This window comes from Medicago truncatula, chromosome 6 (genome assembly GCF_003473485.1).
Source record: "Medicago truncatula cultivar Jemalong A17 chromosome 6, MtrunA17r5.0-ANR, whole genome shotgun sequence".
In the NCBI taxonomy this organism is placed as follows: domain Eukaryota; kingdom Viridiplantae; phylum Streptophyta; class Magnoliopsida; order Fabales; family Fabaceae; genus Medicago; species Medicago truncatula.
In genome coordinates this window covers 35,236,848-35,308,936 of record NC_053047.1, presented here as the reverse complement: position 1 = coordinate 35,308,936, position 72,089 = coordinate 35,236,848, and the positions used below count along the sequence as shown (strand labels likewise).

Genomic DNA, 72,089 nt, shown 5'->3' with positions numbered 1-72,089 from the left:
GGTTTGAATTTAGTGAGAAATGGAAATGTGGATGTGAGCATGTGTGTTTTCTGGAAATATATTGGTGGTTAGTGAATGAGAGCCAACATAGGAGATTAGTATTAAATAGGATTTGTAAAACTCCCGTCTTCATTTCCATTTATCTTTGATTTGGTCCAAGCTAATGAACATTGCTAGTTGCCTTGGCCGGAGTTTTACAAATCATATTTTATAGACTATTACTTTTTCCACCCTTGTCCATTCTCGCGCACCCTGCACACTTTACCAAAATAACCTTTGTCTGGATTTTACAATCTGGACACGTTTAGGATTGTGAAATCCGAAACCAATCAAAACATGTGATGGGCTATGTCTGCGTTCAATCCTGGACAAGAGAAGCGTCTAACACCTTTCGGACTATATACCCCAGAAAAATATACAAGTTTCAGATTATATATTCCAAAAGTCCTACTTTTAAAAAAAGCGGAAAAAGTAACGGGATTTTTCGGATTACGTAATTCGAAAACCTTGATTATATAAGGTTCACCCAAAACCTAGCTGCAGTTGACCACCTTTCGCTCCAAATTCTCTAATTACCTTGTTCTTTGGATTTAAATATATTATCCAAATTCTCTAATTACCTAGTCAGTATCATGTTGGTTTTTAATCGTCCAACACTTTGTACCATACAACATCTCCAACATGACTATTGTCCAATAGAATTTTCCTTTACACTTTAGAGGCAATATCTTATCACGTAAAACACTTGAGGCTCTTCTCTATTTCAACCACTCAACTTTATTATGATGATTTAGACTTGCTTCTATTTATGCGTCATTTTGTACTATGGATCCAAGATATTTAAACCATGTAATTTGGAGTATTTTATGACCTCCCACCTTCACCTCCATGGTAGAACTACTTATCCTTTTGTTGAAGTTACACTCCATATACCCTGTCTTGCTTCTACCCAGGCGAAAGTTATACACTTCAAAGGCTTGTATCAAAGTATCTAACCTCCCATTCAATTCCTCCCTCGACACTCCAAACATGACTACATCATATGTGAAAAGCATACATCTTGATGCTAACTTTTGGATGTGTTTCATAAGTGCATTCAAAACTAAAGTAAAAAGGTAAGGGTTTAGGGTTGACCCTTGGTATAATCCTTTTGTTATGGGAAAATCGTAGGTATACTCATCATGTATCCTCACACTAGTCGAAACTCCATCATACATATCATGGATAACTCTAATATATTCAAAACTTAATCATGATTACCATAATCATACAATCCAATCACATTTAAAGAGAATAGTCGTTCAATGAAAAATATAGCTTCTATTATTTATGTTCTTTAATTTCAATTGCATCAGATAATCCTTAAGTTATGTTTCTTTAATGAGAAATGATATTTGTACAACCATTTTTGTACAACTTTTATACAACCTTATCTCTCATACTCACATTATCTTCTTATTCTCTCTCTTCTTTTTTCTCTCTATATTGTTTTTGACCAATAAAAAGAGAACACAACAAGGTTGTCCCAAAAGAGGTGTTCAAATATCACTACTCTTCTTTAATTAATCAAATATATTATTTATTTCATAGTTTACCATCACTTAACATGGCAAATGTGTGCAATAGCATGCGTATTTGCCTAGTTAAATTGAAAACCTAAAGAAACATAAATTAAATTATGAATTGAATAATAAAAGTAGAAATACTATGACATAAATCCTCCCAATATTATACTTTTACTAAATCCTCCCAATAGAATATTGACAAATATTACCCAAACACTTCACAAATATAGGTTTTATCGCTTTTGGACAATCATTGAGACTCTTACAAGGAGTTTTAGCTGCATCATCAAATAAGAAAAAAATATGTTAATAAAAGGTGATAACATATTGTGTATAAGACAAAATTTGAAAATGGTTAAAAAAATATCATACTTTTATATGATTCAACAAGAAAGATAGAAAGAAAAACCATCAAAGCATAAACAAAAATTATTAATTGAGCCATATTTTTTCTCCTTTAGATGTAATACATATAACTTTTTGATCATTTTATAAGTAAAAAATTAAATTCATGCTCTATTAACTTTATTTCAATATTTTTTAGCGGTTAGGAGTTGTAAGAAGTCATATAAAATTTAAATTAATGTTGAATGACCCTAATCAATATGTTACATGTATCCCTTCATCTCAATATATAATTACTTAATTATATTATATATTTTCTCAACAAAAAAACTACATTATATCTAGTTTTTATTTATATTTTAGTCTTTCGTAGAAGATAATAATGAGTGATGGAAAAAACAGATGTATAAATAAATCCCTGAAGAGGTGATAAGATATTTTTTATTATTTATTAAAATTAAATCAACGGGAATTGAAAATGGGGTAATGGTCACTTTGCTCTTTGAATGTATAACTCACAATAGTCCATCAATGTATCACAATTCTAAAATAGTATTTGATTGTATACTTTGTTAGTGAAAATAATCTCTGACGTTTAACTAATCTCTTAATACTCACAATAACTCTTTTGATATAGGGACTGAAATGATAATAAGTGAATACGTATAAGGACTGATATGACAATAAGTAAGTATATTGAACACATTATCTCTAAGATTCTCATATGAGCCTCTTCTCCTTGGTCTCATCTTCCTCCATAATCTCAACCTCCCCATATTTTATAATAACCAGGCCCCGGCCCTGAGGGGGTGCAAACAGCTCAACAGAGCTGGGCCTCCCTCAGTCATGGGCCTCAAATTTTTTTTTAATACCCACTAGTATTACTGCCCTCCAATTTTTTTTAATACCCCCAACCATTTTCTGTCCCCTTATTTTAGTCTTTTAGGCCTATTAAAATTAGGTCATCTTGCTTTTGGTGTTAGGTGGGGGTTCCTCATGTATACGGTAGTCATTTTCACCTTTGGGTGTACCGCATATATACGGCACCTTATATTTATCTTTTAAAAAATATAAATAGAAAATTGCTCTTTTAAAAAAATACGTTTTGATTTTATCACTGGCCTCTTTTCATTCCCAGAGCCGAGCCTCCGAATTCTTAGGGACGGCCCTGATAATAACATTACACTAGCATTTTTCTCTAACAATGATAAGTAGCTAAACAATACAACAAAAAACGTTGAACCATAATATGTAACCAATTGATACATTATACATGAAACAATACTCAACGGGAATAAGGTAGCTCATCAAGTAACCATTTAAAGGACTTCCCCTAAAGTTTGTAACAAAGGGGAGCATATTGTTAAAAAAATTGGCATCTAAAAGCGCAGAGGTGCATGAGAGGGGCGCATTGGCGTATGAGACATCCCTTGGTTTGTCCAGATGTATAGGGGGGGCATGGGATATATTTTAGGGGGAGAATTTTGTTGAGGTAAAATCCCTAAATAATTTTAAAGATAATAAACCTTTATGATTAAAGAATTAATGGATTTTGATTAATTTCTTGGTATTTAACTTGTGCTCTTGAGTGTTTAACTAAGACATGAACAATGTTTAAATCATACCAAGATACAAGAAATCAAAGGACATTTGAATTCATGATCTAACTCTGAGTTCATAAAGTTAGATCAGAATGTTGCTCAAAGATTAGAATGTTCAAGAAGATTTCAGAAGGTTATTATTATACAAGCTCGGAAACTTAAGAACATTATCAAGAGCATGCAAGGCACACATGACATGAATAAATGTTCAGGAAAGTACACTTGTATGGATCAATCAAGCAATAAAGGCATTTACAAGGTTAATGTCAAAAAGGATATTCAATGTTCATTTAAGACTATGAACATTGAAGTACTAGGAATATTCCAAAAGGGAATATCATCCTAGATGTTACAATCACTGCTCTTCATTGTTGTTTCACTATTAGGATATGATTACATCAAATGGTAGTCTTACAAATCATCCTAAGTGAAACAAAAGGAACATTCTGATGATCAGAATGTTCAGCTCTGCACATGCTTACTTTATGAATAGAACAGTAGGTGAAAAGCAAAAAGAAAAAGCAAAAAGGAAATCTTGTCTCACTCGATCAGAGTTAGACACGTTTGGGATTTGATACTGTACATGAACCAAACAATCCCTCAAAGCATGGGAATGAAGATGCAAAATCTACTTTATCTATCTTGCACAATTTCCAAGGCAAATCTAGAAAATTATTATTCAGCAACATTCTGATGTAAGTGGAAAAACCACTGCTTATAGATAATGCCCAGAAAATCATATGAAACGCATATGATAAGCCTAGAAATTCATGTCTTCATTCATACATCATGAACCCATATGAATATCATAAAGCCAGATGAAGATCATCAAGAACGGAACAACATTATGATGTATTCTCAAGAACACTGGAACATTCTGATGTATTCTCAAGAACACTGGAACATTCTGAAGTTCAAATGTTTACCCAAAATTTCAAGTAAAAGCCCAAGAACCCATGACACATGACATAACACCATTGGTCACCTTTCAACGGCTACAGGAACCCAAGAACTCTATAAATAGAAGTGAAAGGCTCAACATTACTTGCACCATTGCAAAGCATCAAGAAAAACAACAAGATCATTGTTGTGAAGCTTTAGCATCTGAATTGATCATCATTAAGATTTCAAATCGTTTCTTAAATGTAAATCAATTCTCTCTTATCTTGTTAAAGAAATTTCTCCCTCCATTATTCTCTTGTCTGGTTTCAATCATTACAACTCCATACAAATTGTAATCAAAATCTCATATAGCTTTAGGGGTACTAAATTGTTAGTTTGAGCAAATGTTGTGAAAGTCTAAGTGGGTAACTTAGCAAAAGGTGCAAGCCTGCTGAGGCTTAGAGAATACAATCGTTGTAAGTGTTCAGGTGAACAATATTGTAAGGTGCAAGAGTTGAGAGGTTATCTCAAGTATCATAGTGGAAACTCTCACAAGATTGTGAGGAGTGGACTAGCCCATATTGGATGAATCACTATAATTCTTGGTGTTTTTTCTCTCTTCCTTATACTTTACACACACTTATATATATATATATAGTGAGAATGAGTTTGTTATATGAGAATATGAGAATGCTCTATCAACCATTAGATTAAAATACATGGTTGAGATTAAAAGTTCAATTTTAATCATTACATGTGTCTTTCCACACTCTATCACCTGAAACCTTTCACATTCTCTTCTTCTTCAACCCAATTTTTTTTCCAACACACCATCCATTACGATTAAATAGACCATTCCATTTGATTTTGGATATCTAATACTAGTTGAATTTGTATTAATCATTATAGTTCCAAAACCCAGACCCTCATTAGAGTGAATTGAAGCAATCTAAAATATTCCCTTTTCTCGTTTTCTCTCTGCGTAAGCAAATTCATGGAAGATCACTGCTAATAATTGTTGCCTACGTAAATAGTTTTCTTCATCCAAGTCTAATTCTATAAGACTATAGCCAAACCCCACTAATTCGAAAACTTTATTTTCCATTCATTACTTCTTTAATTGACCTAATTTATCACCTCTTGTTATTACTAGCACTTTGCTAACTTAATCCTGATCTAAAAATAAAATGCAGTAACGTTTTTTTCTTTTGTGAAGAAACTATTGTTTTTAATCGATGTCACATATATGTTTGATGGGGAAGAAGAAGGTGGGTTGAAGAAGATGAGAATGTGAAAGGATTCAGGTGATAGAGTGTGGAAAGACACATGTAATGATTAAAATTAGACTTTTAATCTCAATCATGTATTTTAATCTAATGGTTGACAAAGCATTCTCATATAACAAACTCATTCTCACTAGATATATATATATATATATATATATATATATATATATATATATTTAAGTTGTTTATGCATAACTACTTCATAACGTTCTGAAGTCAGTTTAATAACTTAACCATTCCAAGTCCAAAAGAGAGGTTCATCGAGGAAACATAATCAAGAGAGGTTTATTTACAAATGGTAACCTACATCATTACAAAATAAGATAAAAACATACCCTAAAGATAACAAGAGGAGAAAAAAAACCTTTTTCCTTAAAGCTTTCATGTTTGATCCTTTCCTTGTACCACCAACTTTGTGAATGAATAAATATATGTGCAAGCATATTTATTTATAGTCATCATTACTTTTATGCTGGGAGCTAAGAAGTGGACTTTTTCCTCCGATCCAACTTTGAAAACAAGTTGAAATTGATTTTTACCCGCAGAAAAGCACATGGATGCATGAGACAGCCTCTAGTTCACCCATATGGGTAGGGGCTCATAGGACAGACTCCACTATAATCACTATCCTTTTGTAAACACTATCCTTTTGTAAACAACTTGTTCTTGTATATCTTTGTATTGAGATTAGAAAGTCCTATAGGTTGTGACAAGGAAATATAGGACAAGGTAATCTTAGTGTTGTTGTAAGCATGGTTTGATTATAGTGTAAAATTCCCATAGAAGTGCAAGGGAGTTGGAAGTAATTTCAAAAGATATTTCAAAACGTGTCAAATACAACCCCCCCCTCCCCCCCCCCCCCCCTTATTTGTCTTCAACCGCAAAGAATACAACTAAAAATATATCCTAAAACATCACATGACTCTCATTCATCAAGTATTAAATTAGCGCTTAGTCAGAAGAAAAAGATTGTTCGTGGTGACTCATCTGCAAGATCACAAGGAGTTAAAGATTCTTCTAAATTTGGAGAAGGTATGAGCAACCATGAGGTCCATAGTTTGAAATATGGGTCGGAAGATGTCCAAATGAATGGAGTCACCCATAGCAATACATATCCTGATATGCATATTGTTGGTTCCTAGCGTGAAACAGTGACAGAGAAGGACTATTCTTGAGAATATAGGGGTAGAATCCGTTTGTAATTTAAAAAAAATTGTTTTTGTTTTTGTTATTTTTACTAAGTTAGGTTTGTATCGTCCAGCTTTTTGTTTCTCCTTTTACTTCTTGAATAAAGTTCTTGCTTTAAAAAAAACAACGATGAGAGCAAAATAACGAATAAAACTAAACAAATATGTGTTAAATGGTCATATTCAACGAAGAAAGATATGGTTTCACCAACAAAAAAAAATAGCAACAAGAACTTGATGAATGCGTGAAAAAAAATGAGAGACAAACAAAAATAATGAAAAAGAGATGAAAATTGCCGAACCTGAAACAAACATAAGAGGTTTTGGTTTTTTTTAGATTACCCTCTCTTATTTAGAGGGTATTTTACCCTCTCATGATATCAACCAATCAAAATGTCATGTACATTGACAACATTAAATGTCATAAATGAGTCAATTTTTTTCTAAAAAAAGAATAAATTATAATAATAAGGTAACTTTTAATACTTTTAATTTTAATTTAATTATAGACATGATTACATTAGAGATCCTTTATCTTATTTATTTGTTACACTTGGGTCCTTTATCTTTATTTTTTTCCGTTTAGGTCTTTTATCTCTTATAAAAGCACATATATATCATTTTTCTCATTTTTTTTATTAAAAAAAATACATAATTTTATTTTTTAAAATATCTTTTTATTAAAAATGAAACAAATCCAGAAATATGATGAAAATGTTCATCATCTTCATCTTCTTCCTTTGAATCTTCATCATCTTCATTGAATAAAAAAAATTCTACACTAATATATCTCCAAATATCATGAATTAATGTTATATTCACCTCAAATATTCTTTTAAACACAAAAATCAAACCCATATAGAAAAAGAGATTTAGTTTCATAAAAAAAAAACAAAAAATAGTTATATAAATTGTCACGCTGTATATTATTATTATTATTATTATTATTATTATTATTATTTTCTAACTCAATATTCAAGCCCGACATAAAAATAATCCCAAAATTGATAGCAACTTTGCACATCAATTTTGTAGTTTCCATAACAATCTTAACTTTTGTAAAGCCTAACTCTTCCGCCAGTGACTAAGCCTCCACCATCCGCCTTGCAACATTTGTGAAATTAAGGTTTTGATTTTTGTGTTTAAAATAAGATTTGAGGTGAATATAACATTAGTTCACGATATTTGGAGATATATTTTAGTAGATTTTTTATTTATTTAAAGAAGATGATGAACATCTTCATCATATTTTTGGATTTTTTTTTTCCAGTTTTAATAAAAATATATTTTTAAAAATAAAATTATGTATTTTTTAATATAAAAAAAATGCGAAAAAAGATGTATATATGCTTTTAAGAGAGATAAAGGACCTAAATGGGAAAAAATAAAGACAAAGGACCAAAGTGTTACAAATAAATAAGATAAAGGACCCATAATGTAATATTGCCTTAATTATATTTAGGTGTTCAATCTTAATTAATTTACACTACATGACTGACTTAGAACAATTAAAATTTCACATCAAATTTCTTTCAACTGAATGTCCTTAAATTTATCAGTTATATTCATAAAATTTATTCCTCCCATTTTGATTGTTCAATTTTGTCGTTCCTAACTGCCGCATTTTTCAATTTTCGTGAGAATCGTCATGATTTCAAATATCGTGAGAATTGCTGTTATTTCCAGTACAACGTCAGGATGACTTGATTTTTCTTTTTGATTTAATTTTTCTTGGTTGTGAGGTAGTTAATTATAACAATTGAGTAAATCATTCGTTGTACTTTGAGGGCTGCTAGCAGGTGTTGTCGCTGTGATGTTGTGGAAGTTTGCTAGCATTTTTTTGGTTGTGAAATGGTTATTTGATGAGGCTTTTGTTCTTTTATTTGGACTTAAAGGTTTTTGCTGATAGTGAGACAGGTTTATGCGTGTTAACAGATTTTATTAGGTTGACTGCTTAAATAAAAAAAATAATTCACGATACCTGACGCGATTCTAGAAACAACGACAATTCTCACGATAATTGAAAATTGCGGCAATTTGGAACGACAAAATTGAACAATCAAAATGGAAAGAAGGATGAAAAAGAAACAAAAATTGATCAATATGAAAGAATAAAGAAGAAGAAATTTGAAAGAATGAGATGTTTTTGTTCTTACGTTCATGGTTCTGGAATGGAAGAAATTTTATGAATGTAAATGATGAATTTAAGAACATCCAGATGAAAGAAATTTGATGTAAAATTTTATTTGTTATAAGTTTTGTAGTGTAAATTAATTAAGATTGAACACCTTAATATATAAAAAAAAATTAAATTAAATTAAATCATTTGTTGTTTCAAAATAAAAATTAAATAAAAATTAAAAGTATTAAAAGTTACCTTATGATTAAAATTAACTCTCCTTCAAAAAAAAAAAAAGATTAACTCTTTTATTTTTAGAAAAAATCTACTCATTTATTTGACATTTAATATTACCTATGTATATTACATTTTGATTGGTTGATATCATGAGAGGGTAAATTACCCTCTAAACAAGAGAGGGTAACATAGACGTCACCAACGTAAGATGATGATGGTGTTGTAATTAGGGTTTAATGAATAAAGGGAGACGTAGGAGAAGAGAGAACGAGGGAATATATAGCATATGACTAATATCATGTGATAAATAAATTTGCTTTTGTAAATCAAATATATTTGGCGAACCGACCGTCCTCGTGAGCTTAGTTTAATTGTTAAGGACAATGCATTATATATTGTAAATGTGCAAAGTCATAGATTATGATTGCAAAAAAAATGTGCAAAGTCCTTACTAAGCACGCCATTTTAATTTTTATTATGATTGCAAAATTTTCAGTGTTATAATCGATATGTCGAGCATTGTTGTAACCAGACTAAATTAAGTGAGGATTGTTAGATCAAAATTGGTTAAAAAAAAAAAACAAAGTCATTGATAAAGACAAGATTTTGTATCAAGATTAATATCAAATCTATTGAAGGCAATTAACGTTGTGGTTGAAGCCACTGGACTGAGATCCTACCCTCATTGATTCAAGCTTTCATTAATGATGCAAGTATCGGCTCTTTGCTAAGAAAGGAAACATTGTTTTGACTTATACAAATGAATAAAATTCATTAAGAGCATCATTGATGGAAACGAATGGCTGATTCGACGACTGAATTTACTCAAGGATGTATCAGCATTCAATCAGGCATTCAAAGACAAAGTTTCTTTAGTAGCGCTCATAAAGCTTCAGCTCTCTATAAATGACAAATTTGTTTGAAGAAGGTTACTGACTTATATGACTTTTTAACCTAGTCACTTACATACATAAGTCTAACTTGTTCATATACTATTGTCGTTATATGCATACTTGTTTATAGTATATATCTTGTCCATAAAAGATCATAGAAATCCAATAGAGATACACTCAAAGTATAATGTTCTGAAACTTGTTTACTGCTCCTAAAGTTTATGTAAACACATTAAATTATTTGTAATGACCTGTTGTAAATATCTGGATTGAGATTAGAAAGTTCTTTAGGCTGAGATAAGGAAATCTAAGACTAAGTTGTCTTGGCACGTAATTTGTTGTTTATGGTGAATTCTCTCAGAAGTACGAGGGGGACTGGATTGACTCTAGATTGTGGAGTGAATCAAAATAACTTGCTTTTGACATCTCTATTTCCTTATCTTTTATTGTTTCATTTCAAAATAGATCCAAAACCAAAAAAGAGACCGACCCCTCATCCCCTCTCTTTTTGTGTTCTTCTCACATTCAATGACTAATTCTAGTTTAAATTGGAAAAGTCTCAAGCCTAAGCACACCATTTTAATTTTCATGCGAAAGTGTCGATGTTAATAATACTATATGTCAAGCATTGTTGTAACCGGACTAAAGTAAGTAAGAACTAATTTTAGTTTAAATCATTACTGCAAAAGTGTCGCTGCATTTGTTTTAAGTCGGTTTTCACTATCAGGTTTAAAAATGGTGTATTTTAATCCTCGTTTTATGGTAGCTTAAACTCACGTAATATCATCTTTGCAGCTATCGACTGAGTTGTATTTACGATACTTGAAATAATTGTTTCTAGCACTCTTCTTCTATACCTATTGAGACTCCAATTACCAATGACATATTTTAAGTGTGAGAACGTATATATAATAGTGTAGATTATTTGGGAATATGAACTTAATACAATAATGGTTGGATGATGGGATCAGTTAAATGAGTCAGGACATGGTCATTGCAAGTGAGACAAGATGCGAATTCTATGTGCATCACGTAGCTTCTCTTTTTTTCTTTTTTTTTACGAGAAGCATCACGTACTATGTGGTATTGGTACTATTATATAACTAGTTAAACAATTTTTTAGTTTCTTATACCAACCTTCCCTCCACGGAAGAGTTGATATGCCTTGGACATTAAATATGAGTATCTTTTTTCATTGAAAGAGTTTGACCTATTTTACTTGAAGCAACTCTCATCGGTGAAAATGGAAATTTATTACTCACTTACAAGTTACAACTCTTTGCTGGAATGTATGACTGGTTAAACAGTTATGAATAATTAAACGGTAAAATTTTACAACATCTTCCTGATTTTTCATGGATGATGTTGGTATGGGAGGAGTTGTAGGGTCTAAGTTTTATTTGAAGTGTATATTTCATAATTTGTAGATCATATGGATTCTCTTGTAATGACGGGTGAGGTACACTGCACCACCAACATAGGCAGGGCACAACAAAAACCTTGTTACTAAAATAGTACAAGAGTTGGATCTAGTAAATGCCTACATTGGTATTGGTCAAAAAAATATGGAAACTTATTTACTTTTAAGATAGACCTTGCATGGTCGACCTTAACTTTGTAATGAAAGAAACTTCAACTTCTCTTTAACTTCTCTTGTTCTTCTTCCATTATGGACAGTTGGTTTTGAGCTTATTTCTCACCAGGAATGACCCATATGCTTAGTTTTTCTCTCCTTTTATCGACATAAGAGTTGTTCACTTTTTTTGTGTGATTTTGTCGTCTAAATGCGGTGTAGTTTAGTTTTCCCGTATTCGTGCGGCGAAATTTGGTTTTCCTCTCTTGTTGAAGTGTTTGTTCTGTAAAGGTTGATAGATCATGCGGCTTATTCATGAAATTTAATTGATGCATTCTCCTGCCAACCCAAGTCAATCATCTCCTAAACTTGTAAAAACAAACATAAAAATAGTTTTTAATTGACCTAACGAGCCAACCTGCCTAATATTTTTGGCGGGTTAAAAGAATAAGTGTGCAACTCATAGTGGGTTAAATGAATTAATTCATCGAGCTCGATCCATTTTGGCATTGCTAGTAGTTATTTGATTAGTTAGGTAGATTTAGATATGATAAAAAATAAAAAAATAAAAAAAAGGTATGTCAATGAAAAAGTCTGGTTTAACCAACAAAAATGTCAAAAAATTTAAGTTGAAAATTGTGATTGAGATTCAAATTTCAGCTTCTCCACATTTGTGTGTGAGTTTTCAATAAGCTATTGTCATTTTGTTTATCTAAGAAATCAACAAATAATAACCCCATCCATCCAGTGTTATTTCTAACTTCTTTTGGAAATTTTGGGTTTTTTCTTTTTTGTAGTGAAAGAGGACTCATGCCCAAAAACTAAAAAGAACTAAATTTTTGGATTTTAATTATATGAAAAAGTTACAATTTTTAAGATATATTTATTTTTTAAATAACTTTTCACTTTTATCTAAAATGTTTGTATTTTTAATATAAGTGAGTATATATTCAATTTCTTTCTGACAAGTTTCTACAATGAGCTCTGAAAAAATATTTAATAAATCAAAACAATAAATGATTTCATTAGTTTTGATTTATTTATTTTTATCTTATACTTTGGACCAGTGGGAACATGAGACAAGCCTCACTTTTTTTAGGAAAATGTTAACGTGTGTTTCCGAGCACTCTTTAAGCACTTTAAATGGTAAATTTTTATGAAAAATGTGTATTGAATGCATTGAAAATTATAATCGTTGACTTTTTAAAAAAAATAATTACTAAATTTAGGATTCTTAAAGAGTGTCCCAAATGCACTCTCGTTTATCAACCTTTTTTTATAGGAGACAAGCCAAATATTCAATGTATCTCTTAGTTCTTTATTACAAACTTCTATAAATACAAAAGCTCCTAGACTTGAATCATAGCATATCCAACATGATGAGTATGTTTTCAATGTCATTTCTTTCCTTAGCTCAATCCAAGTTCTATACCCTCCCTATCATTGGAGACTTCCCTCTAAATATCCAAATATTATTCAACTCTAGTAACATTTTTTCACTTTTACTATGGTGTACCTTAATAGCATCTATACTAACCTTTTACCTAAAGAAATGTTCCAAAAATATATATCTAGTAGATTTTTCATGCTATAAACCTTTTCCTAGAAGTATTTGTAGTAAGGAATTGTTTATAGAAACATCAAGATGTGGAGGACATTTTAGAGATGAGAGTATAGATTTCCAAAAGAAAATTATGGAGAAATCTGGATTTGGTGATAAAACTTATGTGCCAGAGAACTTATTGAATATTCCACCAAATATTTGCACTAATGTAGCAAGGAAAGAAACTGAGGCAGTGATTTTTGGTGCTATTGATGATCTTTTGTTGAAGACAAAAATGAAGGTTGAGGATATTGAAATTCTTATAACAAATTGTTGTATTTTCAATCCTTCACCTTCTCTTAGTGCAATGGTTATTAACCATTACAGACTTAAGCATCAAATTTTGTGCTATAATTTAAGTGGTATGGGTTGCAGTGCTGGACTTATAGCCATCGACCTTGCCAAACAACTACTGCAGGTTAGATAATCTTTTTATTATTTTTTTTAAATTTTATGATCTTACTTTTTGTTTGGCTAGTAGTATAATTTCATCCTTATAGTAGCTGCGTTAAATTAAATTAATATATGTGCGAGTTTACAAAATAACTTCACTTTTAGCAGATTTATTTTTTCCTTCCTTCAAAAAAAAACATTGGAAAAATATACTGGCTTTTTGTTACAACCAAATTAAAATTTATTGTTATTATTGCAAATAAATTCATCCTTATAGTAGCTCATGGCTTTTTATATTTATGGATGTTATTTACAATATAAGTAGAAGATTACTTTTTTAAAAAAAAAATAATTGTGTTTTTTTATTAGGGATTCATTTTTACTATTATGCATAGTGGAGTATTTATGATTCGAGGTACGCATGCATAAACACAGTAGTACTATTATTCGACAAAAACACATTAGGTACTATTGGTAGTGTGATGCCTTTTATTTCTTATTATAGGTAAACATTGTCCTATGCTTTAAATGTAAAACCTAAATAACTCATGAAACATTAAAGCATCACACAAACAACATTATCTTAACCAATGAATGCTCCATAAATGAGTTCCCATAGTTAATACTAGTAGTTTTTCTTTGAATCACCGACTAAGTCAGAGACATAAGACAAAATACGAATATTGACACATCTACGCAGATAATATCTTAACAAAATAAAACAATTGAATATAATCACATGTGTTGGTGTCGTATTCGACTGTTCGTGTCGGATATGACACATATTGGACATCAGACACGACTTCAATGCGTATTTAATTTCCTATCTACCCCTTGTTTATTTTTAATTTCATATTTTTTGTTATGCATAGGTACATCCAAACTCATATGCATTAGTAGTGAGCACAGAAAACATCAATAGTGGATGGTACTTAGGAAACAGCAGATCAATGCTTGTTTCAAATTGTCTCTTTCGTGTAGGTGGTGCAGCAATTTTACTCTCAAACATTTCTTCAGATTCTAACCGTTCAAAATATCTCCTTAAACACACTGTTCGTACACACAAAGGTTCACAAGATAATTGTTACAATTCAATCCTTCAACAAGAAGATGAAACAAACAAAATCACAGGAATTTCACTCTCAAAACAACTAATGAGTTCAGCTGGTTTTGCACTTAAAGCAAACATCACAACACTTGGAAAATCAGTTTTACCTTTACTAGAACAATTAAAATATGCTGCAACTTTTGTAGCTAAAAAGTATTTTAATTCCAAAATTAGGGTTTATACACCTGATTTTAAGCTATGTTTTGAGCATTTTTGTATTCATACTGGTGGAAAAGGTGTTCAAGATGAGATACAAAAAGTGCTTGGATTAAGTGATTGGCAAATTGAGCCTTCAAGAATGACACTTTATAGATATGGAAATACTTCAAGTAGTTCTGTTTGGTATGTTTTGGCTTATTGTGAAGCTAAGGGAAGGATAAGGAAAGGTGATAGGATTTGGCAAATTGCATTTGGGTCTGGATTTAAATGTAACACTGCTGTTTGGTGTGCTTTAAGGAATGTTGATCCTGTTAAGGAGATTAATCCTTGGAGTGATGAGCTTCATGAATTTCCTGTTGATGTTTCAAAATGATGTTAGTAACCTACTTGGGCTGACATGATCATATTGTCTTGGGACCTGAAAGTGTGCTCCTCCTCAAAGTTTCTGGTTCGATTCACCCTGATGTCAGTTTGAGTGGTTTCTGGTTCGATTCACCCTGATATTGTCTTGGAATGATATTCCTAATAATTGGTAGTTATGTTACTAGTACTATATCAGAGATAGATTAATTGATGAATAATGTGTTGTAGTATGTTTGGGAAATGGTGTGTGATTTGTTCTAAGTGAAACTTTTTTTTGTTGAATTTTAGTAATCTTATAGAATAGAAACTATATATCCATTGTTTTTATTGTTATATAGGTTGTATTTTATATTATTTTGTTTGAACAAGACAAACAATTTGTCACTATAGCAATGGTCTAACAAGTGGATGAATTAAAAAGGGTGTCTATAAAACTTTACACCCTAAAATAGATACCAATATTGTGTGATATGGTTGGCAATTAATGGTGCCCATTTCATCAAACATGTTATCATGGTTTCGATCTCAAATTATGGGTGAGAAAAAAAAATTGTGATTAAAGAGGGCAAAGCCCAAGAAAAAAAACAAAATTACAAAATTAGTGGAACATTCCTGAGTATACATGCTTCGGATATGTCTTAAAAAGAAGATTTTGAAGTTCTATAGAGGAGATTTCAAAATTCTTACATCATAAGAATTTTAATTAAAACTAAAATTAGTCAACCAATCAACACATTTGTTTCTCGCGCGGCATGTGTGCTTAGTAACAATATTTTCATGTAAGATGGCGAGATCCTGAATACGGCGGACCAAGATAGGGGTGTCTATTAAGCTTACAACTCCTATTACCATATCGATTAGAAGCTCAGAGTCACTCTCAACTATGAAATGAGTAAAATCTTTCCTATTTGTCATTTGCATTCATGTGTAGATACCCCATATTTCAGCATGAAGGGCATCACAATCTCCAATTCTTTGAGTGTAACCTTTAAACGGCTACAGTTTAAGTTTCGAAAAAGATAACCACAACACGCAAATCTCATTGAATCCTTGTAAGCTCCATCACAACCAAGCCTTATCCACTCTCTTGAAGGATACTTCCAACCAATGTAAATAGTTTCCTGCTACCTATGCCTTCCCACATCTAATAATCTCTCAAACCATCTTAAGAAAAAATGGCTGTTGTGAATGACTAATAATCAAGTCACTAAAACATAAAACATATTAGTTTCCGACTTCCTATCGAGACCATGTGTTCGCACTGAAAATAGAACAAAACATATTAATTGAAATGCCTTAGTACAATTTTTTTTTAATCAGCAAAATTTTATTAAAAATCAGATCTTTGCATGAGACAAACATAGACCGGTGATACAAAAAGTACAAACTAAGGCGTCGTATATAGATGGAACATCCAAAAACAAACACCAACAAAGACACTCCTACGATCAACACCCAACAACACCCACCAAAATAAACATCCCCTAAAAACTGACTTCTATATTTACCAACCACTGAAAAAACGACACATAAATCCACCAAAATGCCTTAGTACTCGTACAACTCACATAAACTAACCCAATCAACCGGTCGAGTAGTCCAATTTTTTCTGATACCCTCCATTCCATTAACTGCATGAGATTTGATTTTGATTTGATTTGACACAAGCACATGTACTCATTGACTAATAATAACTTCACTCTCCTTATCAAAACTAGCTTCTGATTTGAACTGTCATTTCCATGGCATTGATTTCACTCAGCAAATGATTACGCTCTAATTAATTTTGGTTGTTTAATCTGTTATGGGTCAAGTTAACTAGTGTTTCTAGGACTCTAGTTAGTGCTTCCGGAGTACTAGTTAAAGAAAAAAAAAACAAGTTTTACATTGAAGAATATATTTTTTTATACTTTTTACTACTTGATTACACAAGTTTTTTTTTCTGATTACAATTTGATTACACAAGTTTCAATATAATGTGAATCGTCTAATTTTAAATAGACCGCAGAGATGAGTAAATGTATGTTTCTTTTTTCTAAGGGAAGTAACTTCATGTTTCTTAAATACAAAGAAATTTGGGTCCTATTTCTATAGTATATGATTTTTGATGAACAATAATCACCATCTGCATACTCCAAAGTAAGTAATTCATTAATTATGCTCATCAATAGACTGAACCAAATTTACTCCATAGAGATAAGAGGCTAGCATCAATGTCAGGGAAAGTGTGCCTCATTGACAAACTATTACTGTTACATTTGATTATTTTATACCGGTACAAATTAAAAATAACTTATAAAAGAAAGAAATAAATAAACTTTACAAATTAATCTTATTAACTATTGATACATTCATCATTATAACAAATATAAAATAGATGATATTGACTTAAGAATGATGTATACATAGTATTAATTAAAATGTGCTATTAAAAAATGTTAAAGAATATCACATCGGACATAAGATGGCCTGAACATGTGGTAGGTAGCCCAATGAATCATAACTATCAGAGTTTCTGTTAGTTATGATTCATTAAACTATTTGCTATCAGATTTCCGTTATCGAATCACCCACTATTTATGTCCACAAGTGGGTGCAATCCTATCAAGCATGTCTCGGGCATCGAACACACTTTAAATTTAATTATGTCCTCAAATGGGGGCAATCCTATAAAGCGTGTCTCAGGCATCGGCACGCTTTAAATTTGAGATTTTGATACGTACATATTGTAATATTCACTTCCATCATCTCCTTCAACCTTCCTCTCCTTATGTTGAAAATAAAAATATTCATTTTACAACATAATTTGTAAATATAATAACACTGAGGGAGTAAGCTCCAACCATAGCACTAATTACCCTGCCTCCTCCAACAGAAACAAAGGGAGACAGAAAACCATGCAGAATCCAATTGATAAATCATAAACCAGTTGATATTGATGGATGAACATGAGCTTCTACACACTACTAGTGTAGTGATTCAGAAGTCAGCACATGGAAAGGCTCAAAATTTAACTGGCACAGATTATTAGCTCAACTACTCATTACTTCTATGATAAGTATTTTCTAAGTTCCAACTACTCAAACACCAAAAGCTGAACCAACGGAGCTATAGCTAACAGTAACACCGTGACTTCCTAACCTCAACCAGTAGGAATTCAACTTATCATTAATGTTTTATGATATTTTTATACGTTATCATTAAATTCTCCTCCATTTGTCAGAGCATATTATTCAGGGTATCTAAATGAGTTGCATAGAAGAATGTGATCTGTCAGGTGAGGATGGATGGTGGCTACGTCGGTAATGGCACGGTGCGATGGAGATGTAATTATTAGAAATTATGGTTGGGCTTAACACAATCCCACAAAACCAGCTTGTGAGGTGAGGATTGCCCCCACTTATAAACAAATTGTCAGGCCAACTCCTAACCGATGTGGGACTCTTAACACACACCCTCACGCTCAGGATTGCACATCAGATGCGTGAACATAAATGACGGGTGGTCCGATAACGGAAACCTATAACAGGTGGCGCAAAGAATCGTGAAGAGGCTTGGTACCATATTAGAAATCGTGGTTGGACCTAACACAACTCCACAAAACCGGCTTGTGAGGTGAGGATTGCCCCCACTTATAAACAAATTGTCAGGCCAACTCCTAACCGATGTGGGAATCTTAACAGTAATCTTACAGTGGGATGAAAGGTGTCTGCATGCATGTTAGTACTTCGACGATCAAATCAGTATGAAAAATGAGAGGTGTGTAAAAAAGTGTGGGAAAGTGAATCATACCTTGAAGGTGAAGCAAGGTCACCCTTATATAGGCACGTGTGTGGAGTAACCGTCTCTGTGTGATGTGGCGCCTTATCAGGGGTCTGTTGAGGGACACGTGTACGGTGCTTGATGCACTGGGGCGCATCCAGTGAGGTAGGACGTACCGTTGCTAACATGGTCCCTCAAGCGATGCGCCTTAGGTCGGTGGATGTTTTAACCCACGTGTCATTACGGGACTGACCTTCTAACCGGTCTGAAACAAAATGAATTCGTTCCTTATTTTTTCTTTGATCGGAGGAACCGGGCGTAGCAAAGTGAGTAGTATAAAAATTGTACGAGTAGTTTAAATAAGGTACAGTATTATCATTAATGTTTTGTTGCATATTAAAGTATTCTACCATCATTTTCTTGTATGTGGTATCATTAATATAAGGTACTTTATTTTTTTTACCATTGAAGCACAATGTGTATAGAGACCTCATATTAATTAGTAGTTATGAAACCCAAAGTAGGTTTTTAAAAAAGACCATGTTAGATGTAAGTAATTTTTAACATCGACAATGGAAAATTCTTTTTTCAGATTTAAATAGATTTCATATGTACATATTACTCATTTATATTTTAAGGGTTAATTAAGTTTTTAGTCCTTATAAATATTCACAGTTTTGTTTTCAGTCTCTACAAAATAAAATCACATTTTTTAGTCCCTGTGACATTTTCCTTAAGCATTTTAGGGACTAAAAATGCTGATCTAAAAAATTTTATAGGGACTAAAATTTATGATGGAAAATTTTATAGGGTCTAAAAATGTTGATGAAAATTTTTATAAGAACTAAAAAGTGTGATTTTATTTTGTAGGGACTAAAAACAAAACTGTGAATATTTATAAGGACTAAAAACTTATTTAACCCATAATTTTATAATGATAGTGGTTAATAATTGTTTTGTCCCTCCAACTCAATACCTCAAAAAAAAATATTAATTAGGTCTCATTAATAACTAAATATTATCTATCAACTAAATCATTGGTCCATGTGACGCACGGAGTAGTTATATTTTGGCTTAATTACACTTTTGGACCCTTATCTTTTTAAAAGTTGCGGTTATGGACCCCTAACTAATTTAAATACAAAACAGCCCCCTATGTTTTGATTCTTTGGCAGTTTTGGACTCCCAGTCCATTTTTGACTCGGTCAACGCTGACGTGGCACCCTAAGTGAGGTGTCACGTGTCAATTTTTTTTTTTTTTGCCTTAGGGGTCCAAAACTGCCAAAGAATCAAAACATAAAGAGTTGTTTTGTATTTAAAACTAGACTCTTGACCCGTGCTACCGCACGGGTCCTACCAAGAAGAAGTTAAACGAATAAGTCGCAACAATGTAAACATATATAGTTAATAGAAGTCTTATAAAGATTTAAAAATATGTTCCCTTCTACGACAACAATAGCAACAAAATGAGATGATAATATACCTCAGAAAAATGTTTGAACTTTAATCATCAAGATACATTATAAAAACTTCATGATAAACAACATTTGAGATGATATGTATGCTCACAACTTTTGGGTGATAATACAGGGGCATAGCATATTTCGAACATGTGAATACTAACATTACACAATATTACATAGATGGCTGTTTATTAATATTGCTACACAACAATCCTACGATAGTATCAATATCAAAATATAATCATAACCATAAGGTTCTCAACTGCCCAATGAATACCGGTGCAGCAGAACAGAACAACCAAAGATGACACGCCAGAAACAGTCAAGCAGACCAAATACCATGTATATTCCGAAAATTCCCTCTTCACGAATCCATTCACAGTTAGCAGACTTATAATCGATGTAGTTCTAACTCCCTTTACATACACAAATACTGGAAATCCCATAACAAAATAACATAAAGCTTCCTCTTCATAGATACCAAACCTAAATCCAATTTCCTCAATAACAACCGAACAAAGTCCAAGCCAGACTAACAAAATCATACCAAAACTTCAAATGTCCTTAAAGGCAGACTAATAAAACCATACCAAAACTTCTTCCTACACCATACATATGCAGCATAAATTTATAATTACCTACCAGGACCTGCACTTTAAGGAATCAGTACACCATTGAGATGAAGGACATTTGAAGCATGTTGATCTTACCCTTAATCCATAGCAAGATATCATTTAACATGTTCTGAAATAAACTCAAATCAACCCAGTCCCAAAACAAATTAAAATCCTATTTTTCAGGCCAGTGTTGTGACATAATTACTATAATTGATTTGAGTTGGTTTTAAGACATAAGGTATGTTTCCATAAAAAAATAAGTTCCTGATTTGAGTAAGTTTCGGAACTTAAGGTTACAATGCAAACTTGAAAAATAGAAATAATAGAACTCAAAATTCAAGTATATTAAGAGAATCTAATTGTGACCAAATTAATCTAAGTAATTTCATCAATACCCATTATTCGCTCTTTGTCTTCACTTGTCTTTTGATTTTGAAGTGCTGATCTCATGGTTTTTAGCTCTCAACTGTTCTTCAAACTTCTACAATAATTTTTAATTTATAAAACTCTTATTTTTTGACTCATTCGAGTTTCACTTCAATTTTTAAAACATTGATTTAAAGTTTAAACACAACTATTACATCCAAAACATCATAAGGGACATGAAAAACAGAAACTCCATTTCTCTAGTAGACCATGCAATTCCAAAAAAGTGAGCAGAGAGTATACTGCAATGGGACTCTGTACTCATGTTATTGTTATCTTTAATTAAGTCAACTACATATTTAAATAATCCTGAAATCATTAGAAAGTGAAAACACAAACATTAAATGATATGCTTACGGTCCATGAGTTTCTGATTTGGAATGATCAATATATGTAAATAAATTCAGTATGCAGCTAACATGGAGAAGAATCAAGGAATGTTTGTATTGATAATCATATCTCAGACCTATAATAAGTGTACAAACACTTGCTATAACATGATATTATAATCATAGCCAAATTGCAGAAAACTTGACTTAAATTCTGAAGTTTATAAGAACAGAGAGCAAACGCAAATTGAGAGCACTAAATTTTATGTAAACAGATTTTTGAGCCAAAACTATTGTTATCGATCAAGGCATCAACCAATCATCACAACCAAAACCCTTGTAAATATAATCACCTATCATACCTCTAATAACCAGATTTTTTTTTAGCTATAACATGATATTAAATTCAAATCGAAAATGCAAATAACTTCAGTTGAATTCTGAATTTAATATGAACCAAAATAAAAAGCAACTAAGAAAATCATTTTCCATTTCAAAGGTTTTAAACAACAAAGTTCACTTTTTCAGCATCACGTATAAACTACAAAATAAAATCCAACCACAATCCTTCGATCATATCATAAAATTACTGAATTACCGACCACAATCGTGTCATCGGCTCTAATGTGATGTCGTAATCAATTACCTGATGACATTTCATATTACCACGGGATGTGCACTATATATGAAGATATCATGCTCACACCTTGAGTCAATTGTACATCAGCAAAATCCATTCTATCAACAAACAAAATACGTAAAGTTGTTAACCATGGTCATGCATAAAAATGTGCGAAAATCATGTATTTATATGTTACAACACCATACTTTTTTTTTGTACATTTCAACTTCAGGCAGATCGCCTTTTAAAATCACTTTCGTCCCAAAGAATGAGTTCGCCGCACCCATTGCAATGTGGACGTGTATGCTATGTGTTAACAGAAAAAAAAAATAACGAAACAATATAGTTCAGACATGAATTGTGATGTGGAGTTGACTGTATCTACTCATATATTTCCTAGTTTTGCCGAACTGTAATATCAATTGTTCGATGAAGAACATTGTAACGCCTAGTCGATATATTTAATTATTTTGATTTAATTAGAGTCTTATATGTGATTTTAATTAATATTGGTGATTTATGTGGTGTGATATATTTTATTATATGGTTGATTTTAATATTAATGTGATTAGGTGATAAATAATGATTATTTTGGTGTTTGAGGAGTTAATAGAATTTAATAGAATTTATGGGGAGTTTAGTGTAATAAAGGGGAGTTGAGAAGGCAGTTAAGAAAGAAAGAAAAGAGTCAGAAAACACTTTTACGTGAAACTGACAGTTTTGGGAGAAAGGGAGAGAAGAGCAAGTTAGAGCCAAGAACCAATTTTTGCTGTGCATTTTCTGCAATTTCTAAGGTAAGGGTGAGGTTTACTTCAGTAGTATAGATTTTAATTTCTGATTTTGAGTTTAACAGGTTTTGGAGTGAATGGGGAAATTATGGGTTTGTGATGAAATGATGTTTTTGAAGTAGATATTGCTGTTCTGATATTAGAATTAGGTTCTGGTTGCATAGAACACTTCATTATGTATCTGTAAACTAATTTGGGAGTGATTTGAAGAAAAATGGGATTTTGGGAAAAAACCTATTTTCTGCCTGTACAGAAGTTCATCGCTCGCCTCGCGAGTAGCCTTGCTCGCCATGGCGAGTGAGCAACTTCATAGCTCGCCTCACGAGCAGACCAACTCGCCGTGGCGAGTAACCCAGATCAAAACTGGATTTTTAAATTGTTGTTATAAGATGTTTTGGGGATAGTTTAATGTACCTAAATGATTTTAATGATGACTGGAGCAAGTTTTAGATTAAAAAGATGAATAGGGAGCTTAGAATTGAGGTTTGAGTGAGAAAAATGTCAAAACTCCCGAGAGCACCTACTTTTCACTCGCCTCGAGTTCGCCTTGAACTCGCCATGGCGAGTAACCTGTTTTGTGAACTCGCCATAGCGAGCAAATGTGCCCGCGAGGCGAGCTACCCAGTTTTTGAGTGTTGAATTTGCTTGCATGAATGGTAGTGATTGATGTTGTTGTTTTGAGCATAGTTATATTAAATTGTGCATTATTCTGGATGGTTGGATTGCTGATTGTTGATGTTGCTGATGGCTGTGATGTATGATTTGTTTATTGAACCATACATGTTGTATAAGTGGAGTCATATGGAGTATGTATGCATGGTCAAGTTGTATGTAGATATACACAAGTAGGTCCATTGCATATGCATAAACAGCGGAGAGGACTCATGTCCTGGAGCACTAGTTGTTCACAGCGGTGAGGGCTTCGGTCCTGATGAATGCTTTAACCATTCAAAAGCGGTGAGGGCTTCGGTCCTGTTTGGTACCACATGCATATTTGCATTTATTGAGGAGTCTTAGTGGTGTCGTCATGTCATGCACGAGTCTTCATTGTTGGGTGTGGTTATTATATTGATGATGTTGATGATGTTGTTTGATGAGTATATATTTATACATATATATTTGATGAAATGATTTGATGGTGACGTTGTTGTTGCTTGTGGAATTATATAATTATAATTGCAAGATGATTTGATGTTATAGGGTGTTAGATTCAATTGATGATTTTAATATCTATATTTTATTGTTGTGAATCTCACCCCTTCTGCTTGAAAATGTGGCCCTTCCTATGGTAACTTGCAGGTGATCCTGAGTAGTTGGTGGTGGCTCAAGAGTCGTGTCTAGGGCTCTGATACGTGGGATGAGAATTATTATTAGTATTATTGTTGTCTTTCCTTCCTATATATCAATTTTTGGAACTTGATGATGTGGCCCTTTGTTGGTTGATTAGTTGTTGTTTAGGCTTAATGCCAAGATATTGTTTTGCAGAATTTAACCGTTGTTGTTGTCATTTGAAATGCAAACATTCCGCTGCATGATTTTTGAAGTTATGAAAGATGTTGAATTAAATAGTTTTATTTTCTATTTAAAAAATTTTGAAATGTAGTGTAGCATGTCCGTTTGGTGAATTACTCTGATGAATATTTTATATTTAAATACTTTTGGGTAACGGTGTGTTACAAACATCAATATTATCAGTTGGGAATTATCATTCGCAGCAAAATACTTCTCAATTGTTTTTGCAAATTCACCCCAAAAAGAACATTGGATTCTTCTTCCCCTGCAATGTATAATGATATAATCAATATCAATAAAAACTTCTTCATTTTCACTTCACATAATATATAATATCCACGTTAATATATATATCTTACTCAATATCTTCTAATTTGATATCAATGACTTTGGTCTTTCTACCATTTTTATCGTTCTCTCGGATATTATCAAGCTCAAAACAACAGACAATAACAGTAATAGAACTGCTACACCGGAAGGTAACTAAAACCAAAAAACGAAACTCCTAACAGCTGCTGGCCGCAAAACTCCAGAAAATTAAAGTTGGAAACTTTTCAAAACAAAACTAAAGAAACAACCAATGTAGCAAATGATTTTGTTCAAAATTTCACAAATAATAGAAAAACCAATGATTTTGAGTTGAAAAGTTCATAATTTTCTTCTACAAACATAAAATTAACAACTTTCTTGCAGATGTGTAGGTTAAAAAAATCACAGAATAATTTATTTTTAAAAAAAAAAAAAAACTCAACTACCTTGATACCCCAATTGCTATATTTTGATATTTTTTGCCAAATAGCGGCATTTCTTGCCAAGGAAAGCTCGGATATAAAATCAAAGTTGATAGAACCACCGAGTAAGATAAATTATGACCTAACAGATGAAGAATTGAAGATTCAATTGAGAGAAAAGAAAGATGATTTGCAAATATAAAGTAGTAGTAGAGATTTCCAAACCCTAACAAATTGATAGAAATTAGAGAAAAATAGTGAGAGAAGGGGGTACCTAAAATTGATTCAAGAAATTCCATCCCAACCATCGTACTTCAATCCTCACAATTTCATCAAAATAAACTTCACCGATTTTCTTAAGAAAGTTATAAGTTCACCTATTTACAATCCGGTTTGCATAACCAAATGAACAGCAAGCAAGACACGACACGTGAGGTACTTCATCGCTCTCTCAGAAAGAAGAAGGAGTTAGAGGAGGAAAGAGTTTGGCATTGAAAACATAAGAGTGAATGGGAATAGCAAAAAAGTTGAGAGATTGGGGAGATAGAGAGACACCTCGGGTAATACAAATTCATTTGAAAACTGAATGGACATTGAAGGTTCATTGGTGTTAGTGGGTAGTTGGCAGATAGGGTCAGCACTTAATGCAAATTTGAAAGGTCATCAGATCAAAGACTAAGATTTATGGTGTGGTTGGCAGTTGAGATTAGCATTAATTATGGATTAGGGAGGGAAAAACAAAAGTGATTAGGGCACCAGCTCATCAAGTCTAGCTTTAATAATAAAGGATAGTTAGGGGTCCATAACCGCAACTTTTGGAAAGATAGGGGTCCAAAAGTGCAATTAATCCTTATATTTTCGGAGTAAGAATTATCCAAAATATCTAATGATATCCAAAAATACTGAAAACGGGTTGAGATATAAAAAAAAATGTTAAAATATGGTTTTGGTCCCTGCAAATATATCTCGTTCGTTTTGGTTTTAGTCCTTGTAATTTTTTTGTTGTTTTTGGTCCCTGCAAATATGTCTCGTTTTGGTTTTGGTCTCTGGCCCCACTTTTGTGATGATTTGCACACATGACACATGATGGCTAAACTCATTTATTAGAAAAATAATCCTTGCAAAATCTTTTGATTTTTAAAAAGGTCCAACCAAAATGAGACATATTTGTAGGGACTAAAACCATATTTTAGCATAGAAAAAATATTGTTGCTTGGAATATTTTTTATACAAGAATCTCTACTTTGAATGATATATTTTCCAAAATACATCTAAAATAGGACAGAAAGATGGTTGTATGCAAACCGATAAACTTTTATCTATGTCAGATTTATGGAGTCAAATTTGATTGCATCAACATTGCGATCGGAGGAAGACACCATTCCCATGTGAGAAAGGCATCAATAAGAGTAAGCAAAACAAAAGAAAGACAATTCCATAGTGTGAAGGTAGAACAAAAACCATAGTTATCTCCATTAAAACAACATATACTAATCAAGCAATAAAAATTGAATAAAATTCCATTTCCAACATCCTTCAAAAGAAAAAAACAATTATCCTGCATAAATCGAACATTGTTCTAAACTTGCATCATAGAAATTATATACAATTCCTTCAAAAAAAAAAATTATATACAAAAATTGATAGCATACCTTTTTTATTAGGTTTTATCCTTGTCCTATCCTTTCTAATTGTTATAAGAAAAAATTATAGCATTAGATTATAGAGCAAAATAAAGAGTAAAAAATCAATAACAGTGACATAATATGCGTTTTTTCTCAAGTAATCATGTTGCTTTTCTTAAAGTACATGATAACATTAAGTAAATTCAATTTAATAAATTTAGTTTAATAAACATAAATTCATTAGAAATGTTGCAGATGAACAATCAAAGCAGCAATATAGACAAACAGAAACTACATGATCCAAAATAACATACACAAATTTTTTAGAAACCGTAAAAAAAACATGATATGGATCTGTTAGTCTGTAATTTCTACATAATCATTTAATGCAGTCAACATTGGTTAACTTTTATCTTTTCAAGAATCAAAGTCTTTCTCTTCAACATGAGGATTTCGATGAGATTTGGACTTAGCGTGTGAAAGGGTCTCAAAGCTCCAGAGTTCGACAAGACGTAATCCAAGAATGCAAGTTCGTCGAAGCCAGGCAATTATTGTTGAGGCGGGAAGAATTTGAATTCAAAAAACAGCGGTTTCCTTGATGAAAACGTGGGAGATAAGCGGTTTCTCGATGGAAGGAGTGTTGATCATGGAGTTAGCATTTTTTCAGTTATTTCACTCTGTATAAATAATAGTTTTCCTTATGAAAAATAAGTCGCAAATTGAATGCCATCACTCCGTTCCTCTTATACTCAACACCAGATATAAATGAAGGTTGTAATTGAGTGTCTGTTGATTAAACTATGTTCCTCTTTTATCATATTTTTCTCATATAAATTGTTGAACATCTGTTGAGTTTTCCGGCAGCAGCCTAGTGGTGTGCGGTGGTGGTCAGAATGAGAGGAAGAAAGAGAGTTGAAGTAGCGGTGCATGTTGTTGTTGAGTGGTGAGTGTGGAAAAAAAATCTGGTGTTGAGTGTCTTTGATAAAAATATGTTCTCTATTTAATCTAACGGTCAAAATTAGTTTTCCCTTGGTGGGAAACAACTTCCCTTCCCCAAATTAAATGTCACCTGTAAGTTATGGTTGTCAAATAAATTTTCACCAAATTGATTGTTCAAATAACCATCCTCTTTATTATATTAAAGTAATACATTTTTAAGCTTAAATGTATTCGTTATCCTTGTATATTTATCATATTTTTGCTTTTAATTTATGTTAAAAGATTCTTTTTGTCCATCAATCATATGTTTTGCTTGTCTTCTTAAACCCAAAAATCTTCTGAATTTACCAAAACCTTTTCCTTAGTTAATTATTGACTACAATTTAGATTGAGTCGATTTTGGTTTGCATAAGTTATGCAAATTCAATCATTTTGTGTTGAGTAAAATTTTGTATTTTTTCTTTTTAAACTCAAACCAACTCAACCTAGTGACGAGTGGGTTCACTTGAGTCGGATCATTATTATATTCTATTTTATGAGAATTTCAGCACTTCAATTAAATTTTATAATTTAAAATTATGGTATTTAAACTAAATTGAAACACACCTACATTCAACACATGAAACCCTTAAACTAAGTCGAATTTGCAGATTCAAAATCATAAATTATGAGTGTAGCTAAATTGGTTTGGGTTCAACCTAAGATATAAAAAACAATTCAATATAAGATGTTTCAAGTTGGATTGAATCATCATGTTAATCGGGTCAATCCCATGAACTCTCCTACTTGACTTAGTTTTAATAAATTTAATCAACTAAATATGACATAGCTTGGTCATATGTACTATAAAGCATTATTATCTATGACCTCAATCCCAAAAAACAAAGTTTATATCTTAGATTATACTAAAAACTTTTTTATGCAAAGTATAATATAGTCATTTAAGTTGTTTAATTGTACAAGATTAGTCCTTTAAGTTTTTCTATCCTATATAGATCCTTTAACTTTCAACACATGTATACCCTTTTCTCATTACCTAGTGTACCTCTTGTCCATTTAGAATTAGGTTAAAGGATTTTAGGGCAAATGTTGTGTGAGAGATAAGAGGAATTGCGGGGGTTTTATCCTACGGTATTTTTATTCATTGATTTATGAACACCTCTTCTCTCTCGCTCAACATTTGTCTCAAATTGTTTAACCTAATTTTAAAATGAGAATTGGTGTATGTTGGAGATGTGAAAAGGTTGCACCTAAGATAAGGGACCAGCTCTTTTCCTACACAAAAGTCAACATTAACTTTTCCTTTATATATTGAAAAAATAATAATCATCCATTTATTTGAGAATGTAAATTCAATTTGAATGAGGTAAATTAAATCAAGTTTTTATAAAATTATACTAAAATACTTTTTTTAAGGAAAGTTATATTAAAATACTTAAAATTTTGGAAAACATTTATATTTTGACATAAAATTTCTGGATCCGTCGTAGACTTCACAGTCTTATTTTTCTATTCTGTTTAAGATCTTTATGCCCAAGGTTCTTGGTCATTTATCACTCAATTGGAATATAGAAGACATGAAACATACTAGAGATGAGAACGTTAAGACAATGAACTATGCTAACCACTTCTGGTTGGGTGGTAAGAGAGAACATACATATAAACGGTTAGAGAAAATGAAATGTGGGGTCTTCTATAAATGGGAACTTCTTAGGCCAATCAACTTGAAGAATCTTTCTGTCTTGTGAAAAAAATAGAGGAACACAATAGTATCTTAGATATAGGAATATTCTCAGTCTTGATGATTCTGCAGTGAAGTTCCATGATACTTAAATTTTTGAATTTCAGAGGCATTTTACATCTTAAAATAGATATCCAACCAACACCATTTCGTGTGTTTTAGAATTGACAGTGAGTTTGACAAAATCATTGTAGGTCCGTGATTTTGTTAAGATACAAAATGTAGCTTTTGTCAAAATCATGGCGACTTTATGCGATTCTGCTAATCTCACGGCCATCATTTCTAAGGAAACAGAATTGTTTTGACATAGCTTGAAAAAGTTACCAGAATTGTGTTCAAATGATTCCAAAAAATAAAGTATTTCAAGAGTTTAGTTAAAAATATGGTAGTACAGACGTTATCTCCAAAAAAGTTTCTTTTGTGATCTAACAAGTTGCTCTGGAAGCTACAAACCCACCCAACCCAGCTTCTCTTATATAGTACACAGAACTGCAAAATTACTATAACTTTTCTACAGAATGCCTATGAAATGAAGACAATAAGAGATGACAAAATGCCTACTCGCACTTGATGGATCGGTATATGTGGCGGACAAAGAACAATGCTGCACGGAATCCAACAGTTCCAAGCATCAAGAAGAAACCAAAGCATATGCAGGCCATGTATCCAAAGAAAAATGAGGTTTGCATGAAACCAGACATATCGGAGCGGGCATAGTAGTAATACAGACAATAGGCATAGATAAATAATCCAGTTGAACCACCGCATAGGAATGATCTGTCAGGAAATAAGAGCACAAAGGTTAAATGTGCAGGTTATAGAATTTCAATTAAACTCGAAGCATTGTGGAACTCAAAAATCATAAGCCTCATGTGATTCATTATGAAAATGCAGATCATAAAAAATCAATAGAATATGATAATGAATAGAGAATTGCATAAAACAAGAAAGCTTGCAATCCCAAGAATCCAAATTTTTCCTTGGTTGCACCAAAATCCAGATATAGAAAACATAAATGGAACCATGAAAGCAAGAATGTTTCCCTTGTTCATGAGTTAGAGTCGTACACTCTAAAGATTATCAATGAATAATAATCAGCCAACACAGTAAAGATTACTAATGAAGTCCTTAAGTTTGAAATAACTTGTCAAAACATTAGGCCATGTTTACTTTGTAAAAAACATTTTCTATTTTCATTTTCTAAGATTTCTTAATTTTACTAGTTAGCAAGAAGATAATAGACTCTCGAGTCCTGAAGGAACAATTGTATGCATTTAATGAAAATGTCAAAAGAATTGTTTTCACTATTTCCATAAATGCATCACCCCTAAGCAAGACTTTCCTATTCTCTCCATCAAATAATTCACTTCAAAAGTATCATATCTTCTAATTAGCAAATTAAAATAAACACATTATAACAAAATAATAAACTGGAAAATGTTTTCACAAAGTAATCACTAAACAGGACATTATTATCGAAATTGTAATTATAATGTTCATGCATTTTAATCTATCATCAGAACTCATTTTCAGTGGAAAGTTTTATATGAGAGAGGTCAAAAAACAAGTATCTCCATAATTCATATTTACTACTTAATCCAACATTTGGTTATATCATCAAAGAGATGGCTAATTGAGAAATCAGTTCACTGCTAAATGGTACTAGTAATACCTAACTAAGGGGACTATAAACAATAAACCATAGAAATTGGTGCAAGAAAGAAATTAGAGAATAATAGTGATTTCATACCTCCACCACCATTCATGATCTTCAGCAGCAAGCTGGAAGTATGTCAATGCCACAGTAATGAAAGCAGTAACAATCAAGAGAATGATGAAGACAATAAACAGAATGCTGTAGATTGTGTAAATTCTGTGGCCCCAGACACTGGCAAATATATAATAAAGTTCGATGTAAATAGCACTGAAAGGCAAAAATCCTGCCATTGCCATCTGAGGAATTGCTCCCCGATACCATGGCAAAGGAGGAATCTCCCTTGGATATTTAGTTGTGCGGACTGGAGCTTGGAATTCAGCCTTGCTGTTCTTCCCAGCAATCCCTCCCAATACAAGTAGAGGAGACGTAACAAGTGTCCATATGAGAACTATAACGACAATTGTGCCGAATGGGAGAGCGGCAGTAGCATTGTAGACAATTGCAACAGTGTTCAGAAAGCAAAATGTAAGAAATAGAGGCCCACAGAAAAGGCATCCGGTCAATAGTAGATTCCGAACCTGTCATGATAAACGGACAAAGATAAAATCACTAATGACTAAAAACACATGCAAATCTAACTGATACTGGACCAAAATGCATAGATTTATAAGTCAGTACCCAGTTTGTTCCTTCCAGTTGACAATAGAATGAGGTAGCAGTATAGCCAGCAATTCCTGAAGTGAGTGCATATATAACAACAAGTGCAGTGAATAGAGCCCCTCGGTTGTACGGATAAAATACACCAACAAGTGCCAATATGAATATGAACACCGTACTGCACAAAATGCATAAATACAATTAATTGAGATTAATTAACAAAAGTGTATCACAATTTCATTTTCCTGAAATGAGTTTTCTTTAATTGAACATATTGAATGGCCAGAAGCAACTCACAGGGTAAACAGTTGGGTACCAGATCCAAGAGCGGCTGCAAATACAGATTTGAACTTGGGAAACCTAAAAACATCACCGTGGATGTATTTCCAGCCAGTCTCTTCCTGATCCTCTGCAGTCTCTTCATCATGTGCATACCTGTTTAGAAGTCAAACAAGGACAACATCTATAGCTCAGCAAAAGAATAAATAACAGAGGTTACTCTGTTTTATTACATTCAATGAACTCCAAAAAAAACACAAATAGAAAAGGCTTCTTACTTGACAAAATCATTCTTAAGGACACGCATCAAAATAGTTGCAAGAAAACCAGTCAAGAGGAGGACTGTGACGCACGAATTGATAATCGAAAACCAGTGGATTTCCAAATGATGGGGTAGCGAGGACGGCTGAGAGTACTTGTCCATCCGCTTCTCGAAGGGAGTGTTAGTCTCCTTCCATTTCACAGTATAGAAAAACTCTACATCAACTTCATTGTCCTCTGTAACATCCACAAGGGCATTTGGATCCGTTCGCACATTGATCTCAATAACACGATCCTTGTTGTAAAATATATCAAAATGGATGTGCTTGTAAAGGTAGTATCTATAATCACTAGGGTCTTTCCCTTCCTTATCAACCTTCCCTATGAAACCCCAAATAGGCAAATCATCATAATACATCTGAAAGTAGTAGTCTTTACGAACAGCGGACCGAAAATTCGCCACTTCTTCTTTTGTAAGTGTCTTCTTGCAAACCGACAGAGAGTCCTTGTCCTTTTGGAACTCGAGCTGATAAGGAGCACTAACCAACCTATCCCCATTCAATACTTCACCCAGTGCTTCTTTCTTCTCTTTCAAATGATCTACAAATGAAACATCAAACAATTCAAAACCCCAAAAAGAAAATATCTCAAAATGCAAACAAGTTCAAAATTTGCCTCTTCCAAAGTTAAATATTGAGTCATCTTAACTACTGATAAGAAAATCAGTTGTGGTAATTTGGCAAGTAAACTGGCTGCAGTCATGCAATGTTGCATAACTAGACCATCCAATCTTGATTGGATGGTCCATGTTTTTTTTATTTAGCTATTGGCATAGTAGCCACTCATTCTCAAATAAACGCATGCGAAGCGGGGGAGAAATGCGGTGACTCAGGTTGGAACCTGGGATTCACATAAATATCCTCACAGCCAAACCACTAGGATGCAACAGTGAGGACTAAGATGGCCCATGTTTTAACATCATGATTTGAATCATTTTTGTGAAGTTCAGATGTTCAATTCTTAAATCATGTAACGGTGTAAATGCAGGATTTTGCTAACCAAATGGCATCCGGATCCGATATTTGAAAACATTTTCATCTAATATTACCCTCATCCTTTGATTTTCTCATCATTAATATCAAGGTTCTAAGAAACTGTCATTAACCACAATTAATCTTGAACATTGCATCAAGGTTTTTCAATGTTTTAGTGGAAAAATCAAACCTTGATGTCTCCACAACTACAATTGCATCGGCATCAACTATTATCGCAGCAGCATCAACCATATTTAACCGCAATTTTCCACAACAAAAATATCAACATACCCATGACTTAAAATTAAAACCTTAAATAACCACGATTTAAAAATTTAAAAATTCATGTCTCAACAACTATAATTGTGACGCCATCAACCATATTTAACCGCAATTTCCCGCAGTAAAATGATACTAACCAACATAACCATAACTTCAAACCCCGAATAACCACGATTTAAAAATTGAAACTTTAATTAACACAACACTACTAATAAGAGAATTGGAGGGAAAAAACCAACCTGGTATACAAAATGGCAGATCAAAATACCGATACGTCTCACTGAAAATCAAACAAACAAAAAGTCAATACATCAATACATTAACATCAAATCAAATGCATTACTAACTCTATAACACCGACGCGACACATTTGATTACATTCAATTAATCATTTTCTAAAATTATCACGGTGTCGTATCTGGTGTCTGTGTCGTATCCGGTGTCTGTGTAACTAATTAGTTGATGAATGAAAAATTCAATTAAAAAATGTGACAGAATACTGAAAATTACGAAATTGATGAATCTAGAAGTAATTGAGAACTTTGATGATGAAACGAAAACAGATCCAGCACGTGAATAACGGATCGAAGAATCACCTTGGATTATGAAAAGGACCAACTTTGTTAGCGAATAGAGGAACAAGATCTCCTTCTTTGTAACGTTTATCTGATGAATCAGATCTGACGGTGGAGAAGAAGAAGAAGAAGGCGAGGATGAATAATGGATTCATCTTCGCCATTGAAGATTGGTAATAACTTCAAAATTGAATTGAAGTTGTTGATGTGAAAGTGAAGAGAGTGGGTTGAATAGAAAAAGAGGGGGTGTATATAGGAAGATGAAGAATGTGAAGTGTGTTGATAATAAAGAGGGAAAAAAGAAGGAAGGTGAAGATTAGTGAGTGAAGTGACGTAAACTCACCGCTTCAATCTTATGTTTGGTGCTTTACCTCATTTTTGTTTTTGTTAAAACAATTAAGGATTATTTATTATCAAGATTTGTCCTTCATTTTATGATTTACTATATGTTTGGATAATATCATATTGTTAAATTGGACTTTTAATTTGGGTTCCAACTCAAGATTTAGTAATGGTGTGTTTATTAGTTTGAGAAATAATATTAGGTGTGTTTGATTTGTTTAAAAATTAATTATATGGTCTAAAAGCTTTGATTGTAAAGTGTTTAATTTGTAAAATTGTTTTAAGGCGGGACAAACTAGAAGTAATGGATAGGATAAAATTGAATTTTTTTTCCCCTCGTTAAATCACAACACAACTTTTTGTCCCCCGTATAAGTTGTCTAAAATATCAAAATAACATTTTATCCACTAAATATCGTACAAGACCAAAGATTATTCAATATTATAGCAAATTGTGTTGTGTTGTTCTGACTTATGTTGAATTGTTATGTCCAGTACTTAATGTTTTGCGGATGAAACACACTTTGAACAATATTTTTTTATAACTAAAGATATATAAGGTAATGTGGTTTTTTTTTAATCATTTTTGTTTTTGTTTGCTTTAGTTTTTATATCATTATCCACATTGCTTTGTAAATATTTGGTTGTTTTGTAAGTTATCTAAAAATAGTTGTTTCACATCTCTTATGAATTAATGGACTAGAAAAGAAAGAAGAAGAAAAACTAAAATCTTATAATATGGTAAATCAAAGTTCTAGAGATCCCCCAAACCTGATATGTCTCGAAAATTATCTTTATTGAAGAAAAAATATTAGGGGTAAGGGGAGAATGGAAAAACTATTAGAGAAATATCTAGAAGGATATAGAGATCAATGATTTGGAGAAAGACATGGATTTTTTATAAAAACGTTATGACATTGCTTGATTCATGTAATTCATCTTATTTAGCCATTTTTGAAACAACGTCCAAATGGCCATAAACACACGAATACATAGAAGGTTGCAATTGTAGCTTCACAAAAATTGCCTCTAGAGTGCATTAGGACGTGAGAAACATGATGCAAACGTCAATCCAAACAATGTATTAGTAAGATAAGGTTTGGTTGTTGTTGAAAAAAATCAAAAAACAAAAATAGTAATTACTTAATGTATTTCATTAAGAATCAAAATATCTAACACATAAATCAACAATTGGTCTCAAGTGTTTAATGAGATCTACCAAAAGACGAATTGTTCGAGAAAACATAAGTTCAATTGTTAGTCAGTTTATACTTACATCACGATTGAACTATGAATTAGTAGGGTCCATTCCCTTAAGAATCGGATGGTTAACTTCAAAATAAAATCTACTACATGTTGAAATATCAATAAATGATTGAATATTTGAATATGATATTGGATGGCTTGACTTGTTAATAACCACGGGGGATTTTTCTTCAAGGTGGATCCCAGATATACTCTAATATCATCTTAAGAAACATGACATCCATAGAAATAGGATATAAAAGCTTAAGAATCAATTGTATTAATGATAGTTGAAAATGACACAGATGAACGAAATAGTACAAATGACCCCCCGTGAAGTGCGAGGGATTATTCTAGATCATTTTTCGATTAAAACCTTATGGTTAGGAAGTAAGAGGAATCTCGCTGAAGAGCTTATGTTCTAGGCTGCAATTTGCAAATTGTTCATCCTTTTTTACACTGTTTAATAATACAAATTAATCGATTTTTCATTTATCATTGTTTTGCTTTACAATGGGTTGTCTATGCTCTATCGCTCGCGATAGAGTCCATTATGATTGTACCTCGGTCTAACTCATAACATTAATTATTTGAGTGTAACCACTTTTGTATTTTTTAGTATGTGAAAAAACACGATTATTTTTTTGATCTAAAAGATACTCACTTTTTTAAGATAGAGTAATCCACACACATGGACATATAAACTTTGCAAGTTTTTTTGTAGGTTAAACCTTGCAAGTTTCTTTGAAAGAAAAAAAAACTTGCAAGCTATATTATTGTTGTACTTTGACTAGCTTGCATATTAAGTTTTGTTGGTGTATTAAGAAAATATCATCAATAGAATTACGATTAAGTGCTTAAAATTGTTCAAATTTCTACTGGATGGATGGTACCACATTTGATGGCCTAGTCTAGTTTGAACCTAACTTTATCTCATCTGCAAGTATTTAATTATATTATATGTTACAGCCAGACATTAAGGGACCAATTTGGCACTCTTATAGATCACGAAACATTGAGAAAATTTATAGTGTACATCTAAAATTCATTCAGAGGAGATGGGGATGTGGAAAATGTGCAAACAATGAATTTATTTGTCAATTAAGCATATCATTTCTGTATGAATATTTCATACATAAATATTCACCACTTTGTCACCTATAATTTAACTCTTTCATCATATGATTCTTCAAAGCTTTGGCCAGTAAATGTTAGGATGAACAATGTTGTTGATTTAATCGACTATAAAATGATGGTTGATTCGTAGTTGTCGAGAACTTCTATCTATCTATATGTTTAAACTTTAATTTGACGTTTATTATGAGACAGACGAATCAAAATTGTCATTATATACACAAAGAACGTAAACATAGAACACTCGATATTTAATCATAAAGTTCGATCAATTGTATTTACGTCTCCGACTTCGTAGCGATTGTAATATCTTTTTTATTATCCACCAAAATGCTAGTGTCAATGTATAAGTGTAAGCATGTAATTGGTTAGGTAAATGGCATTTTGCCAAGTCAACTCCTTAGGGGCATTCATAAACGTGCTTTCGACCCATATCTGATTTTGGATCCACGTCGTGACTATGACATGTGTTGTAGTAAATAAATATAAAACAACTAAATTAAATAAAGGATTAATATCTCTTTGTCCTTTAACTTCTTTTTCTTTTTAAGTATTAGCTTGTTACTTAGGAATTAATTCCTTAAAATAAATAAATGAGTATCCCCATGAATTTAACTCAGTTGATAATTAACCTCGAACACCTTATTTATTCACATTAAAAATGTGTGAGTTCTATCTACTAGACTACTTGACAAAAAATAATAATAAATAAATGAAAATTTTAAATTTTTAACTTTGATTTGTATATACTACAACGTCCCTCTCAATTGAAATATGTTTAAGAGGACGTCCTTTAGCATATTTTATTTGGTCTCTTAATTTTAAAACGAGGCAAATTAGTCTATTTACTTGTATAATTTACTATAATTTAGTCTTTTAAAATGTAGATATGACACTTGACAATATTTTCATAAGTTAAAGATAAATTTAGTTGGACTTAGAGCATCTTCAATGGAGGTCCTTACTTAACAAGGACGACTCCCTGTTAAGAACCCCACATTAGAGGAAGAAAAAATGAGTCATTGTTGAACAACGGATCACTATATAAGGATTCTCTCTCTTCTGGTAATTAACGGATCTCACGTTTAAAAGAAGTAATAAAATATGTACTATTTGATCTCACTTGCAAAAGAAGTAATAAATTAGTTTTGTTTAATGTTGTAAAGTTAGTGGGACTTATTTAAGTACTTTTCATTTGAGTCCTTATTAGTGTATTGACATTTGAGTCATTGAATCCTTAATAGGTACTTTTATTAAAAAATTATAAATAAGTGATATGTACATGTGAGATCTATTTAAGGAGTCTCTATTAGTAGACTACCACTATGAATGCTCTTAGGCCCTCTGGTATTTCAAAATAAAAATATCTTGTTACCGTACATAAGTTAAAAAATAAATAAAATAATCGCTTTTAAAGTTATAAAGCAAACTCAACTTGAACAAGGCTTGTGTGTTTATAATCGCAAATTTAAATGGTCAAATATACTCACAAATGGAAAATGATAGATACAAAAAATTTAATCTACCGTGTCATTATAGAAAATATGGAAATGTTAATTAATGTTTTTGCGACATTAATTAAGGACTTTAAATAATAACTTTTTTTTTTAAAGTTTGTGTAATAAAGTGCATTAGAAAATTGAAAACTTTGACATTTGTATAAAATAATTACTTAATTTAGAATGTTTAAAGAGTACCTCGGAGACACTTGTTAATAAGACCCTAAAAAATATTAGGTAACATGCATTTTTGTGTGTGTCTAAATGAATTAAAATTGTATGTATGACCATGCAAGAATTGTCTACTTAACTTTTAAACAAGTTAATAGGCAAAAGGGAGAATATCTTCTCCATTCTCTCTTACTTCTTCATCGATAAACATCCATAAACCACTTTCCCTTTTCATTCAAATTTTTGTCTTCAATATTTAGACAAAAGTTGGTGTTGGTGCGATAGTCGGCTTTAGCCATCTGCATCACCCTTTGTAACAGTCCAATTTTTCGTTAGAATTATTTTTAATTATTTCATATGTGTTATATGTGCTTGCATGTGATTATCTGTTGTTGGGTGCATTTTATTGAGTTTTCGTATTAGAATGGTATTTTAGTCATTTTGGATTTAGGGGTATTTTGATCATTTGGTGAGAACGGGTAAATTATAAGTTGGTGAGAATTATTTTTAGCAATTGGTGAGAGCCATTAGTTTTACTGAGTTACTAGAGTAATAATTAGTATTTTACCGTTAATTGACCGTTAGTAGTGTTTTACCGCTAAGTGATCATTAATAGCATTTTACCGTTGAGAGTAGTAGTAATATTTTGGAATTGTGTTAGAATGGGTTAAGTCCACTAGAAACTAAGTTAAGCCTATTAAGGGGGAATATACCATATGAGTTTGTCTTAGAAAATATCATTCATTTCATTTCACAAGATATTTCTAGGGAGAGGTAGAGAGAGAAAGTGGTGAAGAGAAGAAAAATGGTTAGAAGAGGAGAACTTGAAGAATCAAGAATTGGGGTGAGCTTAGGAGCTAAATTGAAGCCTAAGTTTGGATTAATCTTTATCTAAGGTAAGGGGGTTAGTCTTCATCATAATCATGTTCATTTATTGCAATTTCTCATTTGTGTATGAATATGGGTTGAATTGAATAAATGGATAAATGTAGCTAAATTCGTGCTCTAATTGTGATGTTATGTTTGTATGCATGAATTGATGACAATTGTATGATTGTTGGTGATGTTGAGATAAATTCCAAGAATCTCTTTTTAAATTGTTTTAATGATAACAAAACATTTAAATTATATTAAAAGAATTCTGAGATTATTTGTTATTTAACATGTGTTCTTGAGTGTTATTAAAGATAGGTTTAAAGCAAACAAATACCTTTTTCAAGAACATTCTCAGAACAAAGCTCATCACACAATCTTGGTATGCCACGCCAAAGTCAGCTCAAGCAAAGACAAAATAAGAGATCTTGGCTTTTAAGAAGAAGTTATGTGTTAAGGATCTTTGTGGAAATATGGAACAAAAGGATCAAAGGTTCTACACTACAAAAGGAACATATTTATTATTGTATATCTTCAAAGGAATGAATAAAAATAAATAAATATATATCCTATAAGAAATTAGAAAAGGAACCCATAAGAATTAGACAACACATCAAGAATGAAGTTCCAAAGCAAATGAGAAATGGACAACACATCAAAGCAAAGGAATAGATAAAATCCAAGTCTCTTGTACTTGCTTTCTTTCTCTCCAAGGCGTGAGAATTTGACAGCTTAACAAAAGCAATCTTGGTTACCAACAAGCAAACAAGATTTCTGCATGCCACTATTCATGACGTCACATCTTTAAGCAAGCTGTCCAAAGCAGATTCTTGAGAACGTTCTCAGAATTTCGAGAACAAGCTGCCAGGCATTTTTTTTCACAAGTATTTCTCACATTGATGAGTTGGCAAGCTTTATTATTTCTTCCTCTTATGCCCCCAGGAGCGTGTTTTATTTACTACAACAAAGGACTCATTTCATCTATAAATACAAGGGCTTGCAAAGAGGAAAGGCATTTGAGTTTTTAGGCAAATATAATCATACTTGATTTCCAAAGCATCAAAAATATTTCAAAGACTCTTTCATCACAAGAAAACAGCAAAAATCCAGCAGCAACTCTTTTACTTGAGTTCTTTACAAAGGCAACAAAAACATTGTATAACAAAAGCAAAGATATTGAAAAGAATCACTAAAAGTGTTTGGTGATCATTAGTTGTAAAAATCTAGTTAGTGAAACTAGTGAAAGACTAGGAGGTGAAAAGAAAGATATTGTATAGATCAAGTAAGTGATCTAAAAAGAAAAGGAGGAGTTGAGGTTAAGTTTTTAACTCAACTATCTAGTGGATAATCTCACAGTATTGTGGGGACTGGACTAACCCACATTGGGGGAACCAGGATAACTTCTTGTGTGTATTTATTTTTCTCTCTCTATCTCTTTTACTTTAAAACAATATCACACACCTCACAATATTATTATCTCATCATCTAACACACTAACCAATTTTCAAGTATTTACTTGAGAATTTTTATTTGGTGATTTTTATTAGATCACAATTCAAACCCCCCTTTCTTGTGATATTATTTTACTTCAATTGGTATCAGAGCTCGGCCTCTAAAAAGCCTAAGCACCCAACGGTGTAGGAGGAAAAAGATCCAGAAAAGAAAGTCTCAAAAAACCTAAACACCCAACGGTGTAGAAGGAAAAGGATTTAAAAAAAATGTCCAAAGTCAAGTTCATGTCTGAAGGAGGATCTGCAACCAGGCCACCTCTCTTTGAGGGAGTAGACTACTATTACTGGAAAGACAAAATGGAACTATTCCTACGATCACAAGATAATAATATGTGGCCTGTAATAGAAGAAGGAAATTACACTCCATATGATGAAGATCTAAATGTAAAAAAAAAGGAAGATTGGTCAGAAGAAGATGGTAAGCGTGTTCTATTAAATTTTAAAGCTAAATTATTTCTAACCATGGCCTTAAGCAGGGAAGAATTTGATAGAATACAAGAATGCAACAATGCCAAAGAAATTTGGGATACACTAAAAATACATCATGAAGGAACTAGCCATGTTAAAGAAACAACAATTGACATAGGTGTGCGGAAATTTGAATTATTTGAAATGAAGGAAACCGAAACAATAGATGAAATGTTTGGAAGGTTTACCATCATAACAAATGAGTTACGATCTCTTGAAAAAAGCTTTTCTGTCCACGACAGAGTAAGAAAAATTCTAAGATGTCTTCCAAAATCTTGGAGACATATTGTAACTGCTATAACAGAAGCAAAAGATCTGAACAAACTCAGATTAGAAGATCTTATTGGATCTTTAAAAGCTCACGAAGTTCTTCTACAAGAGGACAAATCCTCAAACAAAAACAAAATGATTGCACTCAGCACAGTTCAAGAACTGCAAAACCAAGAAGCAGAAATGCATCTTGAAAATCAGCAACAAGAATGCGATGAAGAAGACTATCAGGATCAAATCATTCTTCTCACCAGAAAACTTCAAAGAATAATACAGAAAAGCAATCAAAGCAGAAGAAACTTCTCAGTAAGAAAAGAAAATGCGAAAACAGAGACTGACAAAAGTCAAGTCACCTGCTACGGATGCAACAAATTAGGGCATTACAAAAATGAATGCCCTCTAAATAGAAGAAAATCAAACAACCATCAGTCAAATCAAAGATCTTTTCTATCCACGTGGGATGAACTAGATGAACCAACAAGTGAAGATGAACAAGCAAATCTCTGTCTAATGACAAAAACTAATGATCAAGAGGTAAATACTGAACCTTGCTCATCATGTGAAAAAACTGAATATCTGTTTGATAATCTTTTTCATAGCTCTCAAATTCTTGAACAAACATGTGAAAAATTAAGAAATGAGAATAACCAACTTAAAAAGGAAAAAGAAGACTTAAAGAAACTTCTTGAAACTCTTCAATCTAAGGATACTCTTGATAAAATAGAAGAAGAAACAAAAGAAGAGAACAATATCTTAAAGAAAAATGTTCATCAATTGAAAAATGACATTACAAACTTTGTCAAATCTACTGAAACTTTTCAAAATATCATAGGAGCACAAAGAAATGCTTCTGATAAAACTTGCATAGGTTTTAAAGAACAAAAACACAAGCTATACAAAAATCTTTTTATTCCCGAAAAAAACAAAAAAATAGACAAATATAAATGTACATATTGTGAAAAACATGGGCATCTTGAACCTTTTTGTTTTAAGAAAAAGAAAGACCAAAGGTTACATAAAACAAAAATCACGTTCAAATCTAACCATATTAAAATTCATAAAAGAGGAGATCCTATAAAAAACACTAACCATCAAGGACCCAGAAAAATATGGGTACCAAAAAAAATATTAACTCATACTGCAGGAATGTCTCATGACAGTCAAGAAAAAGCCTTGGTACTTGGACAGTGGATGCTCAAGACATATGACTGGAGACAAACAAAGCTTCCTGTCCTTCATTGAAAAAGAAGGAGGCTTAGTGACTTTTGGCAATAACGAACAAGCACGCATCAAAGGTAAAGGTGTTATTGGTAAGATAAACTCTGAAAAAATTGAAAATGTTCAATATGTGGAAGGTTTAAAACATAACTTGATCAGCATAAGTCAATTATGTGACAATGATCTTGAAGTAATTTTCAAAACCCATACATGTGAAGTTAAACAAGTATCCTCAGGAAAAATCTTGTTTACCGGATCAAGAAACAAAAATGTTTATGTTTTATTTTTAGATGAACTCCCTATTGAATCCTGTTTTATTTCTCTCGAAAAAGACAAATGGATTTGGCACAAAAGGGCTGGACATATAAGTATGGAAACTATTTCAAAAATATCAAGACTTGATCTAGTAAGAGGACTTCCTAAGATCAACTTTGAAAAAGATAAAATATGTGAAGCATGTGTCAAGGGAAAACAAGTCAAAAGTAGTTTTTCTCCAAAAGAGTTCATTTCAACAAAAAGACCCCTTGAACTACTACACATAGATTTATTTGGACCTATTTCAATAGAAAGTCTTGGTGGAAAAAAATATGGCTTCGTCATCGTTGATGATTTTTCCAGATTCACTTGGGTTTTATTTTTGAAACACAAAAATGACTCTTATGAAGCTTTCATAAAATTTTGCAAACAAGTCCAAAATGAGAAAGAAATCAAAATTATCTCTGTAAGAAGTGATCATGGGGGAGAGTTTGAAAACTCCTCTTTCGAACAATTCTTCAAAGAAAATGGAATTTCTCATAATTTTTCTTGTCCTAGAACACCTCAACAAAATGGTGTTGTAGAAAGAAAAAATAGGACATTACAAGAAATGGCAAGAACTATCTTAAATGAGTCAAATGTTGAAAAATATTTTTGGGCAGAAGCCATAAATACTTCTTGTCATATCTTAAACAGAGTTTCTATAAGAAAAGTTTTTGATAAAACCCCGTATGAACTCTGAAAAGGAAGAAAGCCAAACATTTCATATTTTCACATCTTTGGATGTTATTGCTATATTCTAAACAACAAAGATAATCTAGGAAAGTTTGATTCAAAATCAGACAAAGGAATATTTTTGGGATATTCTTCCACATCAAAAGCATACAGAATTTACAATTTAAGAACAAGAGTTCTTGAAGAAAGTATGCATGTCAAGTTTGATGAATTTGAAGAAATAGAAACTCAAAGAAAAATCATCGAAGAAGAAGAAGAAGAAACTCAAAATATTTCAACTCCTGGAAGTTCAAATCAAGTATCTTCAAATGAGGAAACTCCACAAAGCCCTCCAAGATCTTGGAGAACAGTTGATTATCATCCACAAGATCAAATCATTGGTCAAACAACAGATGGTGTAAGAACAAGAAGATCTTTTCAAAACAATGATCTGGCAATGATCTCACAAATAGAACCAAAAACCATAAAAGAAGCTATCATTGATAACTCATGGATAGAAGCTATGGAAGAAGAATTATCACAATTTGATAAAAGTGAAGTATGGACACTCGTTCCAGCTCCTCAAGACCAAACAATTATTGGAACAAGATGGGTTTTTAGAAACAAACTAGATGAAGAAGGCAAAATTATTCGAAACAAAGCCAGATTAGTGGCACAAGGATATAATCAACAAGAAGGGATTGATTATGATGAAACTTATGCTCCAGTTGCTAGATTGGAAGCCATAAGAATTTTGCTTGCATATGCATCTCATAAATGTTTTAAACTTTTTCAAATGGATGTCAAAAGTGCTTTCTTAAATGGTTATCTAAACGAGGAGGTGTATGTTCGTCAACCACCTGGTTTTGAAAACTCAGATAAACCCGATTATGTTTTTAAACTCACCAAAGCACTTTATGGACTCAAACAAGCTCCAAGAGCTTGGTATGAAAGATTAAGTACCTTCTTAATTAAAAATGGTTTTTCAAGAGGAAAAATTGACACTACACTTTTTCGAAAATTGGATAAAGATGATTTACTAATTGTTCAAGTGTACGTAGATGATATCATTTTTGGAGCCACAAATGAAAAAATGTGTGAAGAATTCTCAAATCTCATGCAAAGTGAATTTGAAATGAGTATGATGGGAGAACTAAGATTCTTCTTAGGTCTGCAGATCAAGCAAAATGAAGATGGCATTTTTATTTATCAAGAAAAATATATCAAAGATCTTTTAAAGAAATACAAGATGAATGAGGCAAAAATGATGACAACTCCAATGCATCCTTCCTCAAGTTTAGACAGAGACGAATCAGGAACTCCAATATCCGAAAAAGAATATAGAGGAATGATTGGATCACTTTTATATTTAACAGCTAGTAGACCTGATATTGTTTTTGCAGTTGGTTTGTGTGCTAGATTCCAAACCGCTCCTAAGGAATCTCATCTCACCGCAGTCAAAAGAATCTTCAGATATCTTGTTGGCACTACAGACATCGGTTTATGGTACAAAAAGGGATCGCATTTTGATCTATCAGCATACTGCGATGCTGACTATGCCGGTGATAAAATAGAAAGAAAAAGTACATCTGGAGCATGTCAAATTTTAGGAGAATCGCTTGTCAGTTGGTCGTGTAGAAAACAGAACACAATTGCCCTATCCACAACTGAAGCTGAATATGTCTCAGCTGCAAGTTGTTGTTCTCAAGTATTATGGATAAGAAATCAACTCGAGGATTTCTGTCTAAGGTACACAAATATTCAAATACTTTGTGATAATACTAGTGCAATTAATTTATCAAAAAATCCCATTCAACATTCACGATCAAAACACATCGAAATTAAACATCATTTTTTAAGAGATCATGTAAATAAAAAGGATGTAGAATTAACTTTTATTGATACTGAAAATCAACTCGCTGATATTTTCACTAAACCAATGGTCGAAGATCGTTTTATGTTTATCAAAGAAAAATTGCACATTATAAAAAATCCTAGTTAATCTTTAAATTGCAAAAGTTAAGATTGTTTTTTAAAAAAAATATATATATTATAAAAAATAAAAAAAACTTAATTAAAAACAACCGATTTTTATTAATTTTCCACAAATTTTCCAACTTTTTCTTCTCCTCAAAAAACTCAACTTCCCTACATTTACTCTCCCTCCTACGCGCGTGCAACCTCTCTCAATTCCAATGTCTGATAGTTTCAAGCTTTAACCTTTGGATACTCAAGAGTTTTAATCATTCCTATTCTAGTTTCCAGCTTTCTTTTTCTCCTTCCCAATGTCATCTCATCTCAAGTCTTTTCTCCTTACTTCATTCTATCCTTATCTCTTCAGACTTCACCTTCTTCTCACTCCCGTCGCCCTCCATCTTCTCTATTTAAACATTCATCCTTCACCAGAAAAAATCATGCCTTCAAATTCAAAAATGGTTAGACGCAAAACAACCCCAGCATGCCCTGATGATATCCCTGCCTATCCTCAACCTCGATTACATCCACCATCTTCACCCTCATCAAAAGACTCTGATGTTTCAACACCTTCTCCTAGGAAATCAACTGAATCGACTGAACCTTTTTTATTACTCCAAAAAGTACCACAACATCCGCTCCATTCAAACCTGTCAAGAAAATCTATAAACCTAGAAAAGCCAAATCAGTTGATGCTCCCAAAATTCGAAAATCAACAAGGATCTCCAGTAAAATCAAACCTGAAAATCAAAAATCCACATTTGTCAACCTTGATGATGTCGATTTAGATAACCCTAGCCCTCAACCAAAAGAGAAAACTGCTTCTCTATCTGCAAAATTGTCTTCTGCTTCAACAACACAAGCCAAGGGAAAAGAACTTCTGAAGGATTTCCTTGTCAAAAGAAGAAAACAACCAACCTCTGTTCCTGCTTTTTCTCCTCACTTGGACTCAATCTTTGCTGAAAGTTGGGCCTTTCGGCCAGTTGCTGTAGGAAAAATCTTTGACTTTGAAGCTCTACTCAGTGGAGGTTTTGACATTCTCAGTCCAGCAAAGCATCAAGGATGGACCGAATTTCTGCGCATGAAAGATGTGTACTTTCCAAAACTTGTTCGAGCTTTTTACTTCAAAGCTAAAGGATATCCTGATAAAAGCATCATTGTGTCAAATCTCAAAAGAGTTGAAATTCGTCTCGAACCGAATACGCTTGCTGATATCATCGGTATTCCTAAAGGGGGAATGCAAGTGATAGGTTCTAACTGGTACTCAAAAGTGATGGTGTGTAAAACCGACTTGATAAAAAAGATGTTCAATGTTGGTGAAGAAAGAATAACCGAAATTCCTTCCTCCTCTCAACTCAAACTTGAATTCAAAATTCTTCACAGTCTCTGTTTGTTCAATCTTCTTCCTCACACAGGTAACAAAAACAAAGTCTCTGACAATGACCTTCTCATTATGCACTATTTGTCCAGTTCACCTTCTGCAGAAACTCGAATTGATCTCGCGTATCCGATCATTCAACACATGATCATTGCCTCAAATTCCAAATACAAAAACTTCACTGTCCCTTACGGTATGTTGCTAACAAGAGTGTTTGATCATTTCAATGTTAATCTCTCAAATGAGCATTGTGAATCTGCTGTCAAGATTTTCAATCTCAACAATGTGAAACATATGAAGAAAAATCCTGAAACTGAAAACCATGTTTCCCCTGCTGCTTCTATTGATACACCTGGCTCTAAAAGACAAAGAACTGAAGAAGTTCCACCCAATCCTCCACAAGTTTTTCAGACCGAATTCTTTCAACAAGTTCCACCAAGTCCTCCAACTGCAAATCACAACATTGATCTCAACAAAAATCTTAACTTCAACAGCTTTTTTCCTGATTTTGAAAGTCCTACCCGTGATGCTGCACACATTCTTGAAGCAATGCACGCTCAAGACCGAACAACCTCTGTTCCTCTGTTTTCATCAAACCAAAACTTCTCCACTTTTAGTTTCAGCTCTGAGTTTCTAAACAATCTGCTCAAAACTCCAATTCCAAGTTACTTTTCCTCTGGTCCCAAAATGCATTTCGACACTTCTCTTCATTCCTTCCAATCAAACTTTGGATCCTTTGAAACTTTTAGCTCAACTGATGTGTCTCTCAATCCACCATTAACTCAGCCACAATTCATACCAACAATGCAGTTTCAAGCCTCGTCCACCGCTCGTGAATCAAATGCCTCCGGTACAAACAACTCTGTCCCAACTCTATCCATGCTCTTAGAACAAATTCAGATTTTGCAAAACCATGTTCAGACTCTTCAATCTATGGTGTCTTATCAAATGTTTGACTATGCGAAGCTTCGCAAATGGCTAGCCACATAATTTTGTCCTAAGACTCCTTATGGTCTTATTCCTCCTCCTGTCTCCTTTGCTGAAGATCTTCTTGACTTTAGGGCTTCAGCTGATCGTGGCTAAAGTGTGTCTTTTCTGTTTTATTTTAGGCCAACTCCCCTCTTTTTGATGCGCCAAAGGGGGAGAATTGAAATGATATTTTGGCTGGCTATTTTGAAAATGCATCCTCTGTTTTTTTTAGTACTATGTGTGAAGGCTCTGACCTCACTTTCATTTTCATTTTTATTTTAAGTTTTTAGGTTTAAGTTTTTTTTGTTGAACCAGGGAAATATCAATCATGTACTTACAATGCTAAATGAATGAAAAATATTTTGGTTCAAATAAATCTATCGCCTCTGCTTACTTAAACTCTGTTCTTAAAATTTATCTTTTCACCTTGATATCAATTTCATAAATGAAAATTAATTATCTCTTATAACTTTTACATAAAACGTTAAATTAAAAATAAATGTTAAATTGAGGGGGAGCTTATGATAAATATTGCATAAGTCATAAAAAACTCAGAATTCAAAACAAATACCAAAATATAATTCAAATTTTTGTCATCATCAAAAAGGGGGAGATTGTTGAGATAAATTCCAAGAATCTCTTTTTAAATTGTTTTAATGATAACAAAACATTTAAATTATATTAAAAGAATTCTGAGATTATTTGTTATTTAACATGTGTTCTTGAGTGTTATTAAAGATAAGTTTAAAGCAAACAAATACCTTTTTCAAGAACATTCTCAGAACAAAGCTCATCACACAATCTTGGTATGCCACGCCAAAGTCAGCTCAAGCAAAGACAAAATAAGAGATCTTGGCTTTTAAGAAGAAGTTATGTGTTAAGGATCTTTGTGGAAATATGGAACAAAAGGATCAAAGGTTCTACACTACAAAATGAACATATTTATTATTGTATATCTTCAAAGGAATGAATAAAAATAAATAAATATATATCCTATAAGAAATTAGAAAAGGAACCCATAAGAATTAGACAACACATCAAGAATGAAGTTCCAAAGCAAATGAGAAATGGACAACACATCAAAGCAAAGGAATAGATAAAATCCAAGTCTCTTGTACTTGCTTTCTTTCTCTCCAAGGCGTGAGAATTTGACAGCTTAACAAAAGCAATCTTGGTTACCAACAAGCAAACAAGATTTCTGCATGCCACTATTCATGACGTCACATCTTTAAGCAAGCTGTCCAAAGCAGATTCTTGAGAACGTTCTCAGAATTTCGAGAACAAGCTGCCAGGCATTTTTTTTCACAAGTATTTCTCACATTGATGAGTTGGCAAGCTTTATTATTTCTTCCTCTTATGCCCCCAGGAGCGTGTTTTATTTACTACAACAAAGGACTCATTTCATCTATAAATACAAGGGCTTGCAAAGAGGAAAGGCATTTGAGTTTTTAGGCAAATATAATCATACTTGATTTCCAAAGCATCAAAAATATTTCAAAGACTCTTTCATCACAAGAAAACAGCAAAAATCCAGCAGCAACTCTTTTACTTGAGTTCTTTACAAAGGCAACAAAAACATTGTATAACAAAAGCAAAGATATTGAAAAGAATCACTAAAAGTGTTTGGTGATCATTAGTTGTAAAAATCTAGTTAGTGAAACTAGTGAAAGACTAGGAGGTGAAAAGAAAGATATTGTATAGATCAAGTAAGTGATCTAAAAAGAAAAGGAGGAGTTGAGGTTAAGTTTTTAACTCAACTATCTAGTGGATAATCTCACAGTATTGTGGGGACTGGACTAACCCACATTGGGGGAACCAGGATAACTTCTTGTGTGTATTTATTTTTCTCTCTCTCTCTCTTTTACTTTAAAACAATATCACACACCTCACAATATTATTATCTCATCATCTAACACACTAACCAATTTCCAAGTATTTACTTGAGAATTTTTATTTGGTGATTTTTATTAGATCACAATTCAAACCCCCCTTTCTTGTGATATTATTTTACTTCAGGTGAAATTACATGTTTCGAAGTATGTATAAATGTCAAGTTATGAAATTGTGCTCAATTGGTGAATTTTGCTAAGTCGTTGTTGAATTGAGATATGATTCATGTTCAATTGATGTGGTTGCTATTATCTGATGTTGTTGTGGATGAATCATGGTTTGGGTATGCATATTCATGAATTGATGATGAAAATTTGAATTGGTGTTGGTGTTTTGGTGTAAATGGATAATTTGGTGAATTGGCTAAAAGTGATATTGATTTTCATGTTCAATGTGTTTTTGAGTATCCTTGTGTGTTATTTGACTTATAAAAAATTTCTGGAAACACATTTGGGCATTGGGAATCAAAATTGGGAGTTTTGGGTGAAAAAGGGGTGAAACCCGTAACATTTTGCAGAAAAACTGTGACTGCTCGCTCAAGCAAACATGCTTAAAATTTTATGGGTTCATCTCGCTTAAGCGAGCTAGAAGCGAGCAGCAAGCGAGCAAAGTCCATAAGCTACGGACTTGAGTTCGCTTGAGCGAACCACCTGGTCGCTCAAGCGAGATGCTCTTTTTCCAGCACTTTTGAAATTTTGCTCCGAGCTTCCTAGGGCCAATCCGAACTTCTTAAAACACTTCTTTTAACTTGGATAATCATTAATTTCATACGTAATCCTACTGGAACATCTCCTTGAATGAAATTTGGATTTGGTGTGTGAAATTGAAACTTAACTTTGAAAATTGCTTAAGAACGTGGACTCTTCCGAAAAATTGGATCTTCAAGGAAATGGAATGGATTAAGGTAGTATAGAGATTATATGATTACTGAAAATGGTAGTGATTGGTTTCCTTGAATTTTATTTGGCTTTGGTTTCGAAAATGGGAGGTTCTTGAAAAATGTCAAAGAGAGACGAACATTGGTGAAAATATCCTTTAAGGCAAATCACCTTATAAATCTTTCATAATTGGTTTTGTATGACTATATGGAAGTAATGGATTGATAGTTGAGTATTGAATGTGATGTTTATCTTAAGGTGACATATTTTCCTCTTTATTTGGAATGTGAGCAAATCATGTATTTGATGTGAAATTATGTGAAGGTGATGATATTGGTGAATCCATATACATTGTTTATTATAATATGGTGGGTGAATATATATGATGTTGTGAATTGTTGTGCATATATGTCGAGAAATGATGAATTGGTGTGAATGCATATATGCAAGTAATATTGGTGAGGATATGGTGAGTTGTTGTGTGAACATATGCATTGTTATTGAGTCATATGTTCATGCATACATGACTGGTGGAGACGGATATTTTTTTATATATCTAAATGGTGAGATTATGATGTTCTGTTGGCATCATGGGCGACGGCCTAAATATTGGTGATGACCGATATCGCATGCCTATAGTGTCGTGTCTAGGATCATATCATGATTGTGGCATGAGTCCTAGTTGTGAATGTAGTTGATGTACGTGGTGGTTGTGCATGATTAATTGTGATGATTCTATCGATTGTTGAATGAATAATTATTGATGACATTATGTTTGTTTAATACATATATGAGAGATTTGAATTATGGTAAGAATGTATTTTGGAAACTATCTACTCTTGATCCATTACATGTTACCTAGCTTATGGTGTCTTTGTTTAAATGACCTTAATCAGGGGCGGTTTTACCACCCAGCAAGCTTGGGCACACGCCTAGGCTCTGTGACGGATCTCGTGGGAGACCTATAGGAATCACTGCAGCCCCCAAATTACCTATAATTATCATATTATCCATACTTTATCATATGTTATATTGATGTCGTGGTGGATTAGTGAGCTTTTTAATCCCTAAAGGGTGTGGGTTCGATCCATGGTACCTTTTTTTTTTCTTCCTTTTCTATTGTATTAATAATATTTTTATTCAAAAAAAGTGGTCTTATAGAGACTTGAACTACCGTCCTTTATGCAAGATTCAACAAAACAAATCACTGCACCAATCCACAAGTTTGCTAGTATCTTAAAACTGTTAATATATATTCTGAAAATACTTAGAAAAATATTTTGCCCAGGCTCTACACAATTCTTGGTTCCGCCAGTGATAGGGATGTCAACAAACCCCATACTCGCGGTTACCTGCCCGAACCAAATTCAATTTGATGGGTTTTTCCCGTTTTGACTGGGTTTAGGTATGGGTATGGGTTTTCCCCGATTTCAAAACACGGGTATGGGACGGGTAACAGATATATATGTACCCACCCCGAACCCATACCCAAACCCGTCCCAAATGTAAAAAATTACTTTATGTTGATATGTTATGTTATTTTGTATGATAATTGTCATGTTAATAAAAACTACCATTGATATTTAAAGGAGCAACTAAATCATTATGTTTAACACCGCCCCCACCCCGCCCCATTGCCATGCCTAGCCACTGACCTTAACCCCTTCGTTATCTCTATTACTGATTACATCATAACAATTTTAACTTTTGCATTTATGCTTCCACCAACTATACACATATGAGACATCTCTGGAAAACCTTACAGAACCTACAAAACCAATCCAACCTCCCTTGGTGCTCAATAGGAGACTTTAACACCATTATAGGCTCTCATGAACATATAGAAGCCTCCCTATACTACTAAAGCCCTATGAATGATTTTTTTTGAGTGGACCTATGCATATACTCTCTCATTTACCAACAAGAGGATCTCAATACACCTGGTCGAATGGTAGAACAGGGAATAAACTAACTGAAAGAAGGTTAGACAGAGTTATATGTAATCAATCTTCACTTGATATGTGCACTTCTCTCAATGTTTCTACACTAACCAAACTCAAGTCAGATCACTTTCGTTTATTGCTTGATTATGAAAACTCTTAAACCAATTTTGTTTCTCAATTCAAGTTCATGAGTATGTGGAGCCTTCATGATGATTGAAAGAAGGTGATTCAAGAAAGCTGGAGTTCCAATGTTGTTGGTTGTCCTATGCATATAATCTCTCAGAAGTTAGAGAATCTCAAACAGAAACTGAATATTTGGAATAAAACTATTTTTGGAAATGTCAATGTCCTTGTCAAAGAAGTTGAGCAAAAGCTTATCTCCATACAATCAGATATAGACAACCATGGAGCTACTGATACTTTGATTGAACAACAAAAAGTTACAAATTTATCCTTAGAAAATGCCCTGGAAAAGGAAGAGGAATTTTGGAAGGAAAAATCTAATGCTTCTTGGCATTCTGATAGATATCGGATTAGGCAAGTGTACTAAATCGTTTACCAAGTAATAAAGTGATAAGTAGAGTATCATACCCACAAGGATTGTTGTTTCGTCCAAACAATTCGCGTTACTTATTTTTGTAAGTTGACGATAAAATGAAAGATAAGGGTTAGAGAGTTGCAATTTTTATCTGTTTGCAACAGAGCAAGTTTACCTGTTTTTGTTGCAAAAAAGTAAGCAGCGGTTAGGATTCTTCGAATCCTCCATTTTATATTATTGGATATTAAATAACAGTAATGTCACATTCATTTATCTTACGTAGACTATACAAGTGATGAGGCCGTTGGGACATGACTAACCTAGAAGATTGGAAGCTGCACATGTTGATCACACGATGATCCTTACGTGTGGGGTTTATAAATCTCGGTTAACTAGGTCTATTCCTCCTAAGTCTGGTTGCACCTACTGATCCACACGGTGATCAATGCTTCAATTTATGATTCTTACTTATGAAGAAAAATTAGTTGCAAGAGGAGAATCCACCCGTCCGACTCCCTAATGATGACTAGTCACCCCAAAATAGTGAGGAGAACTTCATATCTATAATCTTGTAATTCACATTAACAAAAAATTTAGGTTAGAGGTAAGATACCTCATGCAAAGTCAGAGAGAACCGTCAACTTAATTTTACAATAAATTTACATATAACCTACCAGCTGCGTAATTCCATACGAAACCAACCACATTGAGATTTTGCATAATAGAAATATGATTAAAAACTAAATAATTAATGAGTCGATTAAGTAAATAATCCTTATAAATATTCAGAATTTCGTTTTTAGTCCCTATAAAAACCACACTTTTTTCTTTTTTAAAAAAAACCATAGTTTTTACTCTGTGTAAAGTTTTTCTTTACAATTTTAATGGAACAAAAATGCCGACAAGATTTTTTCAAGGACCATGAAAGGTTGATTAATTTTTTTACAAAAGACTTAAAAATGTGATTTTCTTAAGTCTTTGGTAGGTTTTTTCTTCTTCCCGTAAACTTAATTCAATTGATAGAAATATTTTATATTATATGCAGAGTCCGAAGTTCGAACTTCATACATCCTACTTCCTCCACATTTAAAATATGTGAGTTTTATCACTAGACTACTTAACAAAAAAAATAATTTTTTTAGGAACTAAAAATGAAATTCTTAATATTTATAAAAATCATAAATTAAAGCATATATTTAATAAAAACATATAACTAACATATTTAATAAACATTAATTAAATAAGAAATACATAAGAAAACCAAAGTGATGAAGAACATCATAAGTTCATAACATCAACATCTATTCAAAAAAGAAATCATATAACATCAACATACTTAGCAGGCTACTAAATATTAGATTTAATATTTAAACATTAACTTCATATGTGACTAGTAAGTAGGCCAGGTGTAGTGTATGATATATGTACCAGCAGCATCAAAGCACAATTTCAAATATGCCTTTGGCCTTCAACTCTAAATCGGGGAAGATTCGGTTGTTAGCAAATTAAACTTTTTTAATAGCCTTCTACCAAAAAACCAACTCTTTTAACACTTTTAATAGCCCTCTATCTACCAAAAAAACTACTCTTTTAATAGCCTAAACTGAATTTTGTTAACAAAAAGCTAAACTGAATTAAAATACTATAGTTTTTAGACAAAGTTAATCAATTTAATTCAAATATATAGTCTAATTTGATCTAATCTTTTTTATTTTCTTTTTATGTTAATCCATCCGTTCAAAGAAACATGACTAATAATGTTTCCACCAAAAATTAAACTCATGTTTTTCTAAACGATTCGTCCTAAATGAATCTCATTAACCACTTGATCCTAAATGTGTTTTACACCATTAACCATAACCATGATATTATTAATCATAGTGATTGTATTCATATATACACTTTTAAAATCACAAATAGAAATCAACTAAACTGAATCTAGTAGAAATTCTAATGACGAATCAAAATTAAAATTAAAACTATAAAGAATGCTCACGTTTAGTTTTCAGTTCCACTATCTCAAATATAACGAACCAAAAAAACCTTACACAAATAACGTAAAAGATTTTATGCTAGTAGTGTATCACAAGACCCCAAATTAGATAAGAATATTTATATATTTCTTTGATTAAATTTTTTTTTTTGTTGGTATAAACCGGTATTTTTCGCGCGCAACTATGATGACTAATCCTTCGAACATTGTGGGATTCAAATGGACGAAAAACTTTCTCTAAGAGTTTTAACACCGCTCCATGTCCAAGGTTGTATTCGAACTCAGACATTGGTTAAGCTAAAAGAGACCTGTGCCATCTCATCTAATCAGGTTACATTTATTAATTTAATCAAAACAAAATTTATTAATTTTTTTTAAAACAAAAACAAATTTATTAATTAAAAAAAATAAAACATACAATATGCACAAAAATAATATAATATCATAGAATGCATATAGTAGAGTATCTTATATAGAAAATCAATCAAAATACCATAAGAGATTGGTCCACCACCATCACCACCACACCACCACCTCAATTCATCACCAGCCATACCGCCCAAACCAGCAACCAATCAAACACCGTACCCTCCCTCTCTCTCTCTCTCTCTCTCTCTCTCTCTCTCTCTCTCTCTCTCTAAGGTACTTTCTCTCTCTCTCTCTCTCTATGCTCTTCTTTTTCATTTTTCATTTCTTTATTTTATTTATTAATTATTATTATCATTTTCAAATTCTTGTTCTTTCGACATTTTTTGCATACCCCATTTTTCTTATTCTTCATACACAACCCTAGAATTTCATTCTCCAATGTAAATGTCAGATCTTGATAATACTTCAATTCACCTCATAAAAATCTACACTTTACAAAAACCTCGTAATTTTTCGATTTTTTTTTTTTTTTTGATATTTTTTTTTTTGGGTTTGTTGGATTTTTTGGATACCCTTTTGGTTGATTTTTTCTGGGTTTCTTTGATTTTCTTGGATACCCTTTTGGTTGGATCGGTGATTGTGAAAATCTCAAGCTTTTTGGTTGTTTTTTGTTTTTGAAGTTTGGGACCATATCCTAGGTTTCGTTGTTTTCAAGGAACAGTTTTTTTGTTGTTGTGAAATTGGTTGTGGAAGTTTTATATTGTAGATGAAACAAGCATTTATGCTTCTGGGTTTATTTGGTTTTTGAGGTTTTTTGTTTTATTCAGGTTCAGTGTACTAATTGTAGTTTACAAATATACAAAGGAAGCTTGATGCAGAAATTTGATTATGCTTGATACTAGGTAAGTCCCAAGTTCTTTAATTTGCCTTCAATTTGGTTAAAGTTTCGTCTTTTCGTGTGTTTAAATAATGGTTGCCACTTGCCATTGGAATGCGATGTATGATTTTTCTGCTTTTTTGATATTTTGGATTATGATTCATGACAATTATTTATGTGAGATTCAAAAGTGTAACATTTAATGCATTGTTGACTTATAAACTTTCTATTTTTAATTGATTAAGGGTGAGATTCATTTGTGTACTTGTTTCCATTTGTGTTTTTTCTTTTGGTTCTGGTTTTTATGTGGAATGAAAATTCTCGTGTAGTTTTTGTCTTATTTTCTGATTTCTGTTTGTGATTTTGTTTTGTGAGTTGGGTTTAGGTTGGTATAGATTTGGCAATGGCAGAAACAAATTCAGTTGACGTGATTTTGGACTTTTTGAGGAGAAACCGGTTCACACGAGCTGAGGCAGCTTTGCGAAGTGAGCTCAACAACTGTTCTGATGTAAATGGGATCCTTCAAAAGCTTACCTTGGATGAAAAGAACTTGTGTGATTTGTCGCAGAATGATAAGGGGAAGCTAGTGGTAGAAAATCGAGGGTTGGACTCTCGTGATAGTGTTGAAGTTTCTAAAGAACTGATTGTGAAGGAAATCGAGTGTGGAACTGCTAGAAATAATACCGAGAGCAAATGGAAAAATGCCACTCCGGCTGAGGAAAGGAATAAATCTAATGAAGTGGTTGGAACGAGTGGCACGAATTTCACTTTCTTGAAGAGTTCAGAGGACAGTGTGTTCGATTTGCACTCATGGAAGATTAATGGTCCTGCAGAGCCTTGCCAAAATGACGGTGCAAGCAAGGCTAGTAATACTTCGAAGGCCTCAATATCCCAGCAATCGAAAACTCAAATGAGTGAAGCCTCAATATCTCAGCAATTGAAAACTTCAATGAGTGAAGCCGCAATATCACAGCAATCGAAAGCTCAAACTAGTGAAGCCTTTGACGCAGCCAACAGTAATGTAAAAACTGCGGAGGAAAATAATGTTCCCGATGAGAAAAAACCCTTGTGGCTTGGAAGTAGTGGTAAAGCCTCTACAGAACCAAAGATTAACCTTGTGCAAAACAAAGAATCTAGGGAAATTGATCGGCAGCAGCTTAAATTTAGTAGTTCGTCACTTAAAGAGAACTTGGCTGATAACGTCTTGTCAAGAGCTGATGAGAATGCAAATTCATCTTCTGATGTTTGGAAAGATTGTTCCATCAAGACTGTTTTCCCTTTTTCAAAGGGGGATGTGTCTATGAGCTATAGTAGCTCAACTTATTCAGAAAAAGTAGACGAAAAGAGAAAGCCAGAAATTGGTGATGCAAGGGCTTATATAAAAGAGCAGGTGGATGAAGTGGGGAGAGCTTTTTACTTGGGGAAGTTGCAAGGAAGTTCTGAACAGAATAACATTGGGGGATTAAGTTTTCCTCTTGCATTGGAGAAGCAGAAGGAAGAGTATCCAAGGCTTCCTCCTGTGAAAATTAAGTCAGAAGATAAGCCGTTGACTATTAATTGGAGCGAGAAGTTTGAATCTGATGGATTGGCTGCTAAGCTGGCAAGTGCCGACAGCTCTTTACTTATTGGATCATATCTGGATGTACCTATTGGACAAGAAATTAAAAATGCAGGTAAGCTTTTGTCCGTGATATTATTAAATTATTAAAATACATGCATATGCTTTCAAATGTTCTTGTAGCTGTTTCACCTTTGGGGGCTCAAATTACTGTCTGATTTGTTGCTTTGTCCTGACAATAGTTTTGTGTACTCTGTGCAATTTCCCTCTTTCTGGGTTTAGGATCTTGATTTAGTGGTTTAAGAATCAATAATGCGTTATGTTTTTTTATGGTCTTAACCCTACGGTTCTCACGAAAATCCCCCTCCCCTCCAATTATCTGGAGTTTGGCCGGCGGTAAGTAAAACCTGGCCAAGGATTGTTCCAGCCAAGATTCAAATTTGGGTTCTCCTGTACGATTCATCCTTAACTGGAGCCCATTAATCACTTGGTTAATAATGTGTTCCTTTGTACACTAAGAGTGTGTTTGCGAGTTGGATTTTGCAGGGTTGTGGAGGGGAAGACTTTAAAGGGTTAACTCTATATTTTAATATAATGAAAGAACAACATGATACATGAGCATATATTATCATGTTGTTCTTTTAACTTTTTTTAAAATACCAAAAACCAACTACCATGCACACCCTGGATGTTTTAAGGGATGCTTAATTCATTAGGCTTCTTTCTGGTATGCATGACAATTTGAAATACACATTCACTTTGATGCCAATTGGATTGAATTTTGACATTGCGAGATAAAATAGTATTCCACTTACTAGCCTTAGCACCTGAATCTCTTTCATCTTGCTGGCCTACTTCTTGTCAGTTTGTTTTTAGTTTAGAATGGTGAAATTTACGTTGGGTAAAATGGCATAATCATTTTGTAGATTTCACTAAAATGGGAGATTCGTCCTATTCACTTTGTAAATTTATCATGAATGCTAATGTGATTACTTTACAATGATATTTTGTATGTGAATAGATATTAGTTTCCTTAATGTCACATTCTTTATTGAATCAAAATGATTTAAATATTAGTTAGTTCCCCTCTGTGCTAATCCCAGTGGACCATGAAAATTAAGGTTACCAATTAGATAAATGCTTTTGTTTGGCCTGTTTTACCAATTAAGTTTTTCCCACATTAACTATTCTTTCTCAGCCATTTGTACATATCCAAAGATTATTTGTGATTATTTTTTCTGATCGTGCATGCTTTGTTACAAAGACCATGGCTTTGACCTATTTGTATATGTTTTAGGTATGAGGAAGGCTACAGGGGGCAGTTGGCTGTCCGTTAGTCAAGGAATATCAGAGGATACCTCTGATCTTGTATCAGGTTTTGCTACAGTTGGTGATGGATTGAGTGAATCTGTTGATTATCCAAATGAATATTGGGACTCTGATGAATATGATGACGACGACGATGTTGGGTACATGAGACAACCTATTGAGGATGAGGCCTGGTTTTTGGCGCACGAAATCGATTACCCTAGTGACAATGAAAAGGGGACTGGGCATGGAAGCGTTCCAGATCCACAGGAAAGAGGTCCTGCCAAAGAGGAGGATGACGATCAATCTTTCGCGGAAGAGGATTCTTATTTCTCTGGAGAGCAATATCTTCAAGCAAAGAATGTTGAGCCAGTCATAGGGTCAGATGATCCTATCGGTATAACGGTTACTAATATGTATGGAAGGGCTAATGGTAATGATTTAATGGCTCAATACGATGGAGAATTGATGGATGTAGAGGAACTGAATCTGATGCACGCGGAGCCTGTCTGGCAGGGCTTTGTCCCTCAGACAAACGACCTGATCATGTTGGGAGATGGAAAAGTTCTGAATCATAGTGGAAGATCACGACTCGAGGAAATGGAAGATGATCAACACGGTTCAGTTAGGTCAATTGGGGTGGGTTTCAACAGTGATGCTGCCGATATCGGCAGTGAAGTGCATGGAAGTTTTATTGGTGGTAGCAGTGAAGGGGATTTAGAATATTTCCGTGATCGTGATAGTGGACTTGGGGGATCTAAACACACTCATCATGATTTCGGAAAGAATTCTATGGACAAATCATTTAAAAATAAGAAGAAAAATGACGAGATTGAGTCGAATAAATATGTCATTGGAGGTCATAAAGATGCACACTCACAAATAAAAACACATACTGAAGGCAACTTTTCATTTCCTCAATCTCTTAAAGATAGCCAGATGATTCAGGGTGGTGGTTCCAGTAAGTCGCCATGGTTAAATAATTGTAATGCGGATGAAACCGATGACTGTATGAATGCTTTTGAGGGATCGGATGAAATGCTTTCTTCGTGGAGGCAGAAGAGTAGTGATTCTTCACCCGAGAAAAGTTCTAGGGATGAGAATAATGCTCATGCGGTCAGATCTTCGAACTCTTCTCCAACTACTGTCGATAATTACGGGTACGCTGATAAAGAGCATGTCAAGCTAGAAAAGGATGATGAAGAAGTTGACATTACAAGGGAAGATGATTTAGGTGTTTCACAAGAGGATGAAGAGATTGCTGCTGTGCAAGAGCAGGTAAGGCAAATAAAGGCTCAGGAGGAGGAATTTGAAACCTTCAATCTAAAGATTGTGCACAGGAAAAACAGGCACGTCTTCAACATATAAGCATGTTTAGCATTTTCATTGATTTGCAAAGTATTCGAGTTTTATTTAATAGAAATTAAGAAGAGTTTTAGAACTAATATGATATCAGCTTTGTTCATCCCTACATTGTAATTTTAATTGTTTTTTTTTTTCACCCGAATTCTCTTTACATTTAAATTTATGATACATTAATCAGTTCATAACAGGCATTAATTTAATCCACACTAGCAAGCACAAACAACATTTTGTGAATTTTTTGGTTGTGTTAATGATGAAAAATAAAGTGAAACTAAGATGGCAGCAGAGTTTCTATTTCCTTCTTGATCCGTAAAAAATTCCTTGCTTTGTTAAAATACAAATCCGAGTATATTAATGATTTGTGATGAATAAAATTAATTATTTTTCATTAGAAATATTGTGCACTTGTACTTTATGCCATGTCAGAAGGCTCAATGAACTCGTCTATGTAGATACTTTTGTTATGTTGCACAATGGATATTCTTGTCATTGTTCCATGGTGTTTCTCCTTTTGGCTTTGACATGCTATCTAAAACTACGTTTTGTTGTTCAGAACTGGCTTTGAAGAGGACAAGAATTTCCATGTTGTTTTAAATTCTGTAATAGCTGGTCGCTATCATGTCACCGAGTATCTGGGATCTGCTGCATTTAGTAAAGCTATACAGGCTCATGACCTGCACACAGGCGTGGATGTTTGTATTAAAATTATAAAGAACAACAAGGATTTCTTTGATCAAAGCCTTGATGAGATCAAACTCCTCAAGTATGTCAATAAGCATGATCCTGGAGACAAGTATCACATTTTGCGGTTATATGATTATTTCTATTATAGAGTAAGTGATTTTGCATGTGCTACTGATCTTGTTAATACTATTACATTTTACGTTCATCTATTAGCGCAACATTAGATACTGTCCTTCCTAGGCAATTTTAACATTAATCTGATAACGAGATATAGATGACTAAATATTTATTTGTTCTGACTTGACGTTGACTTTCTTCTTTAATATAACTGAATAAAGGTTGTTGCTGTGGTATTGATATTTACTTTTTACTTCTTCTATAGCCACTTAATGTGTTTGTGGCTATGGTATTTTTCAATACATTCCAGGATTTGTTATAAAATATAATTTTTCACACTGGTGTCATATTTTTGAAAGAATTGAATTACATTACGAGGACTAAACTTTTAAGCTATATACAAAGTGATGTTGAGATATATTGATTCACTTAATCATCTGACTTATCACGTTTCATTTCTTTCTGTTGTGGCACTGCAGGAACATTTGTTAATAGTATGTGAGCTACTCAAAGCCAACTTATACGAGTTTCATAAATTCAACAGAGAATCAGGAGGGGAAGTGTACTTCACAATGCCAAGGTTGCAGGTTTGTGGAGTTCTGCTCACATTCTGATGTTAGTTTTCATTTTATCTACAACTAGCATGCAATGGACACTGACGTGGTGGTCTGTCCACTTTTCTCTAACAGAGGCCATAGTCGGTCACGGAAATTAAGTTTGAAGCTTTGGACGAAATTTTATTATTTAGATTGTTATTTTTATTTTGATTACGATATTTTTAATTCAAAATTGAATTAAGGTTGGTTTAGATTTGATTTTTTAGATTGATTTTAGGATTTTATTAGATTTGATTTAAAATTTAAGTAGGATTAGATTAGATCAAATTTGAAGGGTAAAAATGTACACAGAAGAGTTTAAATGAAGGGTGAAATTGGAAGAAAAAAGCTACAGTAAACTTTAGTATTCTCTTTATGTACAGGCATAGATAGATTCTACTCCTGTCACACTAAAAACATTATAAACTTGTCTTGATTTGTTTTTGCAGTCAATTACCATTCAATGTTTGGAAGCACTTCAGTATTTACATAACCTTGGACTAATACATTGTGACTTGAAGCCGGAGAATATTTTGGTTAAAAGCTACAGCCGATGTGAGGTGAAGGTCATTGATCTTGGAAGTAGTTGTTTTGAGACAGATCACCTTTGCTCATATGTTCAGTCTAGGTCCTATCGTGCTCCCGAGGTTATTCTCGGGCTTTCATACGACAAGAAGATTGATATCTGGTCCCTTGGATGCATCTTGGCAGAACTTTGTACTGGCAATGTAAGTATATAGATAGTCAATTCAGTTTCAAAATGCCATAAATATTTTCAAACTTAAGCATCTTAAGATTCATGTCAAATTCGTGTTGGAGGTATATAAAAATGCTCTAGTTTTCCTCTCTAATACATTAGGTCTAATTTAGCCTGAAATTCACTGTTTATCCTTGAAATGTGATTTTCTCCCCTGGTGATGGCATATGCCAACTTTTGTTGTATCACTCTTAGGAAGTATCTGGTAGACAGGTTAGAGTAGGATAGAATAATTTATACGCTACGTGTTTCAGGCATGTAAAAAGTAGAACATAAAATGATATAAAATAAAAATGTTGAACCAAAACAAGCTGTCCCATTTCATTCCATTTGTGTTCCACTCAAATGAACTGATGAAGTGTATTTTACATGTGAAAATGATGTGGAATTTGAACGAAATCACCATTGTTATGCATTATCGCTGTAGTGGTGCTATAGAACTGTTGAATAGCAGAATTTGAACAAACCACTATTTTCTGCTATCTATGATTGGGAAAACTAGTTAGTTTCTGTGTTGTTTTAGTCGAACTATATGGACAGTAGAACAGGACATGTTATCTTAATCTATTATGTGTGTGAAACGATTTAAATAACTTGACAAAGTATCTTGTAGACGTGAAAATGATTTGTGACATATCAGGCACAGTGAATTTCTTTTTTGTTGTATGCTCTTTGCAGTTGTAGGATTATTATGCTTTTTATGGTGAAACTGTGAAAGCGGATATTGAATCTGTATCTGTTATAGTACAGTGCTTTATTTGGTTTCTCTTGTGTTAAATACACCCATAAATTTTTCTTTCCCTATTGATATTCAACTATGCTTGTTGTATTGTAGGTCTTATTTCAAAATGATTCCCCGGCAACATTACTTGCTAGGGTAATCGGGATCATCGGTCCAATTGGTCAAAGTATGCTAGCAAAAGGACGGGATACCTATAAGTACTTCACAAAAAATCATATGCTTTATGAGAGGAATCAGGTAAGAAATTAATTTTTAAAGTTTCTTTGCATATGAAATGCATTAGTGAAAAATCTTAAAAACTTCGATATCTTTTCATTTGCATTGTCTTCAAAAAGCAAAATGGGAGATAGCTCCCTAAAATTTCTGAAATTGACTATTTTCGTTCGTGTATATTGCCCATGTTTAGATTAATAGCTTAATTAAGCTTATAGTATAAACACTTATCATATAAGTGCTTATATACAAGTTATTTTCTATAATTAAAGATAAAATAAAGGCATAAGTTGTTTCCATAAACTCTTTCGAACGGTCTCATAAGGGCCCATATTATCATACGATTGTGTGTATGATAATTGATAACCACAAATAACCGAATCGAAACATGCCTATGTTATCATACAATTGTATGTTATAATTGTTGCCATGGCCTCCACGTTTAATTATCATGGAAAAATTATTCAGTGAGGTACTGTGTATTGATATGCAGGAAAGCAACAGGTTAGAATACCTGATTCCAAAGAAGACATCTTTGAGGCATAGATTACCGATGGGGGACCAAGGCTTCATTGACTTTGTTGATCATTTGCTCGAGGTTAACCCGAAGAAGCGACCTTCTGCATCTGAAGCTCTAAAGCACCCCTGGTTATCATACCCTTACGAACCGATATCATCTTGAAGTATTCTTCGGTTTTTTCACACTTGGTGATGATGTCAATATTACCCTAAGTTGATTAGGTTAATCATTGAAAGGGAAAGGCACTACCTTTGCATCCATGATGCTTTTCATTATCAAAATTTTAAAGATGATATGGAAAGAGTTGTGCACTTTCACATTCCTGCATAATGAATTGAGAAGTTTTTATTTTGTGGGTCATTCTTGTCTTTTCCCTTCCCTCGGCAAATTGTTAACCATGGTCAAGGATGTAATTTAGAACAACAATATATGATGTAATGTTAGGCTTTTGGTTTCTTTGTTTTGGTTTGTGATGGAAAGGGAAGTACTTGGAATCTTTGGTTGTACATGATGTGGGATAATTCTTTTAGCCTATTTATTAGTGTTTTTCATGGAGTTGATATGGAAATGGATTCCCAATCTAGTCTGTCTGATTTAAATCTATGGTTGAGATGGTTGAAAACCGAATTAGTGTATCTGTAATCTGAACCATCCGATAACAAAGGGCCGAGATTAACAACTGCATGAAAGTTGAAACTATGGACTTTTATTAATGCACGGAATCCAGGTCCTGTTGATACTACTACTGTTGGAAGCAAAGTATTAGCAAATGTAAGACTCAATTAACATGTCATTTGATGATATTTGAAATGCAAATTTTCCTTGTTTTTCTTTGGTTAGAAGTAACCAAAATGCATCTTGATGGTGTAATGGAGCTTCATTTTGTTTATTTTTGTATGGATGGTAGTAAATGGGTTTAAGAAAAAGGATATTTGACATGTGGTTACCAATTTTTTGAGAGCATTTGAGTGACAAGAATTTCTGAATTTGATGTTCTTTATAAGGACAAATTTGTTGTGAGCCTTGTGTGCCATCACTCCATCGTTTCATATTTATATCTATAAAATGAGTTATTTATTAACAAAGTGACATTAGTTACCTGAAAATTTACACAAGTAGATATTTGTGGATGAAACTTTGCCTTGTTTTCCATTTTTTTTCATTAAGACATTGACATTGCTCTAAAGAAATTACATGGAAGAAGGATGTGATGGTTACTTTACACTCAATCTTTATTTTTCGGATATTTATAATTGTTAGTACAAAGTAAAATAAACATGAATAAATAATTATGTTAGTTCTGTTGTATAGCTAATTATCCATTTAACGTGAAAGCCTACTGAAATAATTGTGTGTACATGGTTAATTAACCATTTGGTTCAAGTGGTAATATTTTCAAAATAAATAGAAACTATAATATTGCATATCTATGCTAACCTAATTTATTTCTATTTAACACACTGAGTAATTAAGTAACAAAGTGAAAAATTACATTCAGCAGAAGAATAAAAGCAGTTCAAAACTAAAACATGTTAAAAGTCTTGTAATACAATGATATTTATTGTATGATTGGTCCCACACGGCTATAGGAAGTGGCCAGGAAGTTTCAGAGACCATTTTTCTCATAAGTTATAAAGTTACTTATCAAAGACTTCACATAACAGACCACAAAAATTTACCATTCATATTCTGCATTCTCAAACTCTTTTTTCATCCTATTTCTCTCAATTGTCATGGCTATACAATCACCTTCCTCATCCTCTTCATTTTCCTATGGATTCACTTACCAAGTGTTCCTTAGTTTTAGGGGCACTGACACTCGGCACGGTTTTACCGGAAATCTCTACAAGGCTCTTACTGACAAGGGAATCCATACCTTCATTGATGACAATGATCTTCAAAGAGGAGATGAAATCACACCATCACTCCTCAAGGCCATTGATGAATCTAGGATTTTTATTCCTGTGTTTTCTATCAACTATGCCTGTTCTTCGTTTTGTTTGGACGAACTTGTCCACATAATTCACTGCTACAAGACAAAGGGTCGCCTCGTTTTGCCTGTTTTCTTCGGCGTGGAACCTACTAACGTGCGACATCAGAAAGGTAGTTATGGTGAAGCATTGGCTGAGCATGAAAAGAGGTTTCAAAATGATCCGAAAAACATGGAGAGGTTGCAGGGATGGAAAGAGGCTCTGAGCCAGGCTGCTAACTTGTCCGGCTACCATGATAGTCCTCCTGGGTACCTTTTTTTTATATTTTTTCTCTTTAATTTAAATTTCACAATAATCTCATCTTAAAGAATAACATGGATGTGATTGTGATGTTGTCACATACTAACTTATCTTATTGGACATGAAGTCTCTTGCCTGCGTGCTTGAGCATTGGAAGTCTCTTGCCTGTGTGCTTGAGCATTTGATAAGTCTCATACTAGAGAGTATTGAGCATCTGTAATCTGTGTGATTATTGATTTTAGTGGAAATCTCCTTGGAAGTGCAAGGGGGACTGTAACGCCCTCTCTAATTATTTGATTATTTTAAATGAGTTTAGAATATACTTATATGATTTGTGTGATTTATATGATTTATTTTGATAAGTGATATTTTGTTATGATATATGTTATATATTTATTAATATAATATATATGTTATTTGATTTAAGAAATATATATATATATATGTTATTTGATTTAGAAATATATATATATATATATATATATATATATGCTATTTGATTTAGAAATATAATATATGTTATTTGGTTCAGAAATATAGATGATTTGTTGTAGAAATATATATAATCTGTTATAAAAATATATACATGATTTGTTGTAGAAATATATGTCATTTGCTATGGAAATATAAATGATTTGTTATGGAAATATATATATGTTATAGAGATATATTTGTTATTTATTATTGTTATAGAAATATTTTATATATATGTATATATTAGAATAGAATATTAATATTTGGATTTAAGAGAAAAATAAGTAGGTTAAAGATTTATATAAATAGGAGAGACCTAGTTTAGAAAAACATAACGTACGTACGACTGCTTTTGGAGAAAAGGGAGAAAAGCCAAGAGAAGAGGGAGAGACCTAGAGGGGCTGCGATTTCCTGATTATAAGGTAAGGGTGAGACTAACTTTGCAATTCTATTAAGTATGTGAATCAATGATTAAGTTTAACATGAATTAGGATGAGTTTAAGAAGAATCGGAAATTAGGTCAAATTGATAGAATTGATGATTAAACGGTGGAAACTTGTTAAAAAGATGTAGAAACTGTCCTTAGACCTTAGATAATGATTTAGATGAATTATGGAATTGAAATTAGGCTTAGAACCTTGTTAGATGATGATTTTCGTGCAGAAAGTGCATCATGTCCGAGCCTAGATTCATCGCTCGCCACGGCGAGCTATGATCCTCGCCTCGCGAGTGATGACCTTCATCGCTCGCCACGCGAGCCCTTTCCCTTCGCCTCGCGAGTTGTTTGGTGCAACTCGCCATGGCGAGCAACCCTTCCTCGCCTCGCGAGCTAAGGCAGAGAGCATGTTAGATTTTGTGTTTCGACCTTTTTAGTTGGACCTTGGATGCCTTAGAGTGCCTGAACATACCTAGTATTGATTAGGATTGAATGTAGGATCAGATTGAACCTAGAACAACACTAGTTTGGGAGATGAGTGGTACTCGCCATGGCGAGTAAGAACTCTCGCCTCGCGAGCACATCTAGAATTGAGTGCTTTTGAGGAATTTGAGACCTGAGTCGTTTGAATGGATTAGGAATGGAACTTTAGGTACTAATGAGACCTATCTAAGATGTTAACTGTTATTTGTGAAGCTATATTGAAATGCTAAGTGTTTATAATGTGATTTATTGATTGATTGCATTACTTGAATTATTATTAAATGATTGGGAAGTTGTTGAAAATGAATTGATATTAAGCTGTTGATATGATCTGATTATGCTGCTATTGTTATTTAACTAAGTTACATGAGTTGTTGTTGATTATCATTTGATATTGTTATATCCTGAGATGTTTATGTGTCGCCTATGTTGCTATTGTTGGTTATGTGAAATATTTATATGCCTTATGTGGAAGATGTTTGATGTTTAAGTTGTTGATGCTTCACATTAATATTGTTATGTTGTGAATTGCAATTGATATATTGATATCTCTCTATTGTTGTGTGATTTGACTGTGCTACTGCTGTTATTTAACTAAGTGCATGATGTCTATATATATATTATGAAATGATGACGTTTAGCTCCAAATTATTGGATGCATGATGATATGTTGATTACGATGATTACGGTGTTTTGTTGTTAAGAGTCCATGCATAGCATTTCATTGAGCTTTGTCCTCACCACGATTAGGAGCTTTGTCCTCCGCACGTTTTAGGAGCTTTGTCCTCCGCACGATAAAAGTATATTAATACTTATGATGACGATTGGTACCACATGCATATAAGTGTCTAAGTTGCATTGTCGCATATGTCGAGTCAAGGTCGTTGTTGATGAATTATCATCCATGAGTTGTTAAGTTGTCGATGAATTATCATCCATGAGTTTGTCGAGTTGTGTTCTACCCATGTGTTGTTAAAGAAGTACCTACGAAGATTATACGATGTGAATTATATGATGTTGACTAAAATATTGCTATGTTGTTTAACATGTTGATTATGATACTGTTATGTTGCTACGTTGTTTAAGATATTGATTATGATATTGTTACGTTGCTATGTTGTTTAAGATAATGATTATGATATTGTTAAGTTGTTATGATGTTGTGTATAATTGTTACTATTAAGTGATGAATATGTTGTTCTATATATGATTAATATTATTAAATGAATATTATGTTATGTTATTGATGATGATCGAATGTTGTGATTACTTGGTAGTTGTTTATCAAAGATACTATGATGTTTAAGATGTTTATGTTGAAGATTTATGATGTTGATTTTGGTGTTAGTATGTGTTGATTATATTTTCATAAGATGATGAATACGTTGTTGTTATATTAATACAAGAAGATGAATATGTTGTTGTTATATTATTATATTATGAAGAGATGATGTATATATAATAATAATTATTATTATTATTAAGTGAATATCATGCTATGTTGTTGTTATATTATTATATTATGACGAGATGATGTATATATAATTATTATTATTATTAAGTGAATATCATGTTACGTTGTTGTTATATTATTATAAGAAGATGTTTATGTTATGATCTAGATAATTATTACTATTAATAAGAGATGATTATTTGTGTTGTTTTAAAGTTATTAGTGATGATGATTACATGATGATATCTATGAGTTGTTAAGTGTACTTGATGATGTTTATGTTAAATTGATAAGTTGTCTTTTATTAATGAATTGATAATGAGATGTTTGATGAATAATTATTATTATGAATTAATGATGTTGTTATGTTGTATATGAATTATGATTAAGATGTTGTTATGCTATATATGAACTATGACTATGATGTGATGATCTATGTTTGTTACGATTTGGTTAATATGTGTTAAATGATAATTAGAAGTTGGTTGAGTTATTAAGAATTATTACATGAAGAATTATTATTACTAATAGATGAAGTTATTTGTGTTGTTAAATATAATTATTGAATTATATGCTTGATATTATTGTTTTGTGAAATCTCACCCCTTCTGCTTGAAAATGTTGCTCTTCGTATGAGTAACTTGCAGGTATTAATGATTAGTAGGAGTGGTGGCTCAAGTGTCTTTAGGTGCTCTGATACGTAACGGGATGAGAATTTTAATGTTGTCTTTCTATTCCTTACGTATTGCTCAAAGAATTTTCATGAATAAGATGTTGATCAAATTTGTATGAGATATTAATGATGAGGCCTTGTGCCAAAGACTGTTTTGATTATTGAATAATGTCCGCTGCGAAGTATTAAAGACTTTTTAGTTATTGAATTTTAAAGGATAAATAGTTATTTATTCAGTTTATGATTTTAAGAAAAGAAGTGTAGCATTCCGTTTTTGTGAATTACTCTGATTAAATAAATGAAATTTTCACGTTGGGAAAACGGGGTGTTACAGGGACTGGGCTACTTCCGGATTGTGGAAGGAACCAGTATAACTGTTTCTGTCTATCTTTCTTTTCTCTGCTCTGTTCTTTTCCGCTGCATATCTAATTTTGAACATCACATCAGAAGCTCATTCAAACAGCTTCTGAAGTAATCTCAGAAGAAGATTTTTAAAGAGAAAAAGAAAACACAATTCAACCCCCCTCTTCTTGTGTTTTTCTCACCTTCAATACAGAGTGTATAATTCCATATCAATAAACCCTAATAAGTTTTGATGATAACAGTTTGAGCTTATAGCTTATAGCTTCTCATTTTTGTCTCATTTTTACCCTTATCAATTTATCAAAAATCCATATCTACCCTTTGTAATAAATAACTACGTTGAAGAAAAACATAGCACTTTTAATTCAAGATTTCACTTTAACTAAATATATATGCTCACGCTTTTATTTATTTTTTATAAAATATATGCTCATGTTTACAAAAATAAAAACTACATTTTTCCTTAAAAAAATATATGTTACGTTTATCTAAATAAATCATATTACGTTATGTTTAATTTCGTTTTTAAGTCTAAAAACAAAATTTTGTTTGATTTTGGATCAATACGTTTAAATTTGTTTTAGAGGGTAACAATTTTTTTTTTTTAAAGGTTTTGTTTAATTTTTTTATAAAGTCTAAAAACTGAAATAAAATCAATTTTAAATAAAACATTAGCCAATTTATGAATTTAAAAATAACATATGAAAAACATATTAGATTAATATATTTAAACTATGAAATTTTAAATATTTTAAATATCAATTGATACAAATTTTATAATGAATTAAAAATATCCTTTTATGTCATTTTACATTTATAAGCTAGTTGAACCGCTAATTTTACCAAACACTTCAGTTAGCTTATCCGCTATCAGCTAACTTCTTAGCTAAAAGCTACCAGCTAGCTTATCAGCTAAAAGCTATCAGCTAGCTTATCAGCTATCCGCTATTTTTACCAAACAGAGCCTAAATAAATTAGGTGTTGGTGATACACT

At 32.7% G+C, this 72,089-nt stretch overlaps 4 protein-coding genes and 1 long non-coding RNA gene across 5 annotated transcripts; 3 read left to right on the top strand and 2 right to left on the bottom strand.

Moving 5' to 3' along the window:
• Positions 1-1,340: 1,340 nt before the first annotated feature.
• On the bottom strand, positions 1,341-2,092 carry LOC11416171 (uncharacterized). The gene is made up of 2 exons (XR_003012846.2): positions 1,938-2,092; positions 1,341-1,843 (listed from the first exon to the last, which is right to left on the bottom strand). It is a non-coding gene; the product is annotated as an uncharacterized lncRNA (long non-coding RNA).
• A 10,940-nt stretch (positions 2,093-13,032) lies between these two features.
• Positions 13,033-15,628, top strand: LOC11414074 (3-ketoacyl-CoA synthase 11). Its single transcript, XM_003620013.3, has 2 exons — positions 13,033-13,709; positions 14,557-15,628. Exons 1-2 carry the CDS (start codon positions 13,065-13,067, stop codon positions 15,322-15,324), a joined length of 1,413 nt encoding a protein of 470 aa, XP_003620061.1. The 5' UTR covers positions 13,033-13,064; the 3' UTR covers positions 15,325-15,628.
• A 14,561-nt stretch (positions 15,629-30,189) lies between these two features.
• Positions 30,190-34,969, bottom strand: LOC11408983 (transmembrane 9 superfamily member 3). The gene is made up of 7 exons (XM_003620016.4): positions 34,636-34,969; positions 34,279-34,319; positions 32,741-33,323; positions 32,481-32,618; positions 32,205-32,361; positions 31,620-32,104; positions 30,190-30,646 (listed from the first exon to the last, which is right to left on the bottom strand). Exons 1-7 carry the CDS (start codon positions 34,776-34,778, stop codon positions 30,427-30,429), a joined length of 1,767 nt encoding a protein of 588 aa, XP_003620064.1. The 5' UTR covers positions 34,779-34,969; the 3' UTR covers positions 30,190-30,426.
• Positions 34,970-56,372: 21,403 nt separating this feature from the next.
• Positions 56,373-65,838, top strand: LOC25496682 (uncharacterized). The gene is made up of 9 exons (XM_039826664.1): positions 56,373-56,518; positions 57,073-57,147; positions 57,508-58,795; positions 59,978-61,337; positions 61,907-62,186; positions 62,634-62,741; positions 63,200-63,478; positions 64,343-64,486; positions 64,956-65,838. Exons 3-9 carry the CDS (start codon positions 57,526-57,528, stop codon positions 65,142-65,144), a joined length of 3,630 nt encoding a protein of 1,209 aa, XP_039682598.1. The 5' UTR covers positions 56,373-56,518; positions 57,073-57,147; positions 57,508-57,525; the 3' UTR covers positions 65,145-65,838.
• A 791-nt stretch (positions 65,839-66,629) lies between these two features.
• LOC25480930 (disease resistance protein RPV1) lies at positions 66,630-70,893 on the top strand. Its single transcript, XM_039835074.1, has 2 exons — positions 66,630-67,221; positions 70,707-70,893. The coding sequence occupies exons 1-2, from the start codon at positions 66,716-66,718 to the stop codon at positions 70,711-70,713; spliced, it is 513 nt and encodes a 170-aa protein (XP_039691008.1). The 5' UTR covers positions 66,630-66,715; the 3' UTR covers positions 70,714-70,893.
• Positions 70,894-72,089: the final 1,196 nt, after the last annotated feature.

Excerpts from the sequence above, each read along its gene's own strand:
- LOC25496682 (XM_039826664.1), top strand. The coding sequence starts at position 57,526 with ATGGCAGAAACAAATTCAGTTGACGTGATTTTGGACTTTTTGAGGAGA. Across the intron at positions 61,338-61,906 it reads ATTGTGCACAGGAAAAACAG|AACTGGCTTTGAAGAGGACA; the intron begins GCACGTCTTCAA and ends TTTGTTGTTCAG. Across the intron at positions 62,187-62,633 it reads ATGATTATTTCTATTATAGA|GAACATTTGTTAATAGTATG; the intron begins GTAAGTGATTTT and ends GTGGCACTGCAG.
- LOC11408983 (XM_003620016.4), bottom strand. The coding sequence starts at position 34,778 with ATGGCGAAGATGAATCCATTATTCATCCTCGCCTTCTTCTTCTTCTTC. Across the intron at positions 34,320-34,635 it reads GGTCCTTTTCATAATCCAAG|TGAGACGTATCGGTATTTTG; the intron begins GTGATTCTTCGA and ends TTTGATTTTCAG. Across the intron at positions 32,362-32,480 it reads GGTACCCAACTGTTTACCCT|TACGGTGTTCATATTCATAT; the intron begins GTGAGTTGCTTC and ends CATTTTGTGCAG.
- LOC25480930 (XM_039835074.1), top strand. The coding sequence starts at position 66,716 with ATGGCTATACAATCACCTTCCTCATCCTCTTCATTTTCCTATGGATTC.
- LOC11414074 (XM_003620013.3), top strand. The coding sequence starts at position 13,065 with ATGATGAGTATGTTTTCAATGTCATTTCTTTCCTTAGCTCAATCCAAG. Across the intron at positions 13,710-14,556 it reads TTGCCAAACAACTACTGCAG|GTACATCCAAACTCATATGC; the intron begins GTTAGATAATCT and ends TGTTATGCATAG.